Source organism: Wolffia australiana, chromosome 6 (genome assembly GCF_029677425.1).
Source record: "Wolffia australiana isolate 7733 chromosome 6, ASM2967742v1".
Classification (NCBI taxonomy): Eukaryota; Viridiplantae; Streptophyta; class Magnoliopsida; order Alismatales; family Araceae; genus Wolffia; species Wolffia australiana.
The window spans coordinates 9094171-9165712 of NC_135840.1; the positions used below are offsets into that span (position 1 = coordinate 9094171).

Here is a 71542-nt window from a genome sequence, read left to right on the forward strand (position 1 = left end):
TTGATGATGTTTCTTTGTCAGATGGACATGAAGATTCAGACTTTAACTTGCCTTTTGAGATGGCCAGCAGTGGTCAAACCCATGTCACTCCCGAGTCTGTCGTATCATACATGGATGACAGAGACGTCTCTAATCACACTGGGCTTTCATTTCTTTCAAAGATTGGTGAAACAGCCGGCAGAGAGTCAATTTCTACATTGGATGGTCATTCGACTGTAATAAGCCAGCGCCGGAACTTTGATCCAGACGTTCTAAGTGACCTTATAAGTGGAAATGAACGGTTTCAAAAGGACAGTTACCAGATGGCATCTGCAATGGGTGTACCCCCAGAGGAAATGAGTTTTCTTTACCAAGATCCTCAGGGAGACGTACAGGGCCCCTTTCTGGGAGTCGATATAATTTCATGGTTTGACCAAGGCTTCTTCGGCACTGATCTACCCGTGCGCCTGTCAGATGCTCCCGAAGGAACGCCATTCAAAGCCCTTGGGGAAGTAATGCCAGCCCTGAAACTCCGAGCTAAGGATGCGGATGTCAGCGAGGCCAATCCCAAAAATGCATCGGGAATTGATGTCCCCAGACCCCTAAGTGGGCAGAGGACATCGAGACAAGCCGACCGCATTGACGTGTCAGATCATACCTTGTCTCGCTCCCTGCCCGATATGCCCCTGGAACGTGGGCCAGATGCTGAAGGTGCATTGACTTTCCTTTTTTCGCACATTTTCTTGTTGTTAGTGCTGTTTTTCTACCTTTTATTAATTTATGCAATGATGCAGAGGTATTATATAGGGGAAGGTTCCCGGAGGCTAGGGTACCAAACCCATCACGTGAAATGGAGGATGCTGGCTTGTCCGGCCATAATGAGTTCCACCACCCTCTCGGGCTGTTTCTCTCTGAGCTGGAAGTGCACCAGAAGCGCCCTTTATCCACTATGGAGCAGCGGGTTGACTCTGCCTCCGTTCACGACATGTGGCCTAATGCCAACAGTAGAAACCCATTTCACTTCCATGATCCAACGGTTGTGCCGCAGTCGCCTCACTTTGAACAGGACCGTGGCCGTCTCTCACGAGAGGAATCAATGCTCTTGCAGCAGCTTCAGCTGCAACATCTCCAGCAGCAGAGTCAACGGCTTCCGCCGAATCAGCAGCAGATGATGGGTCCTCATGCATCCGAGCTGGAAAACATACTGAAGCTCCAATACCAGCAGCAGCAGCTTCTCCATCTCCAGCAGCAGCAGCAGCAGCAAAAAGAGCAGTCTCATGTTCAGCAGTTGCTCTTGGAGCAATTGCTGCATCGGCAGTTGCAGGAGTCCTCTTACGGCGCCCCGCCGCAGTCTCTGCACGATGAACTCTTGTTTCAGGAGCATCTTCACCACCATCTGAAGCAGCAGCAATCTCTAGATCAGCTTCATGCAAGATTTGGGCAGCGGCATCTCGACCACCCGAGCGCCGAACTCGAGTACTTGGAGGCGATGCGGACGAAGCAGAATCAGGGGCTTTTGGAGCAGCAGCAGCTCCTCCTCAGGCTAAGAAGAGAGCAGCAATTGCAGCAGCTCCAGGAAGAAAGACACCAGCTCCTGAGCCGTAACTGGCCGCATTCGTCTCCTGGGCCAGCCCAATTAGGGGCCCATCAGAGCAGACCAGGATTTGACCAGTCAGCGCACTTTGAGCACATCCCGCACGCTCTTTACGAACCGAGGACGGTGCAGCCTCCTCCGGAGCTTGCGTCCAGGCTCCAAGGATTCGGCAATAATGTTCAATTTCCTTCCGCGCTACGTCCGCGCCATCATCCACTTGCTGCGTCAGAGCCGGATGGGCAGTTCCCGCGAGGATTGTTGGAAGCCGAGATGATGAGGAACGAGGAGAAGTCTGCTCGTCTGCTGATGGGTCTTATGGGCAGCAGAGAAGTGGTGGCTGGTGATGGTCGAGATCCATCCCAGGGGCCGAGAGATGGGAACTGGTCCTTCGCCAAGGATCCGTATGGGCACGTATCAGTCAACGCAGTTTCTGAAGGCCAGATCGCGGCTATTGAAAGCGCCGGTCGGTTGCCGTACCCCTCGAGGTCAATGGAAATGCTTGATGACAGACAATCGCTGGTTCAGGAGGAGAGGAATCAGGCGTTGTACAGAGATTCCCTTGAGAACTTCTTCGATGTGAAAGATGGCGCTATGGCCAAGAAATCTTGGTCGAACGTTAAACCAGCAAAGGGACCGGCTTCTGAAGTTCCAGGTGATTTTTTATGATTGTTTCTATTTCATTTTTTCACATTGATTATTTTTTTTGTCTTTGGTGATTTTCTAATTTTTGGCGCTCTTTGTCTGTGTAGGAGGGAGCATGGGATTTTACGACGTGGAGATGAATGAGGGGGGTGATCCCAGCGGAGGGCTGATGATGATGGATAGGTGCAGGCCTACGCTTATTCTCTTTGAATATTCACAAATTAATATTATTTCTTTGGCTTTCTTATTAGTTTCCTCGCTGAAGTTATTTTTCCCATTTTTTATTTCCTTCAGCCGTCATCCCGGTGCTTTGCTGAAGCACCACCGCCAGGTTTCGTTGCCTTCCCAGGAGCCTCTGCCTCAGCTTTCTTCTCAACATTCTTTTGCGGGTGAGTAGAAGAAACGTCATCCTCCCTCATCCCCCTTGTGATCATCATTATCAGTATCATCATCATCGTCATCAGGATTTTGATCATCCTCGTCGTCATCGCCATCATCCTATCATCATCTGCATCATCATTGCTGTCATGATGGGTGAGTAGAAGCCATCATTCTCCCCATCCTCATGCTCATCATCATCATTATCACAACCATCATCGTCGTTTGCGTCATAACCTTCATCATATCACCGTCGGCATCATCATGTATGTAGTAACTTACCAAGATGTTCTCTCTCTACTTAGATAATAACCCAGAAAGTGGGGGACGAGGGGGCGGTATCAGCGGCATGGACATCCCGCCGACGTTGGGGGCGGCCGGCGAGGTAGACCCCGCGGGAGCTTCCTTCATGGACATGCTGTTGACCGCCAAGAGGGCCCAATTAGATGCTGACGTGTTGACCTCGGGCACCTTCGAGGGAGATGGCGGCGCAGCGGCGGCGAAGGCGAGCAACAGGAGAAAGGGTAAGAAGGGAAAGCAGATAGACCCCTCTCTTCTGGGGTTCAAGGTCCATAGTAATCGGATCATGATGGGCGAGATCCAGCGCCCGGAAGACGTGTGAGCCGTCCGATGCCGTCTGTACAGACGATCCTCCCTGTAAAACCCTCCCCCCCAATCTCTAATGGTGTGTAGAACTTGGGCTCGGTTTTCCAAGCTCAGGGCCCTGATTTAGAGCGTCTGTCCTTAATCCATTCCTTTCTTCATTTGGCTACTTGACTGGATAGAACCCATCTCTGTACATAGAGAAGGCTCCCTGTAAATCAAAAGGTTGACTTTGACTGTTGACTGTTTGAGTTTTAGTTTGAAGCAAATGTTCAGTTGTAAAAGAGTGATCTCTTGAAGTTCAGCTTATCTTCTTCCTTTCTATTCAAAACTTTCATGTACGGCCAGATAATTTGAAGTGCAGATGTATTTTTGTTACCACTATTTTGCCCAGTTTATTTAATCCAAGTAGTACCATTATTTTACCAAATGTAGGGTTAGAAGATATAAGTTCACTTTTCTAACTAACAATCACGAATTAGCCACTGAGAGAGTTGGCAACAGCTATACACTTCCAATCCTACTAACCAATCCCTCAGACAAAGCCAGATATAAGTTTAAAATAATTAGTTCTGAAAAGTAAAATAATCACTGTGCGAGTTAAAAGTTCACAGCCCAGAATTATCTGAGCTGAACATTCCAGTTTTTCTCCGATAAAGTGTCTGACAATTACAACATCTTTGGTATGACCACGATCGACTGGATTGTATGAGATCTTAGTAGCAGACAAATTATCACACATTAACTTTATGGGCTTCGGTAGATGAATCCAAAAAGTCCTGCCCAATGTTCCTAATCCATAGTGCTTCACAAACTCCAAAGCTCAGCACTAAATCTGGAGACAAACTGTGTTTTTTATTTATTTTCCAAGTAATTAAGTTCCATCCAAGAAAAGATAAATAACCTGTGGTAGAGCGCCCATCCAGAATGTCCCCACCATAATCTGAATCCATAAAAAAACTAAGATTCATATGGCATGTTGATAAAAAAAGTATCATCTATCCAGCTGTGTTCCCTTCAATTGTCCGGAGTGTTTTACACTGTACTTTTATGAGCTTCTCTTAGGTCCTGTATGAATTGACTTACTAACCCAATGACAAATGCACTGCCAGCCCAAGTTGAGAGCCCTCAAGTTGGTCGGTCCATAGAAACTTTGTATAGATCCATTTTAATTTATGTTCTAATACCCGAAAACTTATATTTTAATTGTTTATGGATTACAAAGAAAGTATGATTTCCCCTGATCTGTAAATCTATTTATTACATGCAATTATCAATTATATTGGATGCAAAGTTTTTACTGACATTATAATAGTGCATGATTAACTAATTGGTTCATTATTGAGTACACTTTTACAATACAAAACCGAATAAGATGACATGGATCATTAACAGTTATTATCAAACATCAGCTGAAATATGCAACAATTTAGTATTTATAGTTTATGCTTGCACTGTTATAAGAATTATGTATTCACGAATTCTTGTTTTATGCGTCATCATCAGTAATTTTTTTCATAGAGAGAGAGGGAGGGGGGGAGAGAGAGAAGGGGGAGATAGGGGAGAGGAGAGAGAGAGGGGAGGGAGGGAAAGAAAGAGGGGGGAGGAAAGAGAAGGGGGGAGAGGGAAGAGTGCGAAGGGAGAAGGGAAGAGAGGGGAGAGAAAGAGAGAGAAGGGAAGAGAGAGAGAGGGAGAAGGAAAGAGAGAGAGGGAGAAGAGAAGAGAGAGGGGGAGAGAAAGAGGGGAGAGAAAGAGAGAGAAGAGAAGAGAGAGAGGGGAGATAAAGAGAGAGAAGGGAAGAGAGAGAGGGGGAGAGAAAGAGAGAGAAGGAGAAGGAAAGAGAGAGGGGGAGAGAAAGAGGGAGGGGGAGGGAAAGAGAGAGAGGGGGAAAGAAAGAGAGAGAGGGAGAAGGGGAGAGAGAGAGGGGGAGAGAAAGAGAGAGAAGGGAAGAGAGAGAGGGAGAAGGAAAGAGAGAGAGGGAGAAGGGGAGAGAAAGGGGGAGAGAAAGAGAGAGAAGGGAAGAGAGAGAGGGAGAAGGGAAGAGAGAGAAGGGAAGAGAGAGAGGGAGAAGGGAAGAGAGAGGGGGAGAGAAAGAGGGAGAAGGGAAGAGAGAGAGGGAGGAGGTAAGAGAGAGAGGGGAGAGGAGGGAGGAGGGAGAGAGAGAGGAGGGGAGAGAGAGAGGGAGGAGGTAAGAGAGAGAAGGGAAGAGAGAGAGGGAGAAGGAAATAGAGAGAGGGAGAAGGGAAGAGAGAGAGGGAGGAGGTAAGAGAGAGAGGGGAGAGGAGGAGGAGGAGAGAGAGAGGGAGAAGGGGAGAGAGAGAGGGAGAAGGGAAGAGAGAGAGGGAGGAGGTAAGAGAGAGAGGGGAGAGGAGGGAGGAGGGAGAGAGAGAGGGAGAAGGGGAGAGAGGGAGGGAGGAGGGAAGAGAGAGAGGGAGGAGGTAAGAGAGAGAGGGGAGAGGAGGGAGGAGGGAGAGAGAGGGAGAAGGGAAGAGAGGGGAGAGAGAGAGAGGAGAGAGGAGAGAGAGGGGAGAGACGAGAGAGAGAGGAGAGAGGAAATGATGGGAAATGCTTAACCGCCTTCCCTCTCTCTCCTCTCTCTCTCCTTTGACTTTTCTTCTCTCTCTCTCTCTCTCTTATCTCTCTTTTCTTTTCTCTCTCTCCTCCTTGAGCCCCCTTCTTTGACTTTTCTTCTCTCTCTCTCTCATCGTTCTTTTATTTCTCTCTCCTCACTCAACTCCTTTCTTTGACTTTTCTTCTCCACTTCTTTCTATCCGTTCTCTCACCCTCTTAACTGTCCACTATTGTTCTCCACTATTGTTGACTATTCCACCATTCTCTTCCCTTTCTAATTTTCTTTCTCTCTCTTTTCTACAACTTCCCATTTAGGGTTCGCCCGTCCCGATATCCGTTCGATATCCGGTATCGGACAACCGATATCCGATATCCGGAAAAAATGGGACGGTTCCAGATATTGGATATCGGGCGATATCCGTCAATCAGGGGTTAGACAGATATTGGTACCGGATATCGAAGGGGAAGGGATGAGGCGGACATCGGATGCCAGATACCAGTTTTCGATATCCGGATATCGAAAACCAGTATCTGGATATTTTTTCAGTCCTCGGCAATCCCATATGGAAAAATTCAAATTTTTTTGAGAGTTTATATTTGCCGCAGCCATCTTACAATTGAATCTCATCGTCGCCGGCTCGCCGCCCACAGATGCTACGTAATGAAAAATTAAGTTTGGCCTTTTCACATAATGTTGTCCTATGTCGAATTTCATATGTGAAAAATGCAACAGTTCTGTGGGCCTGAACTATTGTTAGACCGAAATTAATTTAATGGAATCTAAAAAATCTAAAACTTCATAATAAGGAGGGTAAAATTGCATATTGTGGAGTTGTTTTTTTAACTTACAACTAATGTTATAACAAAATTAATATATTGTTATTTTAAGAAAATAAAATTGCGTAATATAGTTAATAAATTTAATAATAAATATGAGGGTAATAAGTGTACTAGGGTAGAGTGTAATATATTAGTAGAATAGTTATGAGAATGACTGACAAGTGACAACTAATGTTTTAACGAAATTAGTACACTGTATTTTTATGAGAATATAATTGCAGAAAATATGTAATAGCTTTACTAGATAGTAGTAGTAGTTAGTAAGAGGAATAATGAATATGATGGTTTAATAATAAGGGTAGAGCGTAAGATATTAGTGGTCTGGTGATTTTAGACTTAAAATTTTTTTTTGAACGAATTTAATATAATGTAATTTTTAGAAAATAAAATTACATAATATATTTAACACCTTTAATAGAGAAGTGAAATAGTTAGTATGACGAATAATAAATATGAGGGTTTAATAATCAGGGTAGAGCGTAAGATATTAGTGGGATGGTTATTTCAGACTTAACAACAATTTTTTGTACGAATTTAATATAATGTAATTTGAAGAAAATAAAATTACTTAATATATTGAACACCTTTAATAGGTAAGTGAAATAGTTAGAAAGAGGAATAGCGAAACTGACAATTTAATAATAAGGGTAGAGTGTAAGATATTAGTGGAATGGTTATTTTAGAACTACAAATAATTTTTGAACGAAGTTAATATAACTTATTTTTAAGAAAATACATTTACATAATATAATGAACACCTTTAATAGATAAGTGAAACAATTACTAAGAGGAATAATAAAACCGACGATTTAATAATAAAGGTATATTGTAAGATATTAGTGGAACGGTGATTTTAGACTTACAACAAATTTTTGAACGAATTTAATATAATGTAATTTTAAGAAAATAAAATTACATAATATATTTAACACCTTTAATAGATAAGTGAAATAGTTAGTAAGAGGAATAATAAATATGAGGGTTTAATAATAAGGGTAGAATATAAGATATTGGTGGAATGGTTATTTTAGACTTACAAATAATTTTTGACCGAAGTTAATATAACGTAATTTTAAGAAAATAAATTTACGTAATATATTGAACATCTTTAATAGATAAGTGAAACAGTTAGTAAGAGGAATAATAAAACTGCTTATTTAATAATAAGGGTAGAGTGTAAGATACTAGTGGAATTTTTAATCTGAATCTTTATAGTAATGTAAGGTATGAATAGAATTAAAAATATAAGAGAGGATGAAATGCATACCATGGCAAATGTATAGGAGAATAAAGGTGCATGATATAATTTATATTTGCTATATATACTCGAAATAGTTAGTAATAGGAGTAATAGAGGAGTAAGTATACTTCTTGGCATGATATTTAATTATAGGGATTAATTTTTTTGATTGATATTAAGATTATTTATTGGATAGTTGGAGGAATATAGTAATGACAGATATAAATATATAACAAGAATTGAAAGGGTCTATTTAATTTGATATAAATTTTTATATTTTACTTTCATTTGAATCTTCGTAGTAATTTAGGGATATTCAAAGGAATTTTTGGAAAATGTGTCAAAATTTAGGGATATTCAAAAGAATATATACACGCCGTTAACTCGACATTTGTAGCAAAATTCACTAACTACATATGACTGTGGCTCTATCAAAGACACGCAATTCCCGTAGAAATCTCCCAACGCCTCTGTCAGAGATTTGTGCTTACTTGATCATCACCTGCGTTGCTGAAGATAATAAATAAGTGACGATCATTACGTAAAAATAAGAAAATGTAGTTCATTTATGTGATGTGTACCTCGAGCACATGCGACCACACCATCTTCTCCGTCGTCACCATCCGAATCTAGATCAACGTCATTGTACCACCGTTTGTTGTCCGCACGGAGCCAACACTTCACAGTGACTAGTGTTTCGATGCTTACTGGCCACAGACGCGATCGCTTGTACCTGACAATAGCATTGCCAACCGAGAACATGCGCTCGGTAGGGGCGCTCGTCGCACATACGGAAAATAGGTTCCTCGCAACGGCCGCAAGTAAAGGGAGATGCTTCACCCCCATGCTGGGCCACCAAGATAGTGGAGTAAACACACCCTCATTAGGCAAAATCTCCGCAAGGAATTGGTTGAATTCGTCCCACGCCGACCTCGTTGTCGCAGGTGCCACTTGCACATGCCGCATAGTGCTCTTAAGCCAAGCGTCCAACTCTTTACCTCTTGTCTGCCCCTCCTCAGTGGCCCCTCTCGGTCCACGGCTCGAGGAGTCACCTGGTAACAATGACCGTATGTATGTGATGGTTGCTTCTCGGATGCCCGGGCGGAGCATTGACCATTTGTGGAATGGATCCATTAATGCCGCGACAGTGATCGCCTCATTCGCCCACAATATCTCAGCATATTGTGCAAGCTTGTAATGCATCGCTTTACACGCTTGCGCCATGTTCGAATGATCTCCTTCGTGCAACCGTCGTACGGATGTGAAGAATGTGCCATCTTCGATTTGCTGGACCACTTCCTCCATGTGAACCTTAAGGCCGTCTATGAGATACAGGACATCGCAAATCGCCGGCGTCACTGTCTTGCAAACATGATCAGTTGAAATGCGAAACGGCCAAGGATGTGGCAGAACTCTTTTACCAACTCCCACTCATCCTTTGACAACTTCGGCGATGTCGCCTTCCGGCCAAAGGCCTTTGACACTTCGTCAATTACATCACGCTTCTTCACGACGGGCGCCAACATAGTGTACGTGCTGTTCCATCGGGTTGGACAGTCTAGGACAACCATGTTGGAGTCCTCGACTTCGGGGTCGTCTTCACATGCTTGTGTATAATGTTCTCTCTATTGTGTAGAGCTCCGAATACTCCGCACTAGTGTGCGCGCCTTTGCAACTGCATCACCCAAACATAACGGCTTGTGTGGTCCCTCATTGTCATCAGATGCTGAGAATATATCACCGAGTTTGTTGTCTTGGTCGCTGTCGTAGTGCTCCACTGTCCTTGTCACGTCGTCTTCTTCGGGTTCCACAGCTTGGACCGAAGGAATACTGAAACTTTTTATTGCCGCTTGCACGACAATGTTCATGATGTGTGCCACACATGGGACGTGCCTCCTGGCGCTAAACGCCGGGTTAACGCTCTTCATCTTTCTCGCCATCAATGCCAATATCCTCTTATTCGCCGTGGCATTGTTAGTAGTCACGACGTAGACCTGCATAATTACGTTCCACATTTAAAGGCACAAGTTCAATTAATAAAAGGAGATAGACGCTGAGTGCTGACCTTCGTCCGCAGACAGAATTCATCTAGTGCTTGGAGAACAATGGACGCCATGTTCTCCCCATTATGCTTGTCGACGATTTCTTGGATGGCAAGTACCCACTCTCTATACGTCCATGTGTCGTCCACCCAGTGGACGGTGATGCCTAGCAATCCAGTTCCGTTGTCCGCAGTCCATGCATCTACGGTGAGTGACACTGGGGCCACATTCTCCAAGAGCTTCCTCACATCATGTTTCATTCGGCCGTGCACTTGGATGGTCCACTTCTTTATGACCTTCGCACTTGGAGGATCCAAGTCGATAAGCGTCGCGTAACGCCACATATCCTTGAAGGCGACATTGTCAACAATGCTCCAGGGTGAATTAGTCAGGCATATGAATCGTGCAATGAAATTCTTCGTCTCATTTGGAGTGTGCCCTCTAATCGGCCCCGGTCAGCTAGGCCCTACCTGTTGTTTGCTCTACATTCTGTCAGTGATGGGTGGCTGATCAGGGTTTTCCGAGGCTTCGCCCTTCAGTTCCGCGTGACGAGCTGGATGGGAGGATTTGAAATGTCGCCAAAATACGTCGGTGCTTTTGTTGGCTTGCCTCTTTATTGGTTTCCTCTTACTGTGCGGGTTCAACTCCTGTCATAGTAAGCATGTATAATATCCATCTTCCATCTGTTCAAAGTAGTCAATGATGATTGAACGATTCGAAGGAGGCTGACTATGTACGGCACGAGAAGTTCCCACGTCCGTACATTGAGGGCCTACAACTCCTGACCCAGATCTTTCTCGGGTTGGGTCATTGCCTCCGGGTGGGTTCATGTTTCTGAAGTCATAATTTGGTAAGCTAAAATTCAATACAACGGCATCACATGATGCCAAACTGCGATTTAAACTCTGAATTAAGTAACGGATGCAATGAATAAGACAATTAAATAAATAGTGAATCAAAAGAGAATGAATATATAGATAAAGGAAGAATGATAGATATACAAGAGAGAATTAGTGAGTCAGGGAGAATGAGAGAGAGGTGAGAGGAAGAATGAAGAATTAGAGAATTAAAGAGGGTGGGAGAGAACGAAGGTGACAGATAGAGGTGTAAGTTAAAAATCGGCAGAGCGTGAGAGAGAATCAGAGAGAGGGATAAAATCAGTAATTCAGAATGTAAGAGGTGCTGAGAGAGGGAGGGTGAGAATCATACTGTATGTTAGAATGAGAGGGAGAGAAGAGAGGGGAGATGGAGAGGTAGAGAGTTATAGAGGGTGGGAAAAGAGAGAGGGAGAGTTAGAAGTTAGAACCACAAATTAGAGAGAGAGATAGATGTAGGGTGAAAATTGACAGCAACCTGAGACAAATAATTAGGGAGCAAGAGGGAATGAGAGAAGAGAGGGAGACTTAGAGACCAAAAAGATAAAGAGAAACAGAGAGTGAGATAGAATGAGAGGAAGAAGGAAGAATTAGAGGAAGAATTCCACATGAATGGAATGAGAGAAAGGTAGTGTGACAGAATGAGTGAAAGGGCGAACGAGAGAGAAATGAGAGAAAGAATAGGTGAAACAATGAGAGAGGAAGATAGAATGAGAGAAGAAAGGGAGAGTTAGAGATACAAAAAATAAAAAGAATCGAAGAGCGAGAGAGAATGAGAGGAAAGAGAGAGAATTAGAGAAAGAATTCCATTGAAATGGAATAAGAGAAAGGAAGAGGGACAAAGTGAGAGAGAGGGTGAACGAGATAAAAATGAGAGAAGGAATGCATTAGTAAGAGAGAATGAGAGAAAATAGGGAGAGTAAGAGATAAAAATATAGAAGCATAAGAGTGTGAGATAGAATGAGAGAGGAAAGGGTGAATAAAAGAAAGAGTTCAACTGAAGTGGAATGAGAGAAAGGGTGAGTGAGAGAGTTGGAGCGAGAGGGTGAACCAGAGAAAAATGAGAGAAAGAATTAAGGAAACAATCAGAGAATAAGAGAGGATGAGAGAGGAAAGTGAGAGTCAGAGAAAAAAAAGATAAGAAGAACCGGAGAGTGAGATCGAATGCGGTAGAGAGGGAGAATTAAAGAAAGCATTCCACTGGAATGGAATGAGATAAAGAAAGAGTGACAGAGTGAGAGAGAGGGAGAACGAGTAAAAAATGAGAGACAGAATTAGGGAGTAAGAGAGAATGAGAGAAGAGAGGGACAGTTAGAGATAAAAACATGGAAAGAATCAGAGAGTGAGATAGAATCAGGGGAGAGAGGGAGAAATAGAGAGAATTCCACTTGAATGGAATGAGAGAAAAGGTGAGTGACAGAGTGAGAGAGAGGGTGGAAGAGAGAAAATTGAGAGAAATAATTAGGGAGTAAGAGAGAATGAGAGAAGGGAGGGAGACTTATAGAGATAGAAGTATAAAGAGGAACAGAGAATGAGAGAAGAAAGGGAGAATTAGAGAAATAATTACACTGGAATGGGATGAGAGAAAGGGAGAGTGACAGAGTGAGAGAAAGGGCGAAAGAAAGAAAATTGAGAGAAAGAATTAAAGAATTAATCAGAGAGTAGGAGAGAATGAGGGAAGAAAGGAGGAGTTAGAGATCAGAAGATAAAAAGAAATAGATAGTGAGATAGAATGAGAGGAAGAAGGAGAGTTAGAGAAAGAATTTCCAGTGAAATGGAATATGAGAAGGAAGGGTGACAGAGTGAGTGAGAGGGTGAACGAGAGAAAAAATGAGTGAAAGAATGAGAGAGTAAGAGAGAATAAGGAAAGAAAAGGAAGAGTTTGAAATAAAAATATAAAAGGAATCAGAGAGTGAGTTAGAATTAAAGGAGAAAGGGAGAACTAAAAAAAGAATTCCACTGAAATGGAATGAGAGAAAGGGAGACTGGGAGAGTGACAGAGTGAGAGAGAGGGTGAACGAGATAAAAATGAGAGAAGGAATTAGAGAAACAATCAGAGAGTAAGAGAGACTGAGAGAGACTCAGAATTAGAGATAAAAAGATAAAAGGAACCAGAGAGTGAGATAATTTCTGGAGAGACGGAGAATTAGAGAAAGAATTCCATTGGAATGGAATGAGAGAAAGAGAGAGTGACAGAGTGAGAGAGAGGCTGAACGAGATAACACTGAGAAAAATAAAGAATGAGGGATAGAGGGAGAATTAGATTGTAACATCGACTGGGGGAAGGAAAGGGAGAATTATCCGGTAAGTGAGAATGATTGAGAGCGAAGAGAGGGGCAAGGGAGAATTGGAAACTGGAGACTAGAGAGTGAAGAAAGGAGAGTGGAGTGTACAAGAGAATGAGAAGAGAGAGGGAGACTTAGAAGATCAACACTCAAAACTCAACAGTGAAGAAGAATCAGAGAGACTGGTATGCATTTGCCATGGTATACATTCAATAGCAAGAGCGGAGACAGAAAAATCAAAAGCAATAAAAGCGACATCTGAGAGACAAGAAAAGCAAGAAAATCAAAAGATAGAATTAAAAATCAGAGAGATAAGAAGACATACCTCTGTAGCCGCCGCCGTCAGTCGCCACCGTCCGCCTCCGCTGTCCGCCTCGGCCGTCCTCCGCCGTCCACCTTCGTCTAAGCTCTGAGCCTCTGACCGAATGACCGTGTATTTTCGATTCAAAAATTTTGAATCGAAAAACACACGGTCAACCCTAACGAAAATTACGAAATAGGTTAGATCCGATGTGGATATCGGTTTTCGATATCCACATCCGATATCCGATACCGGCATCTGTCCCCTTGAGACGGAGACGGATGCCGACATCGGGACGGATATCGGTATCGGATATCGTCACTGTAGCAGCCGATATCCGATACCGATATCTGGTATCGGGATATCGAAAAAACTGGATAACGGAAATTGCCTTTCCGGTATCCGGTACAGCATCCGTCCTGATACCGGCATCCGGTACCGGTATCGGGACGGGCGAACACTACTTCCTAATTGACTTATATCCAACCTCTCTCCCTCACCTCTCCCCACCATTCTCTCTACCACTTTCTCTTAAAAAACCACCATTTTGAATTGACAGTTTATTTTCTTTGTAACTGCATGTTTCGATCGAAAAGAATGATTCCTTCGTGTTCGATCGAAAGTTTCAAACGAACATTTTGGTTTGTTCGTGTTCGATCGGCCACTTGTTCGAACTTGCCTGCGGCAGTGGGCTGCGCTGGCGGTCGCTGGCGGAGGTCAGTTGCTGGCGGCAGTGCCCTCTTCAAGCTCGGCGGCGCCGCCGCCTCGGCCGGGGGGTCGTCCTCGACGGCGAAGGGGCTGAGCTTGGACGCAGGCGCCGCTGGAGCCGGTCCGCAACCACGTGGAATGCGTCTGGTCGGATTCGAACATTCGAACCGACCCGATTCGAACAACGCGTATGAATCGGATTGAATTCGAAACATTTGATCCGAACGGAACTTAATAATTGTGAGAAACGTAGAGAAGTCATTGATGTAAATAAATTATTTCTTGAATATTGCAATTGTTGAAGTACAACGTTCTGCAAGAAAAGATATAATCCGATCCGGACAGACGCGCAGATCGTGTTTGGATCGGATCTGAACAGGACAGATCGGTGTTCCGATCCGTTCGTTCGAATGCCCGATCCGATCGAACATTCGAACGATCCGATCCGATCTGTGCGAATCCCCGATCCCTAGGGGAGAGAGAGAGGAGAGAGAGGCGATGGAGGGAAGAGAGAGGAGAGAGGAGAGAGACAGAGAGAGACGTTTTGCGCCAGGTGGGGCCTCCCTGTCCGTTACGTTGGTTCTTTGAGCCAACATAACCTCCAGCTTCCCGCCCTCTCCGCACATTTCATTCCTCTCTCCTCTCCTCGCCTTGTTCTTCCTCTACATCGATCCTCTCGCCTACGCGCTCTCAACAATCCGAGCATTCCATCTCATATTCTCATTCCACAGATCGGCGCCGAGTCAGAGGTTGATTTTCTTTCACCTTCTCACTTTTTTATAATCTTAGTTTCAATCAGATGATCCCGCCGATCCGACTGCTCTATTACTCTCTGACGGCTTCACTCTGTTAGCATCTGCGAATCTACGCCTATGAATCTTCTCTAAACTCACACACTAACGGTGTTTCATTTGTTTCAATGTTTTTAATTGTTGTTTTCGCGCCTCAGAATTTCAATCGTATCACGTCAGATTTTAGATCTCCTGTTGCGCGGAGTGATTTCTCCAAACATTTGTTTACTACCACGATTTCTTACTCGTCCGTGAGGATTACAAAGGATGACGTAATGTATTATGAATTCAGGTTGTAGGCGATCACAAACTTTTGGTGATTTTCATTTTGTTTTTAAATACTTCCGAAGTTAGTTCTTTCACCGTTAATAGAGCCCTACTCTATTGACTCCTGACTCTCTACTCTCGCGTGAGTCTTCTTTTAGACGGAGAAGGCAACAGTTCACCTGCTTCCCGGAATTCATGGCAGCGACGTCCAAATCTAATAATAATGCTTTCCTTTCGTGCTCCTAATCATCGGTCCGTCAAAGCGTGTCATGTTAAATTGCTGCTGGGGGGCCAAAATCATTGGATGTATCGTGACGACACGACGAAAATTTGAATTCCTCTTGTTTATCACCAATAAATAGCTTTGTTTAAAATCTATGAAATCCATCAGGTAAATGCTGGTCACTGTTATGATCCTACTGAGTTTCGTCGGATCTGTATACTGATGTAAATCTGAAAAATAGAATAAGTGCAGTGAACCGACACGCCTGATCTTGGATTGATGAATGGTGGCCAGAGATCTCGATAGATCAAGAGACGATCTTGCGTTTCAACTCAGATATCACTTTGTAGAACAATTGTTGAGAGTTTGAAGATTTTCATGAATCAGAAGTACACACGAAATAAGAGAAATAGAAGGCTCCCTGGATCGGAAGACGTGCTGTCCGGATCGGCCAGCACTGTGGGAGGAGAATCTCCTGACGTTTTGCAGATTGCTGATAACAACTTCTTGATGCCTCTCAGTTCCTTTTTCCCTTAATTTATAGTCCCCCGCTCCCCGCACCTTTCCCACGCCTTTTATTCAAATGTCCCCACGTGTAGACTTAACTCACACGTGTGGCGAGATGAGAAATTCCCATTCTCCTCTTCTTGGTTTGATATATTCTTGGTAGAGACTTATCAGTCACTCCCACAAACAAGATCAATCAGAAACATATACTTTTTCTCATTCTCTTTATTCGTAGTTGACTATCTTGACCACTGCAAGACTTTTTGAGTTTTGGCCTTCTGGGGGCTCACCGTAAGAATCTGCCGAACTCTTAAGTAAAGTAATCATATCTTTTCGTTTTTATGTATTACACTTTTTTACTACAAAATTACTGTTCAACATATAAATTTATTTGCGTATACATGTGGTACTTGAGAGAAATGTTGTTAGGGCTGGAAGTTTAACACATTATTATTCTTTCAGAAAGTTTATTTTTAATGTCTGAATCTACGAGTGGAGCCTTTTCGATTTTCACCCACCACACTAGCAAAGAAGAAAAGGAAAACATATGCAGTTCTGATCATCTGGCAAAAGTTAACGATAATGATGCTCAAACTTCCAGTTCTTAAAAATAATTACTCTTTTTTTAAAAAATTAAATTTTTGTAATGGTATTTAATTTAGTATTTCTTTAGTAAACTCATTTGGTTATAGGTTACATTTTGGCATCAACATGTGCCAGGAAGATCCAAAAAAATAGGTGTACCTAAACTTAAAGAGATCGTCTGTTTTCATAAAGTTGTTATACCTGGCTATCATTTTTTTGTCTACCTTATGTAGTAAATGCCGCGAGTATAATGGCTAAGGTTCAGATTTTTTTAGTACTCTTTAGAGTCTTAAGGGGTATCAGTATAGTTTCAGGAATTTTCGTAAAGACAGAATTTTATTAGATATTAATTTTAATGAGGGAAAAAATCAACATTCTGAAATGTATCATATATCCTTCAAGTTTAAACCTGCTCCAATAAATATATTTGAGCAGAAAAAATTAACGGCGAGGCATAACATGTCCGGTATTTTGATGCTGTGATATTTTTTGCCTCATGAGATGATTTTCTCATATTTTTATTTTTCAATATTAACCTCAATAATAAGGTAAATATTTTGTAAACTTTTATTAATCTCAGGCCTGATTTTATCATCATATCGTTCCCATGAGCTTTAAATATTGGGAGGACTGTGTAGATCCTGAGGATCTGGAGGCTCTATGGGCGGAAACAGATGTAGAAAAGGAGTGGACGGATGCCGGAGAAAACATGGGGAAAAAAGTCCATCTCTCAAGGGATCCTGATGGGCAACCTTTCCTGACGCAGACTGAAATGAAGGTTAGACATAAATTCCTTTACAATGATTTAAAGTTAGTTTATATCGAGGAAATTAAGAATAAAATAATTTCAACTGAGACTGTGGAAAAGAGTTTCAATCGTTTATTTCTCAACGAAAGATGCAGGTATGATTATGCGTTATTGATACTTAGATTGAATTAGATCAACATATGTGCACCCATGAGAAGGTTAAATGGGTTTTGCTCTTTGAAAGCAAAAATATTTGTATATATTTTTCTTTGATTTGTTTTTTTTACAGATTCAGATCGTTTTGGAGACAATAACTGTTTTTCTTTATGTTGGCTCTCAGAGAGCGTATCTATTTAATTCCAATTTTTTTATCAGTATTGCTCATGAGGAATACTTTTATTCGATTCAGGCTGTGGCTGGTATTATTGTACGCCGACACTTCCCTTCACTGATGGAGCCCGTAACTTCTATTCTTTGATAAATGCATTCATGATTTTCTTGCATCCCAATGCTATAGTTAAATTAAATATTACCATATTGTCACAAGTAGGGATTCTCCAGGAAGAGAGAACGAGAGAAGTAGAGAACTTTTGGGAAGAAGAAAGAAGCCTCCAATTTAAAGAACTACCTTACACAACCCATTTAGCGTTTAAAGTTAAATAGAAGTGTTATTGGGCCAAAGGAACACAAAAGGCCCGATATCAAGGTAACGGTTAGGATAACGACGAGTGCATGAATCTGTGTGCCAATGGGCCAGGCCCATTGACGAGAACCTATTTAACACATGCTTTCAGCAAAGATATCTTCATGGCAGAGGTAGGGCCTGCGACAAACCTATGGTTTGCTCTATGATTTTGGGCAGGATAACTCAGTTTTGTTTATTGGATTCATGTACCCTTAAATGGTAGAATAGAATCCTTATTTTAGCAAACCATAAATCTCATGGGAATAAAACTCGTCCTTAAGTTAGAGTTCATAAATGATGTTCTTTGTTTGTTGCGTATGAAAATTATAGATTTTCTAGAACAGCGGTAAAAGCCTCTGGTGCTGAATTCAGTTGATTGAGAGTAAATGTACACGGCTGTTTTTAGAATTCCTTGGCAATATAAATCCTAAATTAGAGTCCTACGTGGTCAAATACTACATCCAGATAAAAAAACAGCAGTAGAGAATTCTGTGGATCCTGTTATGCATAAAGTTAATCAGACTGAATCAAATGAATTTTATGGGCCTGTAAGTAGTGATCCCAACTGTGCATTCGGGGTTAACTCCTATATCAGAATCCACTGAAGTGTACTCTCATCCAAGACACTGAAAAAAAAACTATCTCCTAATCCCAACTTATCCATCTCAAACACTCCATCTTGATGATATCAGAATGCACATTAGAACATCATGTTAGTGAGAGACTAGCTACTATGGGCTAATGGGCCCTATTCTATAAGCCCATTAGCCCATCTATCCTTCTCTCTCTTAGGGTATACATACCCACCTATGTACTCAGTTATGTGCATGTCATTATCTTCCTCTTCTCTTCCACAACATGGTGTCAGAGCTCCAGAGCTCCTTACCTAGGGTTTGACATCGCCCGCACATCGCCGCTGCCGCTCTTGCAGCAGCAGCCGCTGCCGCCGTGCGCAAGCGCAGCAGCCAGCCACCGCCGCGCGCAAGCGCAGCCACCCGCCGCCGCCCCGCGCACACGCAGCAGCACATCGCCGCCGTGCGCACGCGCAGCAGCCCGCAGCCGCCCCACGCACGTGCTGCAGCCCGCAGCCGCCGCGCGCACGCGCTGCAGCCCGCAGCCGCCGCCGCACGCCGCGCAGCCTGCCGCCACCGCGTGATCGCGCCGCAGCCGCCAGACGCCAGACGCCGCACGCCACGCCGCGCAGTCGCCAGCTGCCGCGCCGAGCCGCAGCAGCCGCCAGCCGCCGCGCGCACGCCGCCGCAGCCCAGCCGCAGCGCGCCCACGCCGCAGCCGCCAGCCGCCGCGCGCGCGCCGCAGCTCCAGCCGCAGCCGCCAGCCGCCGCCCGCGCGCGCGCCGCAGCCCTAGCCGCAGCGCGCGCCGCCGCAGCCGCCAGCCGCTGCATGCACGCCGCAGCCCTAGCCGCAGCGCGCGCCAGCGCCGCAGCGCGCGACGCGCCACAGCTCCAGCCGCAGCCGCTCGCCGCCGCGCGCACGCACCGCAGCTCCAGCCGCAGCGCGCCCGCGCCGCAACCGCCACTGCCACACGCCTGGGCAGCAGTAATCAGCAGCCGCACGCCACAGCAACAGCAGCAGCGTGCACGCGCCGCAGCCAGCCGCCGCCGCACGCCGCCACCGAAACCAACATGCCGTTCACTGAGACTGACTTCGCCGAGAGGCCCTTGTCCTACAAGGTGGCTCATCCGCTCCCATCGGTCCCGGAGGTGACACTCCTACGGGGCCCGAATCTCCTTCAGTGGATGCGCTTTGTCGAAACCGCCCTGAAGGCACGTCAGCTCTTCAAGCACTGCACTGAAGAGCCCCTTACAGTCGACCACCCACACCATGCGGCGTGGGACGTTGAGGAACAGTTCGTCCTCGGCTGGCTGTATGCGTACACCCTGGCTCCTGACTTCCGCGACCGGTTTCCGCATCAGAAAACGGTCAAAGGATTCTGGGATCAGACGCGCTCCTTCTGTGGCCGGGACAACGACTGGTGGCGCCTTTATGCTCCTGCATGTCAGGCCAGCAATCTCCGTCAGGGGACGCTGACCATCTCTGAATATGCACTTGCCCACAAGAAGATGTGGGATGAGGTGGACTATTATCTTCCACCCGACGACCCGACGTCGAAGACGTACCAGAATGTGCTCCTCTTGCGGATCATGGGCTTCCTCAGCGGCCTGAACCGCGAGTATGATGACGTCCGTCGTCGTGCTTTGCACCGCAAAGAAGGTCCACCTGCTCTTGAGGAATTGGTGAAGGAGCTCCAAGAGGAGGAAAGTCACTTTCTCCTCCATGGGACTCCCTCCTCCGGTCCTCCGGGCGAGTCGACCGCCCTGCTTTCTGCCCCCACCACGTCTGCACTTTCTTCCGGCGGCAAGCCCCCGGCGATCCTCCCTACGCCCACATCCGCTGCTCCACCAGCTGGGACGGCGGTTTGCTCATATTGCGGCAAACCGGGCCACGGGAAGAACAAGTGCAAGAAGCGCCTGAATGATTGGAGAAAGAAGAAAGAGGCCGCCGACGGCAAGACCATGGTGGCCCAGTCCGACTCGTCCTCCGCCAGCGCCTCCTCAGTGACCATGGATCAGCTCCAGGCAGATTTGGCCCGACTTCGTGACCAGATGGCAGCCCTGTAGAATCCATCCACGGCTTACTTTGGTGGTTTTGGTGCGTCTTCCACTCCTTCCCCTTCCGATGAATGGTACTGTGGTCATACGGCTTTTCACTTTCCTGTCGTCTCCGATACTACTTGGGTCCTTGACTCGGGGGCCACCGAACATATGACCCCGAGTAATGCCCGGTTTGTGTCCTACGAGCGGCATCAGGGTGGCCGTACTGTTCTCACGGCAGGGGGTGGACGTCTTCGTGTGGCCGACATCGGGGCAGTCTATGTGGACGGTCTTGGTGTGGTCCACAACGTCCTGCATGTTCCCGACCTACGGGCAGTTCTTATGTCTCCGCAGCGTTTAGTTGATGCCGTCTCCTGTTCATTCCACCTCAGGCCTGACGGTATGTTTCTGTCTGACAAGGTGGGCCGGACTACACCGATTAGGCGGGAGAATGGACTGCTGCTGCTGGATGACGGAGGCCGCTCCTAGTGCTTCATGGTGCACCGGACTCTACTCTCGGTGGCTGAGCAGTGTTGGGGTCGTCTTCTGATGGAGCATCAACGTCTTGGACACCCACCTTTCTCTACTTTACAGAGTTTGTTTCCGTCGTTATGTTTGGGCGTGGACATCAAGACTGTGATTTGTGAAGCTTGTCAGTTGGCCAAGCATCGTAGATCCTCTTTTGCTTCCTCTCCGTCTCACACTACGACCCCGCTGTTTCGCATCCACAGTGATGTATGGGGGCCGGCCCCACAGCCCAGTCTGAAGGGGCATAGCTACTTCCTACTCCTTGTGGACGAAGCTACCCGCTATACGTGGGTTTACCTTCTGACTGCGAAGTCGGAGGTTGCGCAGAATGTTCGACAGTTTTGCACCATGCTCCAGACGCAATTCGGTCGCGGCATCCAGCGTTTTAGGTCCGACAATGCTCGGGACTTCTTCAACGCTGACCTCGACTCTTTCTTTGCCGACCGGGGCATTCTCCACGAGTCCTCCTGTGTGGCCACCCCCGAGCAGAATGGCATGGCTGAGCGGCGGATCGGCTATGTTACCTCGACAGCGCGCACGTTGCTGTTGGACTCGAAGGCGCCTAGGCGTTTTTGGGGCGATGCGGTTTTGACGAGTACTCATCTCGTTAACCGTATCCCCACCCCGCTCCTGGAGTTCTCCAGCCCCTTGGACCGGATGACTGCGGCCTTCCCGACGCTTCCTCAGGACGGGCTCTTGCCTCGTATCTTCGGCTGCACGGCCACGCCCATGACTCTTCTCCGACGCGCACAAAGCTTGATGCTCGCGCCCTCAGGTGCGTGTTCGTGGGTTACTCTTCCCTCCAAAAAGGGTATCGGTGTTACCATCCGCCCTCTCGGCGTTTCTTCATCTCGGCAAACGTCACCTTTGCCGAGCATGAACCCTACTTTGGGGCCTGTTCTACCTCATCACGCCTTCCGCTGGATGAGGCTCCTTCGCCCCTTGGGGCCCGCCTGATCGTGGAGTCTACCACCACCACTCCATCCTCCTCCCTCCATGATCTCTCTCCCTTGCCTCCTCTTCCTCAGTTCCCCCTGCGGGTCCTTGGACGTGTCCTCCACTTCGCCTTCGCTTCCTGCCCCTCCCCTCGGCAACTCCTCCTCTCCCATTGGTCTCCGGTTCACCATCCTCGTTCCCTACCGGTGAGTCGCCCTTGTCACCCGTCCGTGACCAGCCCTCGTCTCCATCCAACTCCTCTTCCCCTCCTACCGCCGACATACACTCCTCATCCGGTGTGTCGTCTCCTGCTCCTCCAGGGGAGTTCCCCCTTGCTTCCGCTCCTCCTTCTGTCGATGGTGACGATCAGTTAGGATGGCCTATTGCTCTACGGAAAGGGGTCCGTCAGTGCACTAAGGCCTCCCTATACCCTCTCTCTCATTTTATCTCCTTTGACTAGTTGAGTCCTCCCTACCGGTTATTTCTTTCCCGCATCGAGTCCGATCCGCCTCGCCGCTAGCCGATGCTCTCACCTCTCCTCCTTGGAAAGCGGCGATGGATGAGGAGATGCAGTCTCTCCTCAAGAACCACACGTGGGACGTCGTTCCACTTCCCCCTAGCAAGAGGGCTGTGGACTGCAAGTGGATCCACGCCAAGAAGCATCATGCGGACGGGACTCTCGAACGCCTCAAGTCTCGGCTTATGGCTCGGGGGTTCACTCAGACTACTTCGAGACGTTCTCACCAGTGGCGAAGATGGAGACTGTCCGTCTTCTTTTGGCTTTTGCGGCCCATTTCCACTGGACCATCCGCCAGTTCGACGTCAAGAATGCCTTCTTGCATGGCGATCTGACGGAAGAGGTGTACATGCAGCAGCCGCCGGGCTATTCTCTCGGCCCCCCCGGTCACGTGTGCCGCCTGCGGAAGCCTCTCTATGGACTCAAGCAGTCTCCGCGCATGTGGTTTGGGCGGTTCTCCTCTGTTCTGAAGACCGAAGGGTACACTCAGAGTAATGGAGACGCCTCCCTCTTCTTCCGTCACAGCCCGACCGGGATCTCCATTCTTGCCGTGTACGTCGACGACATCCTAATCACGGGGTCTGATGCTGCTGAAGCTGTCTGCCTGAGCGCCGCCTTGGCTAAGGAGTTTGAGATCAAGGCCCTCGGCCTTCTTCGCTACTTCCTTGGTCTCGAGGTGGCCTACTCTCCTCGTGGGATCTTCGTCTCACAGCACAAATACACCGTCGACTTACTAGCACTGACTGGGATGACCGATTGTGCGCCGGTGAGCACTCCCATTGATCCCAACGTCAAGTTGGGCAAAGGGGAGGATTCACCACTGATGAATTCCCACCGGTATCAGCAACTGGTGGGGAAACTCCTCTACTTGACGCACACTCGGCCTGACATCTCCTTCGCCGTAAACTTGCTCAGTCAGTTTATGCATTCTCCCCGGGAGGTTCACCGTCAGGCCGCCCACCGGGTTCTTGCGTACCTGAAGGGCTGCCTCGGCAAGGGCCTGCTCTTCCCTCGCAGTACTGACCGGACCGTCAAAGTATACACTGCTGCTGACTTCGCCGGTTCCGTTGTGGATCGTCGGTCTACCACGGGCTACTGCACGTTTGTTTTTGGCAGTCTTGTCAGCTGGAAAAGCAGCAAGCAGGACAAAGTGTCCCGTTCTAGTGCCGAAGCCGAGTACCGCGCACTTGCCGATGGGGCCACCGAGGGCCAGTGGAGTACGCCTGCCCGATTCACTTCTACTGCGACAACAAGTCGACAATCGCGTTGGCCAAGAACCCTGGACAACAGGGACGTATCAAGCACATGGAGCGCAACCGCTACTTCTTCAAGGAGCGAGTCGACGAAGGGATCTTTGACCTTGATTTTGTTGCCTCCGCCGACCAGGCAGCGGACGTCCTCACTAAGGGCCTCTCCCGCCCACTTCTTCAACGTGCCGTCTCCAAGCTCGGCATGGAAGATATCCATACTTCGCTTGCGGGGGGGTGTTAGTGAGAGACTAGCTACTATGGGCTAATGGGCACTATTCTATAAGCCCATTAGCCCATCTATCCTTCTCTCTCTTAGGGTATACATACCCACCTATGTACTCAGTTATGTGCATGTCATTATCTTCCTCTTCTCTTCCACAACACATCATATGAGCCAAGTCTGGAAATATAAACGTAAACGTGCATGTGGGAAGGCTCGTGTATACCCTTAGTAAAATTAGAGGCGCTCGAAGACATTAAATAAGATGGATCACCCTCAAGAATGAGGGGGAATTTTGTGTGAGTCAAGCTTTCAGTCAAGAATCGAGGAGATCCTCCAAGATTGACGAGAAGAACTGACCTGGCCATCCTCTATTGGGCGGCTAGCTGATTCAGCGATGACAGTGTCTATCTTCGTACATTCATCCACCAACTTTCTTCCTTTGTCTTTCCATCGTTCTCTCTTCTTTAGTTGCTCTAACGAAATATATTTTTTCGAAAACGAGTTGTGTGCATTCTTCGAAAAATATTCTTCCAGGTATCTTTTACTTATTGATACAATCAGAGGATACTGTATCAGAACAGCCTATGATGCACCTTTTTCAAGAATAACCTAAATAAGGGAGATTTGATGGCAGGAGGGGGCAGATGATGAAGCTTATTTTATGACTTCACGGTGGCCTTAGAGCAGTCCAGGTGTTGGTGGAGTAGGTTGAGGTGGGCGTCGTGGTTACAGGGAGTGGGTGGGGCCTGCCTGTACATGGCTTCAAATGGAGTCATCTTGACAGCCAATTGATACGAGGTGTTATAGCTCAACTATGCCTAATACACACATTAACCCCAGCATTTTGGTTGGTCCTCTGCAAAACAACGAAGGTAATCTTCTATGCTCCACTTGACCACCTCGGTTTGCCTATCCGTCTGGGGGTGGCAGGCCGAGCTGTGGTGGAGCTGGGTGCCTGATACCCTCGAAACCCGAAGAGTACCTTTAGAAGAGAAGGATGTAGTTCTTACTTCAACGAAGGATAAGTCCGAGGGGAACCCTCACCAAATAACTGGGAACACGAGAGTTAGAGTTCGAAGGGAAGAGGAAGAACGTGGTTAGGAAGGAGGGTAGAAGTGGAAGAACAGCTCGGCTGAGCTATTCCCCTCTGGACGCGGCCTGCTCCGCCCCCAGCCTCAGCTGCTGCTGCAACTGCCCGGTCGACAAAAACATTCTGCTCCCTACTTCTTGTCGCCCGCTTCTTTAATAGCCATTTAGCACGTACGGGCTTCTCTCTCACGTGTGACTTCAGTCCTTCAGCTTTCGCTTCCTTCGTTGATATTTGTTGGTGAAGAACCGATTGGTATCAGTGCCTTGTATGACATGCAGCTCCTGCCATAATCCACGCATGAAAACACTGCCATGGTTAGAGATGATGGCGCTTGAGGTCCCGTGGAACTTGATGACGTCACAAGTGAATTTCTCGGCCACATCTGTGGCTGAAAAGGGACGACGAAGAAGAAGGAAGTGGGCTATGTGAGTAGGTCAACCACAACCAAGATGGTGTCAAGGCTGCCCGATTAGTGAAGCCCTTCAATAAAATTTGTGGAGATGTCTTCCCATATACGCGTGGGCATAGAAAGATGGTGTAATAGGTCTGCGAGGGCGTGGGTGAATGATTTATTTTTTTGGGATACGTGCCATCCATTGACTAAGGCTTTGATATCCTGCCTCATGGCCATTTTAAAAAACTCCAGAGGATGCATTTGTATGTTTCGAGGAAACCCTCGTGCCCTCCTACTGCCTTTGTATGGAACTTGTTGAGGATGGCCTTGATGAAAGAGGATGATTTTTGCTGCACCGACCTGCCATTGTTAGGCAACTTGCCATTAGAGAGGGCAAATTACAGAAGAGGTGCCTTGCCTTCTTCGATGTGAGAAATGGGGAGGGTGAGTGCCACTATGTTTTAGAGGGTGTGTTTCAACATCTCGGATGTCCGCTGAGCCTCGTCAGACCACACAAACATCCCCTGTTTTAGGAGGTGCATGAGTGTCCAAGCAAGGGATGCATAACCTACCACGAACCACTGATAGTAGCCTGCTAACCTGAGAAATCCGTGGAAGTGTCACAAGGTGAGAGGCGTCGGCCACTCTTGGACTGCTAGCACATTGTCACCATCAGTGGTGACACTAGCAGATGACACCTAGTGGCCCAGGTAGTTGAGTTTGAGTTTACACAGATGGAGTTGTCCTTGAGAATTTGCACGACTTGGGTGAGGTGCTCCATGTGCTCGTCCATCTAAGTATCTGGACTGGAATGGGTCGGCCTAGTTCTGCGACATTAGTGACTGTCTTGGGTTTCAGGACTGGGCTGAATTCAGAGGACAGCTCGTGAGGCACTTTGGCTGCAATCCTCGAGAGACGTATCGCCGTCTCATTCGCCTACAACAGACTAGGTCAGTGGATGAGTTGGTGACCTTCTCATGGATCTAGCCAATGACACCATGATGCATGTGCTACACATCACCCTCTGCCCCTTAAGAACTGAGGTAAATTGTCTCTGACCATGTTCCATTAAAGAATTGATTAACTGTGTCTTTTAAGCAGAGTCAACCCTAGCCAAGTTACAAGGGGACCAATGATCTGGACTGCCATTACGTCCCCTCGGAGGAGCACCCCTCGAGTCTCTTCAGCTGCACCTGGTGCCCTAGGAGCTGGGAGGGACCAGCCCCTGCTGGCACGTTGCTTGAACCTCATAGAGGACGAGTTTCTTCTTTATCGAGAACATAGTCTTTTCTTCCAGTGCAATGATTGGTTCACTCAAGGGAATCACTACAGGACCTCCCAATCCACATAGTCACCTATCACCAGGATATCCCGAAACTGATCCAATCAAGGATGACGCCCAAATGATGAAGCCCCAATTGACGATGCTCAACTTGGCATGGTGAAAGCGGAGTCATTAACCACCCTCGGTCTCACCTCGCCTCACACCCTACAAATCCAATGAGACATTGCTACGGTCCCATGTCGAGACTGCATCGATTGACTCTGTAATAATCCTTTGAACTGTAAATTGTAATTCTCAGTTGAGCAAATGATGTCTTCAACCACAGATGAGAGGAGAGACTGTTCGAGGTAGGAGGGTGAAAGGAGAGTGAGAGATTCCTAGAGGAGAAGGAGAAGAATGGGAATGGTGAGGAATAGTGAAGGATCACCGGTGAAGGGAGGACGTCGCTCAGCAGAGGATGTCTATGTCAACATGCAGGCATGGAGAGGGAGGGTCACGACCTGGGGGAGAAGGGAGGAGGTAGAAAGGGAGAGACTCACACTGATGCTTCCTGCCCTCTTCTCCCAAGAGAGAGGGCTTAACTGGGACCTTCAACAAGCTGGGCCTGGGCTTCTGAACTGGGCCGCTGCCGTGGCTTCTTCCGAACATATATGCATCAGCGAATCATATCAGACATCCAGGGCCGGGCTTGTGGTTGCTCATTGATAAGGGGGCAACAACTAATTTAATTTGCCGCTGGTGTGCCCTTGTGTGCGGGCTCTCGTTTAGCCATGCACCCTTGTACCAGACTTGTTACGGCGACAGCACAATCACTATAGGCGACACACAAGTCTTGAATGTGTCGGTGGGCCTCTAAGGTTATATGGCGGTGATCAATTTCTTGCCAATTTGCGACCTTAACACGGATGTCATCTTGGGATACCATTGGCTTCTCACCCTAGGCTTGACAGAGGCACACTGGGCTCTCTTCCTCCTAAAATTTTAAGTGGATGGAGTGTGGGACATCTTCGGGGGCAACCCAGATACATGTCTCACCAGCACTACACAGCACCAACACAATAGGGCCCCCACACCTTGAACGTCATGTATATCTCACTGTCAAGCCCTTCAGCACCCCTGTCTTCGTCGGTCGAAGTGCACACTACCCTGGAGCACTGGTTCCCTCGTGTTTTTCACAACCTAGGGGACTTTCTCGAATACGTGAGGTACACAACTCTCACACACGGGCCTTGTCAACTCATGACCATACTGTTATTCTCATTTCCAGAAGGAGCTCAAGTGGTAGATGCAGCAGCGACTTGACGCGGGCATTATTCGGCCTTCATGCAGTCTCTACTCGATGTCGGCTCTCTTAGTCCGAAAGAAGGACAACAGCTGGTAGTTCTGCCTTGACTAAAGCATCCTCAACAAGATCACAGTCCCCAACTAGTTACTGATTCCAGTGGTCAACAAAGCTGTTTTAAGAACTGCAAGAAATGTATTTTTTTCTTTCCTACATAGACTCGCTGATGGATCATATCAATACTCCTTGGGCATGCTGCGTCTCACTTCTTTTTATCACAAATGCAGTAGAATTATTGATAGGCACTCAGGCGTCACCTTAAGACTGTCCTCTTCCATCAATTTTTGCTTCTGAGATTTCCATATCGGGATTAAGGCGCACAAGGAATACAATGTGTTTTTTCCTGAGAATGTACTCCTTCCCCCCTTTCTGATATGGCCAGAGATAGTTCATCTCCCTCTGGACACCCTACAACCCACAGACATGTCATAGTGCTATCCTCTCTCTGTATCTGGCTTGGGCAACATTTGTATTCAACTCATATATATGCCACAGATGATGCTGTTTTGTACTACACTTATGAACCTCATCCCAGAACTCCTTGACAGTCTCCACGTATAAGAATTCCCTTGTAGCAGGGATCATCCATTCCCGCATTAAGGCCTCATTCAATATCTGAATTCTCTGAGCTCACCCAATATCTGAATTCTCTGAGCTCTTCTACACCCTTCTGTTGTCTAGTTTCAAGGCAATATTCTGGGTCTTGGGATTTTGTGCCCATCAGGTGTTCGTGCATTTGTTTGAAACATATTGTTCCATAGCAATATCCATTCCCGCATTAAGGCCTCATCCTCATTCCAAATCTTATGCCGGGAATCTCCTTTGGGGATCAGCTCATTTGTCAAGTGTCCTCCAGTCTTTGACCTTCCATTTAAACATGTCTAATATTCCATTTTGCTCCATTCAATAATTCCAGCCTGTCAAACTTGACCTGAATATCTGGAAATACTACTGTGGGTCCACTGCGGTCACCACTAGATCCACCAGGAGTTGAAACCCCATAGGGATTCTTGTTCTTGGCCATATACAATTGCAGTAGACCTTCCAACCTTCTAGAAGATCTGAGATGCTGAAAGCAAATACACAAACATCTGACAGACACAAAAATGTAAGATTGGAATACTGCTAAGGAACAATATGTTTTAAACAAATGCACAAACACCTGATGGGCATAAAATCCCAAGACCCAGAATATTGCCTTGAAACTAGACGACAGAAGGATGTAGAAGAGCTCAGAGAATTCAGATATTGGGTGAGGAAGATCACTACACCACAGTTGTGATACCATGTAAGTTTTCCAATCTCTCTTTCTCTCTCTCTGTCTCTCTCTCTCTCTCTCTCTTCCTCTTAAGGCTCCAGTCACCTGTCCTGTTAGGGATAAACACAATCCTAACAAGATGAACACAAAAGATAAATTTCTATTTCTCTAAGCCAGTTATATACTGACTACTACATGGCAGGTCTGGTCCTGTTTAACTAAAAGGAGCCTGAGTCTATGGCCAAAGTGAATCAGAAATAAAAGGACTTTGAACTTTGTGGGCCACCCATACATCATGGCCCACTTAAAAATAGACATACAAAAATAAGCATCACTGGCTAACATCTATCCATGGATTTTATCAAAAAACTGCCCATCACAGACAAGTAAAACACCCGTTTGGTTGGTGGATCATCTCAGAAAATACGCCGACTTCGTCCAGGTTAGACATGGAGGTGTTAATCAAGTGGCGGAGACCGAAAACTCATGGGAATCTGTTCCAGTCCTCCGCGAGCAATTTACTTAGCTTCTACTGGAGATCAAGGCAAAAGATATGGAGGAAGGAATTTATATGCGACTGTGGACCCTGTACGTGAGGCAGTAATGGATGCTCGAGGGCTCTTCATGTGCCCAGCTGTTGCACGAGAGGGAGGGGAGGTTAAAGGGGAAGCTGGGATGTCATTGGAAAGGGGTCTACAAAGTGGGGTAAACAGGTTGAATCGGTGTCTAACCTGGGAGGTGAGACAAGGTCACCTCTGCATCATCATGAAGTCATATTTTGGATGGTCTTTGAACAGTTGTGTGCTTCTTTGTTTGCTTTCTCTTGAAGAGGATCGTTTGGTAGCAGAAAATGTGACCCACAGACGATAAAAACTAATCATTTGTAATCCATGCTTGAAGTGCAGTTCTTCATACACTTGAGATATGTGGTCTCTGTGTGAATCCAATGCAGATACTCATCAACTCCAATGAACTGCAGTGTCACAGAATCATTGGACATAAGAGGAGTAGAAGTCAGAGTGGATTTTGGATGACCAGTGGATTAGTCATACGATCCCCAATTTCATTTTAGGGGTATTTGTGTCATTCTCGTTAATTGATTTCCTGCTCATTTTTTATTTAAATAACGCTGTTCCTTTTGGAGGGCATACGAGAAGAAGAATACCAAATCAGTCTTCTCGATGTCTCTCTCGCTTCTCTATCTTGCAATGATCACTCCACGCTGCCTCTCGTCAGCAATGCTCTTCCTGCTGGTCTTTCCCTCTCTTCTGGCCCACCAATGGTATTACCACGATAATTATTTCCTTTTCTCTCTCTCTCTCACTGGATTGATCCTAAATCAGGGCCATATTCTTCATTATCACTTGTGAAAGGTAAATCCAGTATAATCAAAATTTGGATCCTATCAGCTTGTTCGGGAATGTGGGGGGGGGGTTAAAGATGGAAAAAGCAATAATTAAAATCACAGAGGGAGATGGCGATGGAACCCCAATGATAACCTCCCTGGGGTTGGAGTCAATTGACGTTCCCCAAGTCTCTTATTCTTTTTTCGCCATTGACAAGTTAATGGTTGATTATGATTGACCATAGCTTTGATTCTCAGGCAATGACCAGTGGGTTTGTCATACAACTCTTCTTTGTGTGAAAAAGGAAATTCCTGTGTCCAATATGGGTCTGGTACAATGAGGTTCCACAGAAATCTTGTTTGAGTGAGATGGTCAATGAAGAGAGTAGAAGAGGTCAATTGGGGATAGATTTTTTCCAGATCAAACTCTAGTCCTCTGGATCGTGAGATCTCTTGTGCTCCAGTCATTGCCCTGGAAACTTCAGGTAATTGCAAATCGTCCCATCTTCATGAAGTCGACCCCTTGTATTTATAGGGTCAATCTTGTGCTCGAATCTTCTTCTCAAGTGCACTTCACGCGTAGCTTGCTCCTTGTGTTTCCATTGGATGCTAACATCAGTTTATGGTGAGGGGTGTGTGCGCTGGGAATGATGCCAGAAAATTTATCGGCTAAAACATAATTTACGATTCCATAAAAAAAAGGATACATAATAAGAGACAGGTGGATAGATAGGAAGAGAGAGAGGGAAATGAGATGAGTATAGAGGTGTGAAAATAAATAAAATGTATAAATTTGTTTATATACTTGTTTATGATTAATATGTTTTTGTGTTTTTTGTTTAATAATAGTCAATAAACTCCCAGATTGATTTTTTGTTCGATAAGCCTTTTGATTGATTGCTGAAGGTTAGTCAAGTGCAAAGCAAAACATTACTCTTTGTTCTAAAAATAAAATTTCACCTATTTGTACATAGTCTCAGCATCATTTGGATGTTTTTTCCTGTTTCTGTAGGAGATGATTTGTGCCATTGCAGAGATTGGAAGTGACCGAAGACTCTTGGCTCTGCAATATGATAAAAAGGCAAAAGAAAATAAGTTGGGCATAATGTTGATGACTCAAAAAAAAGCAGAATGGCTTTCTCGGTACTTATAATTCTACTGGCCGAAACTATTGTCAGAGTTGACATGTCTTTTGATGGGACATATATTAGAAATAGCTTGACATTTCTGTACACGTTGTTTCAGGGAAATGGGTTATCAGAGTTATCAAAGTACCGACAACCCTGAGATTCTTTATAGGCCTTTCACCAATGTCTATTTTGGCGCCGCTTATTTAAAAATTTTGTCAAATTTTGATGGAATGTAAGTTTTGTTGTTTTAAGTTCATAATAATTTTCATTTTATAAAATACAATGATAGTTCTTCCAATTCATTAAATATATATTTTTGTGTACTTTAATCTAAATGAGTATCTGTACAGGAAACGATCTGAAGAGTTTATTGTCAGAGCTTACCGGGGTGGAACGAAGAAAGCTACCCACAAATCAACTAACGACTTTTTCCAGCGATACCTTTTGGCTAAGCAGACTCTCCCCTCATGGTGAACATCTTTGGTCTTTGAATCTTTATTGTCAAGGCACTCATAACAAAACCATGAATCTCTCTGAATATTAAATATTATCTCCCCATTTGCATTCATCCGGACTTTTGTGAAATCTACATGTAAGTTTAAGCAAAGGGTTATTAATATTCGAGCTTTATTCATGATCAGAATTCGTTTGATATATTTAAGAAGTATTAAATTTTCGTTAAAAATTCTATTTTTCTATGTAAAGGGAAAAACACATATCTGGGATCCCATTTTCGAGGAGAGAAGGGGTTGAAAGTGCTGAGCCAAATACGTTTCAGTCAGGTAATACTTTGTTTTTAAATTAAGAATGAGATAATAGTTTATCATTATTAGGATAACTTCCAAATAAGGTATGCTCCTTGGGGATTGTTTCCATTATTTATTGCTCAAAATGAAATAATTCAAACAGTAAAGGAAAAATAACTCCATTAGAATTAGGCGGAAAATATTTATTAGGACTACTTTCCAAATCTTTGAGACTTTGGAGACAAATCATCTTTTCCAAAAAAATGTGTTTAATGTCATTAAGTATACTGATCGTAGAAGATGAAATTAAATCATGTTGAATTGAAACAAGCGTACCTGACCAAGCTCTCTCGGTAAGATTGAGACACATTTGTGCACTTCAGACAAACTTCCGATACTGAATCATGCCCTCTCACAAACCACATGCGATTCTATCTTGTATGATTTCTCCTTTTGAGCTCATATTTATGATATAAAAGGTGAATTATTTTACTTTCGAAACTTCAAAATCCAAGAAATAGGTGACGGATGGACGTACTGGGATTCAAGAGTGTCCCCAGATGACATGGAGGAATTGTGGAAGAGCCCTGAAGTGCTTAAAGATTGGACTAAATCTGGGGAAAGACGTGGAAGGGTCCGCTTTTCACTTGATTCAGAAAAGAGGCCATATTTATCTCGTGCTGAGGTGAAGGTATGGAACATGAAATACATTTTATAGATACATAATCAAATTGTATCTGCCAAATGGAAACCGAATTATATTTTTTTAAAAACAAGAAAATGTCAATTACTTACCTTCAGAAACTGAATAAATGAATATTAAAAAATATGAAAATAATAAATCCATTTTTCAGATCTGTTAAACATCTAATTTCATCCTTTTCTATTTTGACACACATGTAAAAAGGTGGGCCATGAGTTATAAATGGCCCACCTATCTCTCTCCTACTTTCTCTTCCTTTTTCCTTTCTTTTTTCCTTCTTTTTCTTTCTTTTTTCTATCGCTCCCCAAAGAATGACCTTTTTGCCCCTTAAAATAGCCGTTGGGGCAACGGCTATATGACCGTTGCCCCCAACGGCTATCTTGAGAAAGGACTTAGCCTATAAAGGAAAGTCTTTCCCAACCTGTTTATATGTGAGTTTTTCCCCTTTTCTCTGTATCAAAAATCTCAATAAACTTCTTCTGCATCTTTCTCATTTGTCTCAAAAAGGCCTCATTTGTCCTATCTGTTCCCAAAGGCAGAATTCTCTGCATTCTTCACATGGTATCAGAGCAAGGTTGATTCATTCAACCTTCCCTGACGAAAGGAGCTCCATAGTCTGCAAGCAAGTTCTATCATCATATGGGAAAAAAGGCTGCTTCCAGGAAAGTTTCCAAGCAGGCCAAAGCTTCTGCAAACAGCTCGGAAGAAGAATCCTCTGCAGACGAAGTGCTTCATATATATGATTATACTAAGAACAGACTGGTCATACCAAATCTGGATCTTAAGTATGATGGTACAAACGGATATAGTTGGATGAAATTGACCGAAAGGTCACTGGTCGCCGCCTTCATGGGTGACCATCTTACTGATGATTCACCACCTACCGATAGGCTCAGATTGAAGCTTTGGCGCGCAGAAGAAGCATACATCACCAACTGGATGGTGAGAAATATGGAGGTAGAACAAAGAAATCAGTATTATCTAATGGATGTTGTTGCAGATATATGGAGGGAAATCCGTAAATCCTGTGCAGAAATGCAAAACGATTGGAGGGTGTATGACCTCCTTCTTCAAGTAAAGTTCATCCGGCAGAAGGAATTATCAGTAGCTTCATATGCGTCCCAACTCAAGGCAATATGGAGGGAAATTGATCAGCTATGGCCAGTCTCAATTCAGAATCTCGAGTACTGGCATAGGGAGATTAAAGTAAGAACACTTACCTTCCTCATGGGCTTAAATTCTGAATATGAAAGTCTCCGATCCCAGCTAATCCATCGGGAGAAATTCCCTACATTGGAAGAAGCGATCTCGGAGGCAACAAGTGCCGATTGTAGAAAGAAGATCAAGCCGCCAGAAGGCCAAAAGCAACAATTATCGACTGAGCCCTCTGTCTCAGTAGCACATGCCGCTAAAAAAGAAGAGTCAAGAGAAAAATCGTCTAAGCACGTGTCTAAGGAAGCAACCGGCACAGACCCGTAGTCTGCGCCTACTGCACCAAGCCAGGACATCATATTAAGGAGTGCCGGAAGCTGGCATGGAAGGAAGACCTCAAAAAGAAAGGGTTATGGAACCCAGGAGCAAAGAATAAAGCCTACATTGCATCCTCCAGCAGTCAAGTGGGAGAAGCACCAAAGAAAGAAGAAGGAGATATTCAAAAGCTCATAGCTGAAGAAGTCGAGAAAGTATTCAAGAAATTCAGCTCCACGTCTCTCGCCCAATCAGGTGAATATAAAAGTATTGCATTTACTACATATGAAAATCTTCAACCAGAATCACATGGATGGATAGTAGATTCTGGAGCCACAGATCACATGTCACCTGATAAATCATGCTTTGAGGAATATAAAGTAATAGATGATAATCATGTTGTCTTTACTGCCAATGGTGGGATTCTAAAAGTGGCAGGAATTGGGAAAATAAAGATTAAAGATGTATTACTACAAAGTGCTCTTCATGTACCAGGACTTAAAGCCAACTTGTTGTCACTACAACGACTAGTGGACGACACAGGTTGGAGATTTATATTTGACTCATCTAACTGTTTTTTGTGTGAAAAGGAAACCGGCCAGAAGACTTTATCTGCTAGAAGGCAAGGGGGACTCCTGCTAGTGGACGGACTAGAAGGACAGAGGACTCTGAAGATGGTTCTCAACACTCAGTCAAGAAACAGTATTCTCTTACTGCACAGGAGACTTGGACACCCTTCCTTTCATCTTCTGAAACAAGTGTACCCTGATTTGTTTAAAAACATTGATATCCAAAGATTGGTTTGTGAGTCTTGTCAATTTGCCAAGCATAGAAGATCTCATTTTTCAAGAACTGATCATAGGAAGAAATTTCCATTCGATATGGTTCATAGTGACGTTTGGGGTCCTTGTTCTACTACAGGAAGATCGCAGCACCGATGGTTTATAATCTTTGTGGATGATTACTCAAGATATTCCTGGATCTACCTGCTTAAACACAAATCAGAAGTCCCAACCGTGATCATCAGATTCATCGAGTTGATCAATAACCAGTTTGGGAAAAGGGTTAGAATACTTCGATCTGATAATGCAAGGGAGTATTTCAGTTCTGAAGTTAATCAATACATGAATGATCATGGAATTATCCATGAATCCTCATGTGTGAACACTCCTCAGCAAAATGGACTTGCTGAAAGAAAGATTGGGCACATTATGTCTTCAGCCAGATCTCTATTATTTCAAGGAAACTGCCCCAAGACTTATTGGAGTGATGCTGTGGCTACTGCTGTACATCTTATCAACCGAACTCCATCTAGAACCCTGTCATTACTGTCACCGATTGATCTATTAGCCTCAAGTCACCCAGAATTATCTCTTCATACAAATTTGGTTGCTAAAGTATTTGGGTGTGTAGCATATGTTTATTCCCACTTTGCAGGAAAATTGGACTCCAGAGCTTTCAAGTGCATTTTTGTGGGGTATTCATCTACTCAGAAAGGCTATGTGTGTTACCATCCTCTTACTAAGAAAACATTTGTTACCGCAGACGTGAAGTTTGATGAATACAGCATGTTCTACAATGAGGGACATCGATCTGACTGTTATTTGGAAGTAAATGAAACAGGAACAGATTTAGATACGGAAAATCTGGGATTTAATCCATCTGAAAATTCCTCTCCAGCTATGGATCGAGCGGAAACGGCTGAGGACAATCCAGAGTTAGATGGAGAACAAGAGTTTACTCAGATGGAGAACGAGGAAGATACTCATGAAGACCTTTCGGCACCAGCTAATCAAGGTTGGTCTATTGCCATCAGCAAGGGTACTCGGGAATGCCGCAGTAAGAAATTATATCCCATATGCAATTATGTGTCTTATGATCGTCTGTCCTCAGGTTACAGAAAGATTGTTCAGGTACTACTGACCACTGTCATTCCAAGAAATGTTCAAGAAGCTATGTCTCAAGCTGAATGGAAAACTGCTATGGATGACGAAATGTTGGCATTAAGGAAAAATGGTACATGGGATATGGGCCCACTCCCAGAAGGAAAGAAATTGGTTGGTAGCAGATGGGTATATACGATTAAATATAATTCAGATGGCTCTATTGCAAGGTATAAAGCTCGACTGGTGGCCAGAGGATATACCCAGTCTTATGGAGTAGACTATCATGAGACATTCGCTCCAGTCGCCAAGCTGAATACAGTAAGATTAGTAATTGCACTTGCAGCCATGCATCAGTGGGATCTTTCGCAATTTGATGTTAAAAATGCATTCCTACATGGAGAACTGCAAGAAGAGGTATATATGGCTCCTCCCCCCGGTTATCTATTGCATGAAAACTCATCATATGTGTGTCGCTTAAAGAAATCTCTGTATGGATTAAAGCAATCCCCAAGAGCATGGTTTGAGAAATTTTCATCTACTCTCATATCAGTTGGATACTCACAAAGTGAGGGTGATCATACCCTATTCTTCAAACATGGCCAAGACTCCAAAGTGGCTATTTTAATCGTCTATGTTGATGATATTATCGTTACTGGCAATGATATCAAGGAAATTGGAAATCTAAAACGTCATCTGACCAGCAACTTTGATATTAAATCTTTAGGTCAACTCACTTATTTTCTTGGTATTGAAGTAGCTTATTCCAGGATCGGCATTGTCCTATCTCAACACAAGTACGTCCTGGATCTACTCAAGGATACAGGTAAATTGGATTGTAAGCCAGTAAGCACTCCAGTGGATACAAATGTCAAACTTCAAGCCAAGCAAAGCGACAAGGACGACCCCATCGATAAGACATCATTTCAGAGATTGATTGGCAGATTACTCTATCTAAACCACACAAGACCAGATATATCCTTTGCTGTGAACTCTTTAAGTCAGTATATGTCAGATCCACGACAGTCTCATCAGACAGCAGCTGACCGTATTCTGTCCTATTTGAAAGGGACAATTGGGAAGGGTCTTCTATTTCAGGCAGGGGGAGACCCTACGGTTAAAATCTTCACCGATTCAGATTATGCAAGCTCTCTGGATGATAGTCGATCTACATCTGGATACTGCAGTTTTTTGGGAAGAAATTTAATCACCTGGCGTAGCAAGAAGCAGCGGAAGTCTCAATATCGAGTGCTGAAGCAGAACTCAGGGCTTTAAAGAAAGGTGTTTGCGAAGGAATGTGGCTTAACGATATTCTAACTGATTTAAAACTCATTCCTCCAAAGCCAATCATCTTATATTCTGACAGTCAATCAGCTATTGCTATGGCCAAGAACCCCGTGCATCATGATCGTACGAAGCATGCAAGAATTGACAGACACTACATCAAAGAGAAGATTAATTCTGGACTCATCAGTCCAGAATACATACCATCACCGCAACAGGTGGCTGACATTCTGACCAAAGGACTACCAGGAAGACAGTTTCAAGATTTGGCGTCCAAGTTGGGCATGATTAACATCTATGCCCAACTTGAGGGGGAGTGTTAAACATCTAATTTCATCCTTTTCTATTTTGACACACATGTAAAAAGGTGGGCCATGAGTTATAAATGGCCCACCTATCTCTCTCCTACTTTCTCTTCCTTTTTCCTTTCTCTTTTCCTTCTTTTTCTTTCTTTTTTCTATCGCTCCCCAAAGAATGACCTTTTTGCCCCTTAAAATAGCCGTTGGGGCAACGGCTATATGACCGTTGCCCCCAACGGCTATCTTGAGAAAGGACTTAGCCTATAAAGGAAAGTCTTTCCCAACCTGTTTATATGTGAGTTTTCCCCCTTTTCTCTGTATCAAAAATCTCAATAAACTTCTTCTGCATCTTTCTCATTTGTCTCAAAAAGGCCTCATTTGTCCTATCTGTTCCCAAAGGCAGAATTCTCTGCATTCTTCACAAGATCATAGTTTGTTTAACAGAATAAATCTTTTGTTCTCGTCTTAATTCACATTTTTGGGCGAAGTATATCCTTTATTCCAGCGTTTATTTAAGTACCTTCTGTGTTAAAGAGTGAAAGATTTTCAGAAATTGGGGATAGTTGTAAACCGCGTCATTATAAAATTTTACGGAGGCACGATTTTTTATTCTTTACGTGAGACGTGAAGCTTGAAGCCATGAATAGTTGAGATTAAAAATGATATTAACTTTCATAGAAACCACATTTTGAAACATGATGTTCTTATTCTCATACTTATTATTGGGATTTTATTATGCATACATTAGGTTTTTCTAGAGGTGAAACATTATTCTCTTTCACTAAGATCTGCCAATATCTTTCTTGAATTTACTTCTGTTTTCACTTTGAAAGTACCAAGTAAGTATGATAATGATGTCAAAGGCTCGAAATTGTGAAAGGATCGTGACTACTTCACAAATTTGTCGTTTGGCAACTCATGTTTCCTTTCCCCTGCCCGCAGGCAGTTGCTGAGATCATCATTTCAAGATACTTTAGCCGAGAAGGAATCCAGGCGGTAAGCTCCACTTTCCCACCTTTAATCTTTTATGACTATAATGAGTTGTTCTTATCATTATATTCATATCTATTTTTCATCTTTTTCATGAATATTTGTAAAATCATGCAGTCAGTGTTAGCAGCGCTCGCAGAGATGTGTAGTATGCGTTTCGTAAACGGAGTGGATGCATGCACTGGTTTAATGGGAATAGACTACCAAACTGCTCTTTGGCTTTATAAGTAAGTTTATGATCATAAACCTGTATTTAATATTTATTTTTACATCAATAGCTGACTGGGAATGCAGTGATTTAGGTTACAAAGGGTACAAAGTCAGATCTGTAGAAGACCTGTACAATCCATTTACCTCTATCTACTTTGGTGCGTCGTATCTGGCATGGCTTTCAACGAATGAGGGGAGGTGGGTGACAATGTTATACACATAGATACACATATGGATAGACAGATAGATATAGATGGATAAAAAATAGATAAAGATAAATGATAGTTACAAGATGTTAGTATAATGCAAAAGCATGTTTTTTTCTGCATGTTTTGTCGCTGTCTACTCCAAGGTCATCCTTGAAACAATTTTCGGAATCATGGGCTTTTGATCATACTTTTATTTTTCCGGAACTTTCATAAGAATGCATTGGTTTTCTGAGTATCAGATTGCACAAAATTTTCCAGAGAAAGAACGGAGCAGTCCGTGGTAGAAGCTTTTCTACGAGGACCAGAGAACGTAAATGGCCAAGAAAATGATCCCATATGGAATAAGTTCCTCAGTACGCTTAGTCATTATCAAGACATCAGAAGGTAAGTCCTTCATTGGTATTGATTGACTATAACTTAGTCATTAGTTCATTTATTTTCTATTTCTACAGAAAGTGACATATTTTCATATTCATTAGTGATTTAGTATTAGCGTTTGGCATGGCTCCAATCTTTGGGTTTCCATTTCTCTCTTTCTCTCTCTAGCCGAGCAATGCAATAGGTCGAAGGCATGACTTCATCTTTTGGCCTACCATTTTCTCTCTCTAGCTATTGTAGTGCAATTGGTAGAAGGCGTGACTCCAATTTTGGGCTTCCATTTCTTTCTCCCTCTAAGAAGTTCAAATTTCTGTCAGGGTCCCCGGCGGCTGCAACATACTGTGAGTGGAAATATTCCTTCTCTCAAGATCAACCAAACTGACGTTCATGAGAAGTGAAGCGATGATTAATCTAGAGCTGTGTTTTGATCCCTCATTAACTAGAAACACATAACTGGTATGTCGATCAAAGTTGTGATCTGTTTCTTTTCCTTTCTCTTTGTAGCTAGTGACTGCAATATTCAGGTGGGGGAAACATTCTTCCCTCTTGATTCAAAAGACCCTGAAAAATAATTTCTCTAATGTTGGTTATTGGTTAGTTGAAAAATTGCACATACTATTGGCGTTTGGCACAACTCAACCATGACGTCAACGTCAACATCATCGACCCTCATTGAAGATGGCGTTGACGAATTCTAGATAGTGAACGGTTGACGCCGTCAGTCGTCAACCTTTATTTCATGTCACCCACTGTCATTGATGAGGACGACGACAGAAGTTTGAAATTGACATTGATGTCATGGACAGAACACCAATTTCTCATCAACGTTATCGTTATCCGCACCTGTTGAACCTTATTAGATATGTGTTGACTGCAAATCAAAGGTGAACGGTTTATTAGCTCCAATTATGCGTAAAGGTCAACCGTCAACCATCAACAAAAGGTCAAAGGTCAACCGTCGTATCCTCTTCTCATCCGGTCCGAGGATGAAGACGACGAGGTTGAAGGTCTGACGTTGACGAGCAGAAGAGAGAAGTAAGCAGAAACAGTGGCACCTGACGTTGACGTGATTGACGGTAGTTGACGCTGATACCGTCAACCAAAGGTGAACCCTTCGTCAACGTCATCGTCATCAGGCTTGTCGAAGCATGAACGTGTTGACTGCCGATTACCCATCAAACGTGGCTGGTTTTCATCCGTCCGATCGGTGTTCTCTGCGTGGGGCTTACGACAAGGCTCTTGCTTCGCGACCTCTTCTTATCCGGTTGAGAGGGCGAAGAAGGAAGCAGAAGAGAGAAGGAAGCAGAGACTATGGCGGCTACATCCGGCGTCGGGCTTTCATGGAGGTCTTCCGTCTCCGACCGTCCAGCCTCCAAGTCCGCTCGGCGGGTCTCGGGCCATTCTTCATCTTTGGTGAAGATGGCCATCTCCGTAGAGAAGAAGCCTTTCACATTGGAGAAATCTGAGGAGACCTTCAACGCCGCCAAGGTACCAAGCCTTCATCTTCATTAATTCTATCTTTTTGCTTTATTTATCTGGTTTTTACTGCTTGCATGGCTTCGTTTTGGGGGCTCTGTTCTTCACTATCTTCATTTCTGATTGTGGAGGTTCTCTCACAGTCTTTTTCTCTCGGTTGGGTGGGAAAGGATTTAGTTGATCTGTAGTTTCTAATCTTGAACTGCCGAGTGTTCGTTTGTGGGATGTGGGAATAAGTTCTTGATAATGAGGTGAGTTTGCCGCTTTGATTGTCGTCATGTTACATTTGAGGGGGGATGGGAAACTCAGGAATTCTCTTTCCTTCTCCCCTTTAATCCGCTTGAATCGAATGGTTTTTTTTTCATGTTTGCTTAATTTCAATGTAACTAATCCACCATGCGATTTATGTGTGTTTGTTTGATTTTTTTAATTGCAATGTTGTAAGCTTAAGCTTGTTTTTTCTGGGTTTTAATCAATGGTTTATTTTGGAAACTGAACTTTTTCGTCTTTGTACTGGTAGAATCTGATGCCCGGGGGTGTCAATTCGCCGGTGCGGGCCTTCAAATCCGTCGGCGGGCAGCCCATCGTCTTCGACTCCGTGAAGGGTTCCAAGATGTGGGACATCGATGGAAATGAATACATCGACTACGTCGGCTCATGGGGTCCTGCCATCATCGGTCATGCGGATGACAAGGTCTGCCCCCATCTCGCTTAAGTATAGATAGATTGGTACATCGTCAGATGGATAACAACGAACAGATTGGCAGGTAGATATTTTTATGGATGGATGAGTGGATAGGTGGATGTGGAAAGAGAGAGGTGTTCAAGAATTTGGTTATTTGATGAGTTTATCATTTGGGATGGATGTGGAGAGAGAGAGGTGTTAAGAATTTGGTTATGGAGAGAGTTTGAAGAGTTTATCATTTGGGATGGATGTGGAGTGAGAGGTGTTAAGAACTTGGTTATGGAGAGAGTTTGATGAGTTTATCATTTGGGATGGATGTGGAGAGAGAGATTCATCAATTCGGTATATGGAAAGAGATTGATGATTTTATCTATAGGGATGGATCTGGAGTGATAGATTTGATTATCGATCAATTTGGATGGATTGATTGATGTAAGGGTAGAGAGATTGATGATTCGATAAATTTGAAATTTATGGATTGGAGTGGAATTAGATAGATTGATTTAATTGATCAATTTTGACGGATGGACTGATGTGATAAGTTTGAAGATTGATGAGTTGATCAATTTGGATGGGTGGATAGTTGTTGGAGTGGAGAGATTGGTGAATTGAGGAACTTAGATGGATGGGTGGAGATACTGAGAGAGATAGATTGATCAATTTCATGTATATGTGAATTCATGCATAAATTAACATACACATGCAGCTATACAGAACTATTCTGTTGCTCAGATTGATCAACTTCAATGATTCAATTTGTTGCAGGTGAATGCAGCATTGGTGGAGGCGTTGAAGAAGGGAACAAGCTTCGGGGCGCCATGCGTGCTTGAGAACGAGCTGGCAGCGACAGTTATAGATGCAGTCCCCAGCATTGAGATGGTCAGATTTGTGAACTCCGGGACAGAGGCATGCATGGGCGTGATCCGCCTGGCCCGCGCCTTCACCGGCCGATCTAAGATCCTCAAGTTCGAGGGCTGCTACCACGGCCACGCAGACAGTTTCCTCGTCAAGGCCGGCAGCGGTGTGGCGACCCTCGGTCTCCCCGACTCCCCCGGCGTCCCCTCTGCCGCAGCGTCTCTCACCCTCACAGCTCCCTACAACGACTCCGCAGCTGTGGCCGCTCTCCTCGAACTAAATCGCGGTGAGGTCGCCGCCATCATCCTCGAACCAGTGGTGGGTAATGCCGGCTTCATCCCCCCAGCCCCGGGCTTCCTCGCCGAGCTCCGCCGCCTCACCTCCGAACACGGGGTCCTCCTCATCTTCGACGAGGTCATGACCGGGTTCCGGCTCGCCTACGGAGGTGCCCAGGAGCGGTTTGGCGTCACCCCAGACCTCACCACCCTCGGCAAGGTCATCGGTGGCGGGCTGCCCGTGGGCGCCTATGGCGGACGGAGGGATATCATGGAGATGGTGGCGCCGGCCGGGCCGGTGTACCAAGCTGGGACTTTGAGTGGGAACCCCCTGGCCATGACAGCCGGAATTGAGACTCTGCGCCGGCTGAGGGAGCCAGGCTCGTATGAGCAGCTCGACAGGGTGACTGGGGAGCTGGTTAAGGGGCTGGTCGAAGGCGGCAAGGCCGCAGGGCACGAGGTGTGTGGAGGCCACGTCGGGGGCATGTTCGGGTTCTTCTTCGCCGAGGGCCCGGTAGCCAATTTTGAGGATGCCAAGAAGAGTGATACTGCCAAGTTCGGGCGGTTCCACAGAGGGATGCTTGAGGAGGGCGTGTACCTCGCCCCGTCCCAGTTCGAGGCCGGGTTCACCAGCTTGGCCCACACGGCCCAAGACCTGGAGAAGACTCTCGAGGCCGCCGCCAGAGTCTTCCACCGCATCTGATCTCTCGTCATTTCTTCTCTCTTGGGTCTTCTCTCATCTTAGATTGGTGGGCAGTGATGAGTTGTTTGTAGTCTCTTCTGATTTCAGGTTAGGTTCAAGGTGTTCTTCTCTTCTGGTGACCGTCGAACGTAGCGAGTTTTGCACGGTTCTGAGGTGAGTAAAGTTTTGTTCAAAGTCATTGAATAAGATGTCTTTAAGCAGTCTAGGTGAGAGGAATGCCATTGGATTACTGATGGTAAAAACTTAATGCTATTCAGATTCTGCTTTCTTAAATTCCTTGTATCGTTGGTGACTAAGTCTCTGCATAAATTTGAATTCAAGAGAAATTCATAATAAAAATTCCAAAGCGAGATTACAGGGAGGATCTGGAAGTCAGGAAATGCGTAATTGATTTTGAATCAACCTTATTTCCGGCATGGAGTCTGTAGATTGGTTGCCGGCACAAGACACAGCACATATCTTGCATCAACTATGAAATTTTAATTTCCAAGTTTTGATGGTAAAAACATGCATGAATTCTAGAGTTGAAAAGGGAAGTTATTCCGGCAAGAATTCAATTCAAATACTGAAATGAAAAGGCAAAATATTGACTTTTCTATCTCTCCCCTTTGACACAACTTTTTAAATTTAAAGGTTCTTTGCATTTGTATTTTCTCTGTACAGGTAGGAACCAGTCAGCAACATCTTCGTAGAGAAAAATATGCACATACTAAATGGGACGAAAAAACACTTGAAATAGATTTAAGACTTTTTTCATAGCATCTTCCCACTTATTTCGGCTCTTGGACATTCTGTTCAGTGAATAGACGTAAGGTGGTTGACTCTTCAGTGCCATATGTTAAAATTTGACATGTCATGAGGGGTAAAAAATGATACAATCAAATTACTATCCAACATTTAAACAAATAAATATATTTAGAGATACTGTTACCTGTTGGATTCTGTGTAATTCATTGACTGGATAAATAAGTTTGATTGATTCGAATTACTTGGGATTTGAATTGAGATATATTGAGTAGAAGGATATAGAAATAAGGAAATCTGAGCGCATGGATTGCTGTGTTGATTATTGGGTTGAGATAAAAGAGAGAGATAATTGGAGATTAATTAAAAGCATTTAATTATACTTAATTTTCTTCATGTAAAAATGATATATTATGATTTTATGTGATGATATTTAACCCACTATTTGCTCATAAAAACTACGGCTCATTTTAGGAATTTTTATAATAATTGAATATGGTTCACAAAATTTTATAATTATACTTTTTCAAAACCTAGTCATAAAAATTAGAGGATAATTCTAGAAGACAGAGGGGACTGGAGTAAGAGGATAAGAAGCAGTTTAGTCTTGCCGTGGAACCTCAGGTAGCCAAGGATAGGAAGATATTTTCTCCCATTAGTCTTTTGTTTTTACCTACTTAAATCATTCTAATTCACCTAATTGATTGGGCTGAGGATTTGGTTCCATACTCTTTTGGTTGGGGGTTAAAAACTAAAAACTCCGGGATAGAAGAAAAACTGAGAAATGAGTAAGGGAGTAACCTTAATCTGCTTAAAATTTTGTGTATAGACGATCTTTATACTATTAGAATTTAGGATCTAAGATATATATGATGCTCGTGAATGCAAATTATCATCAACTATGAGGGCTGTATTATAGTGTTTAATGAATCCCTCTAAGAAAGAACATATTTTATCTCAAATTATATATAACGGGATCTGGGATCTGTTGTGCACCATATACAAGGGAACTTTGGAAGTAAAGCTCTCAAGATTGTCGTTTTTCATAGTTGGGTTTGAACTGTTCAGAATGAAGGATGGAGAAAATAACAAGAATATGATGTCATAGAAAATATTAACCCCATGAATAATCTTGGTAGAAAATTTAAATATTATGACATGAACATAAAGATATTGATGTATGTTATAAAAAATAGAATGAGAGCCTACTAGTTGAAAATTATGTATGAAAAATAGAACTATAATAAGTAAGGATTTCATTGTAATAAGGATGATAGATTGAAATTATTCAAAATTATTTGGTGAATTGCTATAATATCCTTAAAATTCTGTTGGGATAACTGGAAATATCAGGCTACGATCCTTCAAATGAGAGGAAGCCATATAGCATGCCTCAACCTCCATGGTTCACGTAAAATATTGAGAGGGAGGGGATATCCATCATCATAGGGTTCTGCAGATTAGGTCCCATCCGATATTGAGTGGAAGATGCAAGAATCCGACAAAAATTCTGACCACTATACCCATTAATAGACATCAAAATATTTACTTTTTTGGATAGGTCTAGGGTCGACCACTATTGACCATGTATCAACATTGATTTCTGCCTTAGAGGAATTATGCTAGTTACTTTTTTAAAAAAATATGGTGTTAGGCCTTGATATGCTACTTTATTTGCATGATTTTCGATACAGTTGAGTACATCTGTGAGTCTAGATCTGGGCCAAGAATCCCCCTAGAATGGATGAAATTAGATATTATGATTTTTTTAAAAATTCCATAGAATGTACTCCACTCCTAATTTTCATTATAGGAAGTTTTAGATCTCCTAATTACCTTTGTACAACAACATCGAAAGAGGATCTAGACCTTGGTACTAGATGTTCACGGCACAGAATTGGAGCTTTAAAATGACTAATTCGTTGAGATATTCATTTATCAGAAGGATAAATTTATTGATCATGTTGAAAGTGATATTATTAGTATCACGGAATAGAAACACAACATACATGAAGATGACATATTGTGAATCAAAACTGATAATGGGAGTTTTGAAGTGGTCAAAATTATATTGTTTTATCATCTTTGTATAATAAAATTTAGGCATAGTTTGAGGATTATCCCATAAGCCTCATGGGAATGAACTTAGTAGACATCAACTCATTTTACATAATACTTGAATAGCTTAAAACAATAAGCGATTTCCTTCGATAAGTTAACTATTTTTTTCCATTGCACTGGCTATAGTTGGTTTTGTTTAGGAGGCTGAGTGAAAGTTACCTTAGAATATTGATAGGGGATAATGAGTGAAAAATTTCACTATAGAAGAATGTCTTGGGTTCGGTGCCTTGGTTCGTCCATGGAAAACACATTTCCATGGATGCGGAAGCTTGTCAATTGATTCAAAATTTATCTTTAAAATCATCATATTGAATGTACCTTTTGGGGAACTCGTCTCACCCTTGACTTTGCCGCTCGGAGATCATTCTGAAGCCGTTCATGCGTCTGGCCTCTAGAAGTATCCACGAGATCACTCGGCGCTTGGATCTCCACATTTTCTTTTTCAACTCTTCTTGAAAATCTAGAAGATCTCTTCACCATGACGACACCCTTCCTTGGATGAGTGGAGAAGAGAGTGGAGAAAGGGAGGGCAAATCAAATTAGGCTTGCATGGGTGCTTAAAATGAGATCCTTGTTCCTCTTTACATTTCACTTAAGGTTTTTCTCAAAAACCCTAAAAAGCAAAATATATTCACCAATGCCCTTATGACCTTGTGCGTGTGACCCTCTAGGCTCATGTATCATTCTAGTTAATAACTTTAGTGGCCCAATAACATTTATTGGCAAACCTTATTAATTTATTGACCCACAGCGAGAAGACTCGCTCCACTCGTCCTCACACTGTGTGACTACTTGCTTTGCCCCTTCTGCTCCGTCGCTTCTTCGCTCCAGTCCTAAAGTCGCGCCTTCGGAACCTCTTTTCTTGCAGAACATTGTACTTCAACAATTGCAATATTCAATAAATAATTTATTTACATCAATGACTTCTCTACTTCAAGTTTCTCACAATTATTAAGTTCTGTTTTTCTTGCAGAACCTGAAGTTTACACGCGTGAAATGATTGAAGTTTCTGAGAAATCAGAACCTTCCCACTAACACTTCGTGTTACCTTTATCATGCTCTATTCTCTCCATCTTCTGGCATAAGCTATTCATGATGAGCTAGTAAGAACCTACTTGGCAATAGAACATCTAATATATATGACTCTGGTTGCTCTTTTAGTGTAAATTGTGTTATTAATTAATTTGCAAACCAAGAATTGATAAAAGAGAAAAAATCTTTACAAGAGTTATGCTATTAGTTCCTAATCTTCCGGGCGTTGGTAAAAGAAAGAGATGGAGTATGTTTTATTGATAAATAAGAACAGTCATAACAACATACAATTGGTTTTTTAGATTAGGAATTTTTGTCTGGAGGTTCTGCAAGAATTAAGGACCGTCTTGTAAACTCACGCCTTGATCAGAAAAGACTATTAACAACATATAGATTAATTAAATAATGATCGATTTAACCCAATTGATAGGTTAAGTTTCCAACATGTGGGGTGCCAAGCTACACCTCGTGCTCTAGAAGATATCGAGTAGTCTCGAACTCTCTCATGGAACCTTTACCATCATCAGTTACCGTATATGTATAATCCATCATCCGCGCTAGACTCTTGAACGACTAAGGCTATGGTTTATCGTCAAACCCTAATCCATCATTCGATTAGTACTGATGCGTAACGGGGATCATTGGAGAATGCCTTCTCCAATATCCTCACTACCCTGGCTAGGGATTTTTCTGCATCGTCTTCCTTGAGTCGATCACCTCTTGTATCGAGGGCGGATGATCTCGTCTTGACCACTCAATCATCTCCGTGAGCTTCTTACTACATCTGAGCTATGACTTGTTTGAATCCCATGATTAGAGACTCGTAAGTAGTAGTCAAAATGTAGTTGTCCACTCACGAGATGTCCTTGGTGTCTCAGCTCAGGGGATCACTTATACAACTGTGACATGAATCAACTTGATTGACGTTTAGGTATAATACCATTCAAAGATTCATACGGATCAATTCAGTAAACTATTTCTCCAAAGAGCACCCACTATCTGTCCTTAGTGTCGCCACATTGATAACCACAAGATTTGCTATACTTATTGTATAAGTAGGATCATGTAGTGCTATTCTATCCAGATAATTTGATATCCGTCTCGACTATCCATTGAACATGAATATTTAGAATACATGTTTAACGACTAGTGGTCATTGTATTATGATCTCATCATAATTCACTAAGTCATTACACGTATTCATGGACTTCATTATAAACATCACACGGAATAATAATGAACGTTAATATTTTATTCAATGAACTTAAATAAACATGGTAGTGTGATTGGCTAGATGTCCACATAATATCCATCAGAATGCACACTAAACGAGTAAATAATATTAAAATATGACAAAACATTGACTTCTTTATATTCTACCTGGGTTCTCTAGATAGGAATACAAATATCTATATCTATAATTCTCTGTCTTTATCTCCATCTTTATCTCTATTATCTCTATGTCTCTACCTCTCTGTATTTATAGACATCGTTCTCAATCTCTCTATCTCTATCGCTATTATGGATCTTTTTGTTTGTTGGCCTATCTCCCCGTCTGTATATAGCAATCCACATCTATGTGTCTATACCTATTTATCTTTATATATACCTATATTTCCCTCTCTATCTAGATTTATATGCATCTCCACATCTTTTTCTCTAAACATCTCACGATTAAAATTTCTCTCGTCATATTCATCTCTTTCATGTCTCTCTCTATACAGCTTTTTTACTGTATATCCCTCTCTCCTCTCTCTTTTAGGGTTGGACATTTAGGACTGAGGACAGGTTTGACCAGACCAAACCGGGACCATAGGTCCTCTATTTGAGGATGGACCGGTTGGTCAGATAGGTTTAGGTCCAAGGGACAAACAGGACGAGAACCAGAAGTAAAATATGAAATATTTATTTAACATTTTTTAGTCAAATTCAAAAATAATCAAATCCAACTCGACAGAGAGAGGTCTACTGAGCTCAGCATAGACGCCATATATTTGACCATCTATGGCGGCCACTTGATGTAGATGATATTTTACATTACTATGGACATAAATTTTCTACTTTGACTTTGACACAGACTAGTCAACCTGACCAGACTGGGACCAAACAAGAACGGACTTGAACGGACCTCAAAGTTTAAGTAAGATTTAGGTCTTTGCTAAAAGCCCTACTCTCTAGGGATCGTTCGTCTCGATGCCGGTAGCGGGACGGATGCTGTACAAGATACCGGGAATCAAGTTTCCAGTATCTTTTTTTTCCGATATCCGGTTATCGGATGACGATTTCGGATATCGGTTGCTACAGTACCGATATTCGATATCTGATATCCGTCTCGTCCTTACCCATGCGATATCTGTCCCTGATATCCGTTTTCACCTGCCAGACGAAGTCCGTCAGATATCCGATATCAGACGCCATCCCGATTTCTTCCGGATATCGGATATCGAATGTCCGATACCGGATATCGCAGAGACATTTCCTACCGTACTCTCTTTTTGTATGTCTCTCTCTAGATGTCCACTAATTAAATCTCTCTCTCCATTTCTCTACTGCCATGCCAAGTTTTGTAGTTCTTTGCCAGCCAACCGAGAACTGATGGAAAGGGAGGAAGAAGGGAAGCGCGATCAATGAAATCGACGATACCCTTTCTCCTTCTCCGTCTTCCTCGATCGCCATCGTCGAAGCGCTTCCTCTGCACAGTCTCTTCCTCCCTCGACGACGGCCATGGCCAGCCATCACCCACCTACCTGGGCCGTCTCCTCCGCTCCTGCCCAGAAGCCGACGCCATCTCCTCTCTCCTCATCCGTCACCACAACCCCTTCCACCCCATGGAATCCTCTCTGGAGCTCTCCGGCGCCGTCTCTCTCTCCCCTTCCCTCGTTCTTCAAGTCCTCCTCCGCCTCCGCCATGTCTCCAAGGTCGCCATTTCCTTCTTCCTCTGGGCCAGAGACCACGCCCTGCACACCCACGACGCCGACGCCTACGATCTGATGGTAGACACGCTGGGGAAGGTAAGGCAATTCGACGTGGCCTGGCAGATGATCATGGAGATGGATCAAAGGGGGATTCCGCCATCGCCCAGAACGTTCTTGGTTCTTGTCCGCCGCCTCGCCGCCGCTGGGCTCTCTAAACAGGCTCTGAGAGCCTTCGACGACATGGAAGCCTTCGTCGGTCGCTCACCCACCTCCGCGGAATTCAATCTCCTCCTCGACACGCTCTGCAAGTACGGCTTCGTCAAGGTCGGCCCTTTGCCTTCTCTCCCCTCTTCTTCTTCCCCATTCTGAAATCCAATTCCCCGGTCGAAGCTCGCAGCCGATATCTTCAACAAGAGGAAATCGACCCATCTCCCGAGCGAGAAGACTTACGCGATTTTAATGGACGGCTGGTGCAAGATTAATCGCCCGGCTATGGCGGAGAAGTTTCTGAGAGAAACCCGCGAGCCTAACGTTGTCTGCTACAATATTCTTCTCAACGGAGTCTGCAGAAAGTCCAGCCTCCACCCCGAAGCTCGATTCTTGAAGACGATCAACGCCGCAGGCCAGCTGTTCGACGAAATGCGTAGCCGGGGAATCGAGCCTGACGTGACCAGCTACTCCATTTTGCTGCATGTGTACAGCCGCGCGCACAAGCCAGAGCTCTGCTTCTCTCTCTTCAACTCCATGAGAGAGAAGGGTATCTCCCCCACTGTGGCCACTTACACCTCTCTGGTCAAGTGCCTGGCCTCGTGCGGCCGGGTTGATGACGCCGAGAAGGTTCTCGATGAAATGCTTAGCTTGGGGGTGCAGCCGTCGGCGGCGACGTACAATTGCTTCTTCAAGGAGTATCGCGGGAGGAAGGATACGGCCTCCGCGCTTAAACTATACAGGATCATGAAGGAGAGGGCAGATATACACAGCTACAATATACTGGTGGGCATGTTCTCGCGGCTCGACCGGCCGGAGCTGGTTCGAGAGCTGTGGGAGGACATGGCCGAGAGAGGAGTTGGCCCGGATGTGGACTCTTACACTTGCATGATTCATGAGCTTTGTAGAAAGCAGCAGTGGAAGGAGGCTTGCCAGTTCTTCATGCAGATGATAGAGAAGGGATTCCTTCCTCAGAAGATCACCTTTGAGACTCTCTACAGAGGCCTGATTCAGGCTGACATGGTGAGGACCTGGCGCAGACTTAAGAAGAAGGTGGAAGAGGAGTCTCTCAAGTTCAAGTCTGAGTTCCAGAATTACTATTTCAAGCCTTACAAAAGGTGAAAGGGTAATCGATATCTTGAGTCATGAATGTTTGGCAGGTGCCCTGTATTATATTTTTAATGGTTTCCTGTCATTTTTACTCATATCATAACATCGATTCATTATTTATAAATTGTAATAAATTGAAGGAAAAGATGAGATAGTGGACTGCAGAGAGAATTTCTGAGAATGTAGAGAAGAGACAGAAAAATTGGGGCAAAAATGAACTGATCTTTATTACTGAACAGATGCCCCTTTTATACAAATTTTCACAGAGAGAGAGAGAGGTTAATGCTTTTGGAAAAAGCTGCAGAAGAGATTCCTTTTTCAAAAAGGACTTCCAACAGCTATATTTATAGCTGTTGGAGGCTGGGCCTGATATAAATCAGGCCCAGCATATATTAGGTCCTTAATGGACCTAATATATTCCCTAAATGGGCCCCTCACTATTGGGCCCTTAATGGGTCCTTAGTGGGCCGTTAATGGGCCCTTATTGGGCCTTTATTTAAATCCATTTTAGCTTAGTTTTTCCATTAGATTCCTAGGATTAGTCTATTACACGTACATGGCCTCAGGCCCATAAGTTAGTAAAATTAGCCCTAACTGGGCCGTGATGATCTAACATAAATCTCAACTTTTAACATTGTTCAGGCAAAACCCTAGCCCTATCTTTTGGTGATTCTCTTTTCGTTAGAGCTTTGCCTTTTGTTCTATTAAATCCTTGGGCCATGCTGACCTTTTGTCAAATTTTTAGTTATAAATCTATCAACTTTGGCTACCAAAGCCAAGGTTGACCCGCTCAAGTCAATATCTTCCACTCCTACACTGCCCAAGCTGAAAATACTCTCCCCTACGTTGAGCCTCTTGGACTGCGTTCAGATTGACTTCTTGATGACTTTAATTTCCCATTTGATGTTTAGGTGTTCTTCTTCTGAGCTCTCTTCTCAAAGTGTGTCAATTCGTTCTGCTTACTTATTTAAAAGAATATATTATAAATCGTTCAGATCTTATCTGAATCTCTGTTGACTTTGATTCCACGAGAGGCCCCTTTGCTGCTTCTTTTCTTTTCCAAACCTCTGGTTTATTTTGATCAACTTTTCCTCCAAAGTAGCTGTATTTGCTTTAATTTTTCTATTGGATTTACTGCATTATCTCCCTCAAGTCCTCCTGCAAAATATCTCCCAAAACAATACTATCTAGAAACTATTACATGCTCCAAAATATCATGCATTGGCCACAAGAAAATACGAGGGACTTTCGGGTTCTTTAGGGTTCCAGAAAATGATAAAGTTCTCGCTTGTTACGCCATGTAGTGGTACAAAATGATAGGTCCTTGAATTTCAAGGAGTTGACACTCCTCTTCCCTTCAGCACCTTGGCATGAAATTCACGATAAAATGTAGTCAACCCATTTACAGTTCATTTCCTAGACTTAAAAATTCTATGATCAGAAGAGAGATTTTGAGTAGAAAACAGATAATCTATTTATATACCGTATTAGACTAGTCAGAGGACACTACATGGTCGTTGACAAACATTCATTTTAAGTTCCCTCTTTGAGGTCCTAGACTACATCCAAAATTCAAATTTTTGTGCCACAATAGCCAACATACGCTTTTGTATAGGTAAAAGATAAAATTCCTCAAATACAGATTAAAGATTATTAGCTTGAACTTATTTGATTAAAGATATGGATACATTCGATTTATATTTCTTAACTATCAACTTCTCCATGTCCGGTGGAATCATAATTCTAAATCAATGACACAGAAAAACTCGAAGCACTCCATAAATTTTTTTAGACATTCTCTCCAATGAAGCATAGTACAAGTTCTTAAAAAAATCTCATTTAAATTTGTATCATCTAGATATTTCCTCACTGAGTTGATAAAGTAAATTGTCAACAATATTCAAAATCTTGTATAGAAATAGGTAATTTGTCCGCATAGAGTTGAAGTTATTAGGTTTGTTGTATTGACCAAATAGCCAATGTTTATCTTATGCCATGGGCATCCAATGTGCTTATCCAAACTTAACTCCTCTTTCCATACAGATCAAGCCATTAAATTTTAAAGTACAAAGTAACTCCAAAAACTTCTTCCTGAGTTGATGAAAAGTCAAAGTTTACTGATTTTATGTATGTGTTTTATTTTAGACTTATGCAAATATAATATATACATATATATTCCCCTTAGATACTCTAAAAATATAGTGTAAGGGTTAGCTCCATAGGGAGGCAGAAATTCAATGTAGAAATTTTTAAGTTTGTAAATGGAATGAATAATTTTAGAATTAAAAAGAATAATTAAAGGACAATTTCTGGATTTAATGGTTTTTATAAATTTTCTCTAGGATTTATAATCAAGTAAAAAGTGAATAATTTTTGTTAGAATATCATATTATGTAAAAATAGAGAAAAAATGACTTGGATTGATAACTAATATTTTCAGAGATCTTGTATAATTTATCTTAAGGTTAAAACAACTAGAAATAAGAAATAATTTTTTAAGATAGTTTTTTAATCTTATTAAAATTTTAATGCTAAAGAAATATAAAATACCTTTCTGGCATCGGTGGGTGCTTGAAAAACTTAACCATGGTTAGTTAAAAATGCTAGAGATACGTTAAAGTGATGTTTCTATGAAATTCAGAAATAATCAAATAGAATAGAATATAAAAAGAATAAATTCAATATTTTGAAGCTTAAATTCATGTACAACTCATAAAAACATAGCCACATTTATCGTAATATCATTCAGCTTGACATGGGCCACATGACCGTGGTTAATTGTCTATGGATGTCCCAAAAAGGTGTCCACTTAATTAAATTCATAAGAGAAAGAATTCCATAAGAGACAATCATCAAAACTCATACATTTCCATCTCAATTTGTTCTCAAACATACCATATGTAGACTAAAAATTGAAATATTTTTTAATCTAAAAGTGTTTCATGACGGGAAAATCCTTCAAAGCTTATATCAACACTTTGATGTCAACACAGTATAATATCATAAGTGAGCCCCCATGAGATTTACAGAATATCTATTTAATATATAAAAGTAAATTATATCCTTTTCATCAAAGATGTAAAATTTTTTAATAGATCATTAAGTTTAAGAGGATGAAAGTGTCAAAGGTAATTTTCCCTTTATTGTCTTTCCGTTGAAAATTTTCTTCAATAAAAAATTTATTATAAATACATCCTTAAATAACCCACTCTGGAGATTTAATTAATGTCTTTGGTGTTCGTTGCAACATGAAATTTCGATATCACCTCAAAAATGAAAAAATATGTTAAAAAATTTAGACATCAATGAAACAATAAAGAATATAATTAGAAAAAATGACAAGGAATATTTGATTAATTTAAAAATAGTTTATTTCATAACATTGCTTATTGATTATTATATCAAATGCCTGTTATAATTTCATTTCATAGAATAACATTTGGTAAGTTATCTTTTTCATTCAATTGAGATTTGTGTATACTGGGACCTTACAACTCAGAATATCTAAATGAAATATGTAAAAAATAATTAATAATGCATGAGCTTTGATGATTGTCTCTTATGGAATTCTTTATTATAACAAAATTCCTTTCATGCACATATTATGAATCCATGACTTAAAAATAGTTTATTTGTTGAAGCCATTTCCAGAAATTATTCGAAAACGTATCTAAATTAAGGAAAATATTCAAAAATTGAAAGTGATAGGGAAGAGATATGAAAATGTCAGTCTTTACGCTCATTCTTTAAACCATTTGTCTGAAATTGGCCAAATGTAATTGCATGTGAGAGTGAGGAATTTTATTACATTCATTACTTTTATCCTTTAAGAGAGGCTTAGTGATGCGCATCAAAAAGCCATAGTTAGAGGACACGATGACTAATAATTGAGAATTCTGACACAGACTATAAGTTCAAACCCAAATATAACAGTGATTATGGGTGAAATCCACAGGGAACTAAGGTTGACTTTTGGTGGTTGACTTTTTAGTGTTGACTTGACTACCTACTCTAATTTTGGAATTCTTAGAAATGAAATGGGCGGATGACATTGAGTGCACCACATGTCCATGATGGAAATATATGTGACCGACACGCCAATCACATAGTCCATATTTAGTTCCATGTTCATTAAAGGAACAAATTCATTATAGCGCACGTGTCATCTTTATAATGAAGTCCATGAATACATGATCAAACTTTGAGAATTATGAAGAGATCGTAATACAAAGATCACCAGTTTTTAAACATGTGTTCAAAATATTCCTATTCAAAAGATACTCGAGAAGGACTTGAAAGTATGTAGATAGAATTACATTATCTAGCCTCACTCATATGATGAGTGTGAAGACACTAAAGATAGATAGTGAGTGCTCTTTAGTGGAAAGAATTCATTAAATTGATCTATATAAATCCCTAAATGGTATCACACCAAACTGTTAATCAGGTTGATTCACGTCATGGTTGAGATACCAAAGACGTATTGTGGATGCACAATTATACTTTGACTATGACCTAAAAGTCTCTAATCATGATATTCAAAATAGTCTTATTTTGGGTGCATCAAGAAGTTGACGAAGATGATTGAGTGGTCAAGATGTGATCATCAACTTTTGGCATAAGAGGAGAGAACTCAAGGAAGACGATGGGATGAAGTCCTTGGCCAAGATAGTGAAATATCAGAGAAGAGTTCTACGATGATTTCTGAACACATCAGTACTAAATTGGATGATCGATTAGAATTTGACAGTTGACCATACCCTAAGTCAAGCGGTTGAGGGAATATATGTACATAGTACATGATGAGGAACATTTTCGATAAGTAAGTCGATACACACTTCTTTGTATCTGATTACGAGGTGTAGCTTGGCACCCCACAAGTTGGAGAAGCAACCTATCAATTGGGTTAAATTGATCTGATATTAATTAAACTATATGATAATATAGTTAATTAATCTGGAAGGGCAATAAAGTTTATTGGGCTGCTAGACTAATACATGGGCCAAGAGGGTCACACACAAATGGTCTTGGACATTTGAAGCTATACTTAAGTTTTGGGGGTTTTTATAAAAAATACCCACTTAGTATAAATAGGGTTTTCGCATAGGCCAGAATCGTTTAGGGGCTTTCCCCTTCTTCTCCCTTCTCCCCATGGCTCATCTCCATTCCTGATGCAATTGAGGCGACGTCATGATGGCGATGGTCATTGATTTGAGCTCATCATTGTGAAGGAGGAGATTTGACGTGACGAGGACCACAAGGATACTTCTAGAGGCTGAACACATGAGCAGCTCCACGCGACTCGTTCGAGGATTGAAATAATCACGAATGCGATACATGGCAAGGTGATTTGTTTAATGTTTTTGTTGATGCCGTTGGGATTCCGTTTAATGCCACTGCATGGAATCATCATGTTCATCCAGATCAAGGCCTCTAGAACCCAACTGTCCATGCGAGTTGTGATTTATGAATGTTGTCTTTAAGGTGATCATAATTCATCTCAATCAATCTTTAAGTTTAGATTTTCCCCTTCAAATTGAGCGTCAACTTTTGGCAAAACCAAGTTTGACCCTTGTAGTCAACTCTAGTTCCCTGTGGATTTGGAACATTTAGGCCCCAGTAGAATATTATTTTATTTAATCTAGGTCTGAGAGCCAAAACGACCCCCTTTCCCCTTTGGTTCACTTATGGAAAATTTATTAATATAATCACATGTTAAACAAGATGATGCCCCCATTACAAGTTTTCATCTAATCAATAAAATAAAAACCAAAACCAAAGAATGGGACCTTCTTTTTGGGTTCTATTGGCCTAGATCTAGATGCAGACGAGGATTCCACACAGCGGAAGGCATGTAACGAAATCATATGATATCGATGAAACTATTGATGAAGTACATGTGCACGGATCGCATCCATGATTTCTTGAGTCCCAGAGAGAGACGAGTCAAGCTGCTCAAGTGTGCAGCCTCTAGAGATATCGACGCCATTCTTGACACCTTGGATCTCCTCCCTCTCGTTGATGAGCCCCGTTCACGCTCATGTTGTCGTTATGGCTTCCCGATAGTATCAAGAGTGGAGAGAAGTCATGGAGAGAAGGGAGAAGAATTGGAAGGCTCCTGAAAAATTCTGACATTGGTGAATTTCCTTCAGGGCCTTCCCCTATTTATATTAGGTGGATATTTTTCATAAACCCCCCAAACTTAAGTATATCTTCCAACGTCCAAAGGACCATTTGTGTGTGACCCTCTAGGCCCATGTATCAATCAAGTTAACGATTCCAGTGGACCAATAACCTTTATTGGCCTTCCAAACTTAAGTATATCATCATATAGATTAATTAACATCATATCGATTTAATCCAATAGATAGGTTGAGTCTCCAACACATCGGGTACCAAGCTACACCTCGTGCTCTAGATGATTGATAACATGAAAATAAGCATGGTAACTGATATTTATTAATGGATATTAGAGGATAATTAGGCTACTTTTGTGTATGTTATGGGGAATTTTTAGAATATAACAAAAACTTTTGTGGAAAACAGAAGATACAAAAAAGTAAAGTACTTGCTCACGGAAAAGAGGCGATAGCTAAGTTTAATAAATGATCATCCTTTGCATAAAATGACTGTATTATGAAGTTCTATGAATGTAGTATTGTAATTGATATGCTCAAAATAGTCATCGAGTTGGAAAAGGAAGTAAAGTTTATTTCTCTGGATTTCTTAGAGTGTACAAGAATTTTTTTTAATGCAAACTTCTAGGAAAAAAAAAAGAGCCCATTTCCACCGGGCAGCTTGGCACACTAGCTAGGCAGAAGTGCCTATGTGGCGCACCGAAGAAGAGTTGTCAGGGCACACAGGTGGAATGGAAGTGCGCACCAACAGTTGTGTGAGAAGAGATGCATGGTCGTGTGTGTGCACATATTCAAACATCTATTGATGGCATCAAGTTTATACATGCATTCGATCTGAATTTAGTCCATATGGGATTAAAATCCTCACTGTTGACAAGAATGACGTGGTGTTATCCAGACCGCACAATCAAGAGCATCAAAGAGGTGAACTTGCTGGATTGCTTGTTTGTATTTTTGTGCAGAGAAAAAAAGATGCAAGACGACGTGGCTTAATCTGAGGCGATGGACTCGGTCTTGATCGAATCTGACATTTGCAAACGGTGCTGAAGGAATCAAATAGCCAAGAAAGAAAGGAAAAGAAGCAGGAGAGTCAAAGGGGGAGTGGGAGATTAGAAGTTTTGTTGCAAACGACCGAGAGAGAATAAGAGAAACTTTATGTGTTCTTTTTGGGGGACCTCTTGGTGGCTAAGAAAATAAGACAAGAACAAACAAGGGGAAAAACAAGGTTTTAGGATTTATTTCATCCTCTTCCCTGTGAACTCCTTCCCCTTCTTGAATCAACTCTCATATTATTAGAACTCGTCAAGCTCCAAGGAAATGTATGGAGTCATGAAAAGAGATTGAGTTGGGGAGCATTACTGAAGGAGGTAGATCTTAATACATTATGATGCGATCGTCCTTTGGTGCAACCGGTGTGAATTTAGGCCAATGTGCGATCCAGTTCGGATTTTCGAACCACACATTTGACAACATTATGATAAATCACACCGCACATTGGTTAAGGCCATGCGCAGTGCGATTGTGCGATTTTCGTCCGATTTTTTATAAGCCTTATAAAAAATCGTCTGGACTGTTCCCTATCTTGCTTTCTTTCAGGCGTCCATTGCGCGATTGTGGAAGTTCCACAGCCACAGAGTACTCACTACTCTATAGCTCACTCCCTCAAAAATTCTTGCGCGTGGAGAGAGGACGCGCAAGGAAGTTCCAAAATATAGGGAAGGTCGTATTTCCAGCTTGATCCTTTGTGGGATTTCTAGCTTGGAGAGAGGATGCACGTGGAGATAGGCCGCGCAAGGATCCTTCAACAGATTTGAATTTCCAGCTTCGGTAGCACATCTACTATATCATTGTCTTGAGGTTTCTAATAAATCAATCGTTGGTTGGTATTTATCGGCAGTGTTTTCTCGCACAGGTGTGCAATCGACGTGTTCAAAGTTGAAAGTTGAAACCCACTCTGAATTATGAAGCAGAATTCTGACGAGAAAAAATCAGCAGGTCCAACGTAGATTCAAGGTGTACTTTCTTCCCATCTCTATTTCTATTCCATTGTGTAGATTGAAGGGTTGTCTCTTAGCTCAACTCCAAAAATTAAAATCAATTACTTCATGTCTTTTACATATACATATATTTGTGTGTGTCTATGCCTTTACTTCTCTGTTAATAATTGAGGAAGATAGGTATACGTATCCTTCCTGTTATTGTTTTTGACTTTGTTTTTGTGTCTATGCCTTTTGCATAATCTGTGTTCCATCTTTCTCTTGTTTTTTCCATCTCCAGATTCAATCAATTGGAAGAACATTGTCCAATGCTGATTAATTGATCTTGATATCCAGTCTTTTTGATCTAGATAACTTATTCTCTCCAAGTTAAACCTGATATCTGAATAAACTGTCTACAATCCCTGACCCTCTTTCTCTCAATTACGCCCACTATCTCATTCTGTTTCTCTCAATTTCTCTATACTCTCTCTGACTCTATTTCTCTCAATTACACCCTCTCTCTCAATCTCTTTCTCTTAATTACTCCCTATTCTCTTGCAATCTGTTTCTCTCAAGTGCTCTCTACAGTCTCTGACTATATTTCTCTCAATTACATCCTCTCTCTCAATATCTTCCTCTATACTACTCCCTTTTCTCTCCCAATCTATTTCTCTCAACTACACCCTCTCTCTCAATGTCTTTCTCTCAAATATTCCCTTTTCTCTCCCAATCTGTTTCTCCCCATTACACCCTCTCTCTCAAACTCTTTCTCTCAAATACTCCATACTCTCGCTCAATCTGTTTCTCTCAAGTGCTCTCTAAAATCTCTGGCTCTATTTCTCTCAGTTACACCCTCTCTCTCAATATCTTTCTGTCAATTATTCCCTTTTCTCTCTCAATTTGTTTCTCTCATTTACACCCTCTCTCTCAATCTCTTTCTCTCAATTACTCCCCTTTCTCTCCCAATTTTTCTCTCCCAGTTACACCCTCTCTCTCAATCTCCCAATTCTCTCAATCTCCCTATTCTCTCAATTACTCCCTATTCTCTTGCGATCTGTTTCTCTATATTGCTCTCTGTAATCTCTGACTCTACTTCTCTCAGTTACACCCTTTCTGTTAATTACTCCCTTTTCACTCTCAATTTGTTTCTCTCAATTACACCCTCTCTCTTAATCTCACTATTCTCTCAATTAATCCATATTCTCGTGCAATCTGCTTCTCTCAATTACACCCCCTTATAGTTTTCTATCCATGTGACCTTCCTTTTAAATATTAGGATTGATGATTGTGAATCCTCACCCGCCCTACTGTACAGAGTTATGTCTGAGGAGGATGAGTCTTTAGACAATGGCAAAAATAGAAAATAGAAGAAGGCCCGCGTTAATGGCTGTGATGCATTGAGGTACTTCACATCTCAGGGACAACAAAAATTCAGATGCAAAATATGTAGTGTAGTTGTGGACCGCAGCAAATATCTGAGCAGCACTCCTCTGTGGAGACATCTGGAAAAATTTCATCAAAAGGTTTTCACATCCTTGAAGGGCAAGGGGAATAATGTCGGAAGGGAGAGGTTAGTGGCTGAATATTTTTCTACAAAAGGTAGCAAGAAGCAATATTAGATTGGTAATATGATAGATAATACAAAGGAAGAAATAGTGCGTTTCATATGTCTATCCGATTCAGCGTGGGCGATTGTTAGGAAGAAATACTTTGTAAGACTTCTCCGTTATATTGCTCAAGAAGAGATATCTATCCCATCTGTACGGGGTATCAAAGCCAAAGCACAAGCCCTTTACAAAGATATGAAAAAAATCGTATGACATCAATTGGCTGTCGTTGCTCGTGTTTCACTAACATTAGATGCATGGACTTCTGAAAACAACATTGCATTCTTAGGGGTAACTGTGCATTGGGTGGACAAGGAGTGGAAACTGTGTGAGCGTGTGCTTGGGAAATGCCAATTGAAACGATCACACAGTGGTGAAAACCTTAGCGCAACTGTCCTCCTAATATTGGTGGAGTTTGACTTAAAGGTAAAGGTACGCATATAGATGTAATCAATAATAGTTTTTCTCAAGGGCATTCTCACGTTTGCGATTTATTTTTACGCATGTGTGTGCAGTGATCACAGACAATGCATCAAAAAACTAGAAGATGATGGGTATTTTAGAAGATGAATTGAAGCAAGCAAACCATCATTTCACTACAAGTCGGCACGTGTTATGTGTGGCACACGTAATCAACCTTGTAGTCTAGGCTGGGCTAAGCTCACTACGGGTTACGGAGGCACCTTCTAAGATAGTCATTCTGGATGACAATTACATTACTGGTGCCAATGACAGAGACGAAGTCAATGATGACTTCGGTTCATCCACTCTAGGTGACGAGTGCTCCGATTGAGGGACATTGTAACTGCAATACTTGGGTCAACACAATGTGCCGAGCATTACGTATCGCTATGTAAGCACTTGTGATTATCGAACCATAGAAGATCCCCTTAGACTGCACCACAAGGTGGAATTCAACTTATGAGATGCTTGTCGCAAGCATCAAAAAGAGGAATATTCTTGATGTAATGGCGGTAAATGTCTTGAAGAAGCCTCTGCTCATTGATGAAGAGTGGCAGATGATCAAGGATTTTGTAGGGATATTTCAGCCCCTTGTGTTTGCCATGTCCCTTGCTTGTCAATCCAAGTCACCAACCGCAAATGAAGCAATTGTCATCCTCAGAGCGTGACAAAACATCTTGATATTGTCATGAGAGGAATCCGAGAATCAACCTTGTTTCAAGTGAATACTGTTATATCATCACGGCAACAGACTTTCATCTACAACACTTGTCAAGCGATGAATACCAAGCTGAAGAAATATTCAACCATCCTCAGTCATAACCAGGCCTTCTCCATTGCTACGCTCATTGATCCATCCATGAAGGGATGCTTAAACGACCGTGACTATTGGGATGAAGTCATCAGTTATGTAGGGAATTTATTAGATAAACCCACTGTTAGAAATGATCAAACTATGACTGATTCAGCTCCATCTGGGTGTTTTCTTCCTGCTTGGACAACAACTGCTTTTTTCAGCGAAGCACTTGATGAGTTGTTGCCAGACAATGATCACACTACAAATTCTGATACACTACACAAGCTAGATGCCTACATTACTCCACCTCCCATCAGGGGGACAGAGCTGTTCCATTGGTGGAAGGTCATAGGAGAGCACTCATATCTTGGTTTAGCGATAATTGAGGAGTTCTTATCAGTCTCGGCGAAAAGTGCACCCTCGGAGAGATTTTTCTCCGCTGGTCGTGCCGTCATCAACTACAAGCGGTCAAGGCTGAAAACGAAAAGCGTTGAGCTACTCATGACACTGAAGTGTTGGTGGCAACGGAGATGACGAAGAAAGCAAGGATGATCCAAAGGTTGATTGGCATAAATATATTGAAACAATGTGTTGTAGATTTTTTGGACACGTGCAGTGGCATTTTGACTCCATTTGCTCCTCTCTCTTTTTCTCTCCTCTTTCAATCTGTCAATTTTTTCTGTCTTCCTCTCTCCCCAAACAGCTAAATTAAGTGACTCTAGAAGATTAAAATCATGGACACAAGTCATTGGACATGAGGTACTGAATATCATCAAAAGTCGCATTACGAAATTTTTGTATTCACGACATTTGGATGCCATTGGTTTTAAATACAATTCTTTCTGAACTTTTGTTGAATGACTTGGAACATCATTTCTCACATAAAATTTATGTAAATTCTAAAAAGAACAGGTACATTGACGGCCACGCAGAGGCAATGGGGGGAGCAGGAGTTGGAAACAGATGCACACCACGGAGGAGTGTGCGACTTCTCCCAAGTAGTCTGATAAAGAAACCCAAGACCTGACTACTATTGTCATCAACTCAGACTCCGAACCAGATGGTGATGACAACATGAAACACACAAATGATAAAAATGGAGGCAACACAGAGCGATTTTGTCCAGTTCAAGACATACTTATTGGGGTAAGTACCAAGCGCATCCTTACAAAAATTCTTTCTCTCAAGCCAACATACTTCAAGTTAGAGCCCCAAAACCCTGCAACTCATGGAAGAGAAGTGGTGAGTACTAAATGGAATGACAGCACATTTTGGGAGCGTCATAATTTAACTCCAACAATGATTGTTGCGGTCCAAAATAATGTCAATCGTGTTGCCTCTCAGCTCCTTTGATGTTTATGAAACTAAGTTGGCAGAACATTGTTTTATGTTTTCAAATTGCACTAGGATTTTTTCACCTAAACATTTTTCTATTAAGATTTACAGAATATTGAATCATTAGGTATCTATCAGTGTTTAGGTATATAGTAAGTATATATTTGTTCATCCATAGTTTAAGTCATAAAAACTTTGCGCTCATTGAATCATTAGGTATATACTAATCCTTGTGGTTCCGCATATACTCATTAATTCTGTCAATTTAACATGTAGTGAGTAATGACGAGCTTAAAAATCAACAAATTTAAGCTTAAAAAATAAAGCAACGGACTTACTGTTGCAACTGATAAAAGCATATATTAATACTTGCGGTTATAGTTTCAGATGCATTTAAATGTGAATTGAAGAACATGATTAGTAATTGTTTTGCGTAATACTTGTAGATATAGTTTCAGATACATCTAGATGCATCACATTATTTTTCTATGAACTTATTAGGACACAAAATAGAAGGGCATAAAACTGAACTATGGTGATAACAGATTTAATGAAAGTTATTAGATTTTCATCATTAAAAAAACTCACCATTTCAATTTTTTTCCACATGGTTTAAGATGTACTAAGTTCTGATTATATTTTATCCGTACCAATTTTCCCTTCATTTTGGAAATTGCATGTACAAAAAGTTCGATTAAAATTGATTAATTAAATCTTTTTGCTGATTATTTACGTCATGTGAAGCATAATAATGCACTTGATTAATTAAATCATAGTGGACCAATTAATGTACTGATTATTCATTTGAAATTATCATCCAACTTGTGTTCGTTCGCGAACAAACACGAACGAACTGAACACAAACACGAACACGAACATGAATATGAATTTCCAGCTGTTCGTTCGTCAACAAACAATGTTCGTTTGTTGACGGAAATCGAACTTCCCTACCCTACTTGATTTTTATAGAATTGAAATCTATTTTTTCCAAATTTTTTAGAAGAAAAAATGAAATTTAACAAAATATTTGAATAAATATATAACCATTTTTGGATTCCCTATGGTTTTATTTAGGGAAATATGGAACAAAGAGAGGCGGAGGGGCATATCTATAATTAAAAAGCAACATAGTCCATTTATGTTCAATAGGCCGAATTTGTGCGATGTGCGGTCCGATTTTGTCACACAAAATTGGACTGCACATCGGTCAGTGCTTTTGTGCAATCAAAAAAATCGCACGCTGGCTCGCATGACCTTCCCTATACACTTAGGTAGACTGTTATTACCATCCATCCCATATTTTAGTCTTTTGCATTTGTGTGAATATTTAAATACGTTGCCTCAATTCTTAGGAATAAGAATTGAGAGCTTATGCATATAATTTAGTCAAATTGAGTTATAGTAAAAGCTATTGCATCATCTTTTCTGTTACACAACTAAGTCAATCTATTATCTTCATGGCTGACATGCATTATCAATCAATCTAATAAAAAATCTCTCTCTATGGTTTGACATCCCGCTCACCATCTATATTAGTAATAAGTGAATTGAGGTTATTAGAAATTTATTGCGTAAGTTTGGAACTTAAGCAACGACCAGGCTAACAACTTGAATTTTAACTTATCAAAGATACAAATGGGTGTTTATTGACTCTCTCAAGGAACCCCATGATTAGAGTCCCATGACTAGGGACACGTAGGTCATAGTTAAAGTACAATTGTACATCCATAAGATGTTTTTGGTGCCTTAGGTGTAAGGACCACTTACACAACTGTGATGTAAATCAACCTAATCGACAGTTTGGTAGAATACCATTAAAGAGCACCAACTATCTATCCTTGGCGTATCAACACTAATGGCTACGGGACTGGCCATACTCATAATATGAGTGAGGCTACATAGTGCTATTCTATCTGGATACTTCGATGCCCTTCTCGAGTATCCTTCGAATAGGAATATTTAGGACACATGCTTAAAGACTAGTGATCTCCGTATGACGATCTCATCATAATTCACTAAGCCCAATCATGTATTCATGGGCTTCATTATAAGCATCACACATGCATTATAATGAAATATATATTCTATCAATGAACATGGAATGAAATATGGAACATGTGAGTGGCTTGCTGGCCACATAAATTTCCATCAATATCCTACTTGGACAAAAGCCAATCACTTTTAGTGAACAAACCCTTTGTTTTTAAGTGATGCTCAAAATACATTTAGCAAAAGGCTCTATCTATGGATCTGCTATATTGTCAGTCAATGGAACACTTCCATTATGTAATCTCCTTTTAAAGATGACAGTTTTTCTTCACATGTCTTGATCTGAATCTCACTCCTTCAATCCTGCACTATTGGAGAACACGACAGACCCGAACCAAATTTTGAATGACCAAATCACTCCACTAATTCAAAGTAGGAACAAAATCCATCATTCTTTTATACAACGATGGGGGGTTCTATTTATAGATCCAATATGATGGATGGAAAGAAAAGGAAAATTTGGAACTACCCTTCAAATATCAGCCTGAAACTCCTATGTCTTTACATATCATCTTTTGAATTTTTTTTTATGGTAAGGTTATCCTCCCTCGATTCCTCCGAGTTCCTCGGGTCCTACAAACATAAAACAATACGCGCTTCCAACCAATACCCATTCTCAATCACACCACAGACAAGATACTCCACGCATATGGTGGATTCTTCTACTTCGAATATCAAACTGGGATGATGATTCCAGTCTTCCACCAACCTCAATCCCCGCTCCCCAATCCGTGCCTGATCACATCATCCTATCAAGGAAGAAGGGATGCACTTGTGGTAGGGACACTCTCCACATTGCGCAGACTCGCTCCACTCGTCCTCACACTCTGTGACTACTTGCTTCGCCCCTTTTGCTCCGTCACTTCTTCGCTCTGCTCCTAAAGTCGCGCCTTCGGAACCTCTTTTCTTGCAGAATGTTGTACTTCAACAATTGCAATATTCAAGAAATAATTTATTTACATCAATGAATTCTCTACTTCAAGTTTCTCACAAATATTAAGTTCTATTTTTTTTTTGCAGAACCTGAAGTTTACATGCGTGCAATGATTGAAGTTTCTGAGAAATCAGAACCTTCCCACTAACACTTCACGTTACCTTTATCATGCTCTATTCTCTCCCTCTTCTGGCATAAGCTATTCATGATGAGCTAGTAAGAACCTACTCGGCAATAGAACATCTAATATATATGACTCCGGTTGCTCTTTTAGTGTAAATTGTGTTATTAATTAATTTGCAAACCAACAATTGATAAAAGAGAAAAAATCTTTACAAGAGTTATGCTATTAGTTCCTAATCTTCCGGGCGTTGGTAACAGAAAGAGATGGAGTATGTTTTATTGATAAATAAGAACAGTCATAACAACATACAATTGGCTTTTAGATTAGAAATTTTTGTCTGGACGTTCTGCAAGAATTAAGAACCTCCTCACTCACTTGCATATGAATCTTCATCTTCACCGCTTTCGGGCGTTAATCAGAAAAGGACTATTAACAAAAAACATTCAAGAACGTCTAGAAACGATGAGCGGCCACCATTACATGAACATAACTTCACGTGATGCTTCGGCATCAGGGTAAAGGTATAGAACCTGCAGAGAATGGCCAGTGTCATCTTTATCTGACGGTATCGTCCTTCCCCAAACATATCCTAGGCCTAGCCTGCAATGAAACCCCAAGGACACAAACATATTTTGACAGTAAAGCCATTCTGGAAGAAGGGTTCATGGCCCTGGATGGTAAAGTTTGACATCTAGGTTTTGACGGAGGAAGAATGAAAAAACTACAAAGACGTTGCTAGTCTTTTACTTGGAAGATGTAGAAGGCACTTAATGCGTAGGAGCAAAGTCAAAGGTTCTAAAGCAAAGGTGACGAAGTAACCGTCTTTAAACCAACGCTAAGGTTCGACCTTAGGTTCTGAGGTCACGAAGAAAGCACTCCAGTCGTACTCCATTCTACCTATTGAGTAGGGGACAAAGTAACCATGCCTCCTGATTTTCTTTGAGAACCATCAGGTTACGATGTCATCCTTGTGTGGGTCCTACACAAACACATAAAAGATCACATTAGATACCTAAAGTAAGTTGCATTTATTACATGATAGGGTTGATGGAAGGTCATAGAGAGCACACCCAAAAGGACTGCTCTTAATTCCAAGGTGCAAGTTTACGAGCGGGTGCGAGTTGACGAGAAGAAGTGAAAGTGGGAGCGAAGTTCTTGCAGAACATATCATTTTCAGAGCTTGGAGGGCTAGCGTGGGTCATCTGAGGGCAGGGTGCAACCGGAGAGTCTCCGTAACGGAAGCATGTAGGATAACTTTGCCAAGGAAAAGTAGGTCAAGAGCCCTGCAAGACGAAGATAAACTTATTTCAAGGTATGAAGTAATAAGTAGGGCTTTCGACTTATTATGTGAGTTTGAAAATATTCCTCCCTCTATGCTGAGAGGGAAATGACCGGTTGTTTCCTTGATCAGCATGTAAGCGAGCTAAGGTTAGGTAGTTCAGTCTCGGACAAGTGAGGCCGAATAGCCCGGGTTTGGTTGACTCTTCTAGTGAGCAAGCAGACAGGTCGGGTTTGGTTGGGTTGGACCAAAGTAAGGAATGGGAATAGCACTCACTCATTGAAGTCCAGCCAGAAACAGGGTTTGTACCCTCCCTTACTTAATTAAGTTGTAGTCCATTTTTTTATTTACTTCTGCGAAAAACCCACACCTTCTGACAAAATAGTTTGGTAGCTCGAAGGAAGCAAAAACAAAACCAGCCTATCTTTCTTTCAGAACTAACCTCCACGGGTTGTTTTCTATATGACATAGTCCATTGGATTGGGGCAATGTTACACACCTATATTTGGTGCCCCCTCTCTCACTTTATTATGAACCTGGTTACGAAGTTAATGCTAATCAATGAAGTTGAGTCGGAAAGATAGGTAACGAAGTTTAAGTACTCGGACTGGCCCCTGGATCAGCTTTCATTATGGAGAAATAAGAGTCAAGTTAGGCCCGAGTTTACGAGCAGAAGCGACGCGCGATGGAGCGAGGTTACGAAGTCAATCATGATTTACTTCTATACCAAAGGTTCTAAAGGGGTGAAGTGAATAAAGAACTGAAATAAAACCTTCAGGTTCTGCAAGAAAAAAAGATATGGATGGCACCCTTTCTGAGACTATTGGCTTGGGCTGAATCTACTATGTTATCTCGCATCCCCCTTGGCATAAAAAATGTACAAGGTGCGACCTTAGGAGCTGAACGATGAATGAGGCGCAGAAGCGGTGAAGATGAAGATGAAGACACGAGTGAGCGAGCGGGAGCGGAGCGATTCAGGTTTGATGGCGCTTAGGAGTATGGATAAGAAGTCGAAGATGAAGAAGAATAAATTCAAGAACAACATTCTTCAAGGTTATCTTATTTTCACAAAAAACGTTCTCAAGGCGTGGAAGCAGTGAAGATGAAGATGAAGACGTGAGTGAGCGAGCGGGCACAAGGTGCAAATTTATGAGCTGGAGAAAGGTAAGAAGTAAAGATGAAATGAAGTAACGAAGTTAAAAAATTTTATCCTTGGAAAAAAGAAATATCGAATAATAATAAAAAGAATAATAATGTCACTGAATCAGCGGATAAGGTTATCCGAAGGTGATGCCTAGGATAATTATTCGAAGGTTGTGGAAGAAACACAACACCTTCATTAAAATTAAGATAAGGAGGTATTGATCAGATATGAGACATGGCCTGATATTTTAGATTGCCGTTCGCAGATATCCTGGCTGAAGCATCAATCAGATTGTGCGGTCTGTAATGGACCTTTGACCAAAGCCGTCATATCTAGGAAAAGTCACAGACGAGAGAGATGTTCTGAAAGAAAACGATACAATATTAAAGAAGGGCATAGTTACATGGTCTAAAAAAGAGAATGCCTCACTCACATAGGGACATTTTAATACCAGGTTTGGAGAAGGGGCGACTTCAGGTGCAAATTTATGAGCAGGCGCGGAAGCAGTGAATGTTAAGGTGAAGATGCAATTGACGGAGTGGCAAAGAATTTTTTAGAAAATAGATAAGTAATAATATAGTAAACGACTCAGGTTCTGAGGTCACGAAGAAAATAAAAACCCCATTACTTTGTATCGCTTGTAAACTCGTGCCTCAGAACAAAGATTCTTTTTTTCTTCATTCACATATTGTTCATTGACTTCATAGACTTTCATCGTTTATTTCATTCATGCTGCGCCCCTTTCTTAATGGATAACATTCTTCTTTCTTCTTCATTGTTTCATTGACTTTTTAGAAGATTCATCTTCACTTCGTAACCTACTCGTAAATTTGCCCCTCAGAACCTAAAGTTGGAACCTCACCTAACGAGAGAAGTCGCCGAAGCAAGTCTAACAAACTTTTAACGCTACTACGGATCCTTACTCTTGCTGCGGTGGTTGGTAGGTTTGGGTATAGCAGGACTTGAACCTGCGACCATTAGGTTAAAAGCCCAATGCTCTACCAACTAAGCTATACACCCAACTTTGAATTACAGATTGGTGCGGAAAATAAAAGGTGTTTTACTACCTTTTCTTTTCATCATATCACAAGGGTGCGGCTTTGTACGAGGCTCCTACTGCAAAGCAAGTCTGGTCATCTTTCCAGAATAAAAAAAAGAACTAAATACAGTAGCTCTCACTGACACCTAGAGAAGGTGAGGTCGTCTTTCTTTCCGGCCTCCGTATGGTTAGACCAAAGAATGTTCTATGGATTATTTGAAGGTCTTTGTTGGTGAGAGCATTATTTTTTCTTTGTCCTGGTATTACCCAGTTGTGAGGTTCTGAAAGAAAGAATGAATATATGCTCTCTTCCATTCTAAGGTTCTGCAAAGTAGCTGGCCAGCGATCGCTCAACTGTTCGAGTGCAGTGTAGTGTAAGTGGAGATTCGATGACGGAGCAGGTCGAGGTTCGGTTAGGAACTGGCAGTTTCTTGAAGAACCTGAGTGAGAATGAGAAAAGGGTTCCATCCTTTGACCTTTACTTTACAGATTCATCCAAACCCAAACTCAAATGAGGCGTGAAAGTGGTGATAATTAAGATTCAGACGTGACTGATGGAGCACCGAAGGTTACGAAGTTCTTGCAGAACGT

General features: G+C 42.4%; 4 protein-coding genes and 1 non-coding gene across 12 annotated transcripts in view; 4 read left to right on the forward strand and 1 right to left on the reverse strand.

Annotated features, from left to right (window-relative positions):
• Positions 1 to 3480, forward strand: part of LOC144704415 (uncharacterized) — a 10466-nt gene extending 6986 nt beyond the window's left edge. For both annotated transcript variants that reach the window (XM_078576831.1, XM_078576832.1), the window contains exons 6-10: positions 22 to 690; positions 774 to 2225; positions 2323 to 2398; positions 2510 to 2604; positions 2899 to 3480. In XM_078576831.1, the coding sequence (XP_078432957.1) occupies positions 22 to 690; positions 774 to 2225; positions 2323 to 2398; positions 2510 to 2604; positions 2899 to 3215 (2609 nt within the window). In that variant the 3' untranslated portion in view covers positions 3216 to 3480. The remainder of the gene's footprint in view (positions 1 to 21; positions 691 to 773; positions 2226 to 2322; positions 2399 to 2509; positions 2605 to 2898) is intronic.
• Positions 3481 to 14622: 11142 nt separating this feature from the next.
• On the forward strand, positions 14623 to 40500 carry LOC144705014 (transglycosylase). 7 transcript variants are annotated; one of them, XM_078577604.1, is made up of 13 exons: positions 14625 to 14807; positions 17012 to 17209; positions 17589 to 17639; positions 31657 to 31787; positions 31890 to 32006; positions 32125 to 32244; positions 32480 to 32556; positions 33036 to 33211; positions 39099 to 39152; positions 39264 to 39373; positions 39441 to 39554; positions 39824 to 39949; positions 40261 to 40500. In XM_078577604.1, the coding sequence occupies exons 2-13, from the start codon at positions 17039 to 17041 to the stop codon at positions 40286 to 40288; spliced, it is 1275 nt and encodes a 424-aa protein (XP_078433730.1). In that variant the 5' UTR covers positions 14625 to 14807; positions 17012 to 17038; the 3' UTR covers positions 40289 to 40500. The 7 variants fall into 7 exon arrangements, with proteins under 7 accessions (XP_078433737.1, XP_078433735.1, XP_078433730.1 ...); XM_078577605.1 differs by having other exon boundaries at positions 33042 to 33211; XM_078577606.1 differs by having other exon boundaries at positions 17589 to 17606.
• A 702-nt stretch (positions 40501 to 41202) lies between these two features.
• LOC144705013 (glutamate-1-semialdehyde 2,1-aminomutase, chloroplastic-like) lies at positions 41203 to 44210 on the forward strand. Its single transcript, XM_078577603.1, has 3 exons — positions 41203 to 41431; positions 41940 to 42113; positions 42870 to 44210. Exons 1-3 carry the CDS (start codon positions 41255 to 41257, stop codon positions 43935 to 43937), a joined length of 1419 nt encoding a protein of 472 aa, XP_078433729.1. The 5' UTR covers positions 41203 to 41254; the 3' UTR covers positions 43938 to 44210.
• A 6151-nt stretch (positions 44211 to 50361) lies between these two features.
• Positions 50362 to 52161, forward strand: LOC144704824 (pentatricopeptide repeat-containing protein At2g13420, mitochondrial-like). The gene is made up of 2 exons (XM_078577371.1): positions 50362 to 51073; positions 51140 to 52161. The coding sequence occupies exons 1-2, from the start codon at positions 50462 to 50464 to the stop codon at positions 52076 to 52078; spliced, it is 1551 nt and encodes a 516-aa protein (XP_078433497.1). The 5' UTR covers positions 50362 to 50461; the 3' UTR covers positions 52079 to 52161.
• Positions 52162 to 70859: 18698 nt separating this feature from the next.
• On the reverse strand, positions 70860 to 70932 carry TRNAK-UUU (transfer RNA lysine (anticodon UUU)). Its single transcript has one exon. It is a non-coding gene; the product is annotated as a tRNA-Lys (tRNA).
• Positions 70933 to 71542: the final 610 nt, after the last annotated feature.

Coding starts and splice junctions, on each gene's coding strand:
- LOC144705014 (XM_078577604.1), top strand. CDS start 17,039: ATGAGCTTTAAATATTGGGAGGACTGTGTAGATCCTGAGGATCTGGAG. Junction 32,007..32,124: donor TTGTCAAATTTTGATGGAAT/GTAAGTTTTGTT, acceptor GTATCTGTACAG/GAAACGATCTGAAGAGTTTA. Junction 33,212..39,098: donor TATCTCGTGCTGAGGTGAAG/GTATGGAACATG, acceptor CCCTGCCCGCAG/GCAGTTGCTGAGATCATCAT.
- LOC144705013 (XM_078577603.1), top strand. CDS start 41,255: ATGGCGGCTACATCCGGCGTCGGGCTTTCATGGAGGTCTTCCGTCTCC. Junction 41,432..41,939: donor AGACCTTCAACGCCGCCAAG/GTACCAAGCCTT, acceptor TTGTACTGGTAG/AATCTGATGCCCGGGGGTGT. Junction 42,114..42,869: donor TCGGTCATGCGGATGACAAG/GTCTGCCCCCAT, acceptor AATTTGTTGCAG/GTGAATGCAGCATTGGTGGA.
- LOC144704824 (XM_078577371.1), top strand. CDS start 50,462: ATGAAATCGACGATACCCTTTCTCCTTCTCCGTCTTCCTCGATCGCCA. Junction 51,074..51,139: donor GCAAGTACGGCTTCGTCAAG/GTCGGCCCTTTG, acceptor CCCCGGTCGAAG/CTCGCAGCCGATATCTTCAA.